The sequence below is a fragment of the Pseudomassariella vexata genome (assembly GCF_002105095.1).
Source record: "Pseudomassariella vexata strain CBS 129021 chromosome Unknown BCR38scaffold_15, whole genome shotgun sequence".
Taxonomy (NCBI): Eukaryota; Fungi; Ascomycota; class Sordariomycetes; order Amphisphaeriales; family Pseudomassariaceae; genus Pseudomassariella; species Pseudomassariella vexata.
The window spans coordinates 853,047-920,875 of NW_024467970.1; the positions used below are offsets into that span (position 1 = coordinate 853,047).

At 49.9% G+C, this 67,829-nt stretch overlaps 12 protein-coding genes across 12 annotated transcripts; 6 read left to right on the forward strand and 6 right to left on the reverse strand.

Annotated features, from left to right (window-relative positions):
• Positions 1 to 337: 337 nt before the first annotated feature.
• BCR38DRAFT_352569 (aspartic-type endopeptidase-like protein) lies at positions 338 to 1,711 on the reverse strand (the record flags this gene model as incomplete). Its single annotated transcript, XM_040856715.1, has 2 exons — positions 338 to 843; positions 955 to 1,711. 2 exons carry the CDS (start codon positions 1,709 to 1,711, stop codon positions 338 to 340), a joined length of 1,263 nt encoding a protein of 420 aa, XP_040711725.1.
• Positions 1,712 to 3,396: 1,685 nt separating this feature from the next.
• On the reverse strand, positions 3,397 to 5,103 carry BCR38DRAFT_72093 (uncharacterized protein). Its single transcript, XM_040865584.1, has 7 exons — positions 4,776 to 5,103; positions 4,340 to 4,709; positions 4,166 to 4,283; positions 4,044 to 4,112; positions 3,953 to 3,979; positions 3,849 to 3,899; positions 3,397 to 3,789 (listed from the first exon to the last, which is right to left on the reverse strand). The coding sequence occupies exons 1-7, from the start codon at positions 4,977 to 4,979 to the stop codon at positions 3,453 to 3,455; spliced, it is 1,176 nt and encodes a 391-aa protein (XP_040711726.1). The 5' UTR covers positions 4,980 to 5,103; the 3' UTR covers positions 3,397 to 3,452.
• Positions 5,104 to 8,111: 3,008 nt separating this feature from the next.
• BCR38DRAFT_400025 (uncharacterized protein) lies at positions 8,112 to 9,925 on the forward strand. The gene is made up of 4 exons (XM_040857728.1): positions 8,112 to 8,784; positions 8,974 to 9,080; positions 9,138 to 9,454; positions 9,527 to 9,925. Exons 1-4 carry the CDS (start codon positions 8,273 to 8,275, stop codon positions 9,779 to 9,781), a joined length of 1,191 nt encoding a protein of 396 aa, XP_040711727.1. The 5' UTR covers positions 8,112 to 8,272; the 3' UTR covers positions 9,782 to 9,925.
• A 243-nt stretch (positions 9,926 to 10,168) lies between these two features.
• Positions 10,169 to 11,526, reverse strand: BCR38DRAFT_499862 (glycoside hydrolase). Its single transcript, XM_040864804.1, has 2 exons — positions 10,736 to 11,526; positions 10,169 to 10,662 (listed from the first exon to the last, which is right to left on the reverse strand). The coding sequence occupies exons 1-2, from the start codon at positions 11,094 to 11,096 to the stop codon at positions 10,265 to 10,267; spliced, it is 759 nt and encodes a 252-aa protein (XP_040711728.1). The 5' UTR covers positions 11,097 to 11,526; the 3' UTR covers positions 10,169 to 10,264.
• Positions 11,527 to 19,574: 8,048 nt separating this feature from the next.
• Positions 19,575 to 21,632, forward strand: BCR38DRAFT_489277 (uncharacterized protein; the record flags this gene model as incomplete). Its single annotated transcript, XM_040864377.1, has 3 exons — positions 19,575 to 19,689; positions 19,848 to 19,966; positions 20,097 to 21,632. The coding sequence occupies 3 exons, from the start codon at positions 19,575 to 19,577 to the stop codon at positions 21,630 to 21,632; spliced, it is 1,770 nt and encodes a 589-aa protein (XP_040711729.1).
• A 1,216-nt stretch (positions 21,633 to 22,848) lies between these two features.
• Positions 22,849 to 24,534, forward strand: BCR38DRAFT_352674 (uncharacterized protein; the record flags this gene model as incomplete). Its single annotated transcript, XM_040856721.1, has 1 exon — positions 22,849 to 24,534. One exon carries the CDS (start codon positions 22,849 to 22,851, stop codon positions 24,532 to 24,534), a length of 1,686 nt encoding a protein of 561 aa, XP_040711730.1.
• Positions 24,535 to 25,071: 537 nt separating this feature from the next.
• Positions 25,072 to 25,713, forward strand: BCR38DRAFT_318942 (heat shock protein 30; the record flags this gene model as incomplete). Its single annotated transcript, XM_040854748.1, has 1 exon — positions 25,072 to 25,713. A coding segment is annotated over one exon (642 nt), but the record flags the coding sequence as incomplete, so codon positions are not given.
• A 505-nt stretch (positions 25,714 to 26,218) lies between these two features.
• On the reverse strand, positions 26,219 to 28,131 carry BCR38DRAFT_447027 (major facilitator superfamily domain-containing protein). Its single transcript, XM_040861128.1, has one exon. The coding sequence runs from the start codon at positions 28,017 to 28,019 to the stop codon at positions 26,406 to 26,408; it is 1,614 nt and encodes a 537-aa protein (XP_040711732.1). The 5' UTR covers positions 28,020 to 28,131; the 3' UTR covers positions 26,219 to 26,405.
• Positions 28,132 to 34,449: 6,318 nt separating this feature from the next.
• Positions 34,450 to 36,184, reverse strand: BCR38DRAFT_413239 (Glucanosyltransferase-domain-containing protein; the record flags this gene model as incomplete). Its single annotated transcript, XM_040858811.1, has 2 exons — positions 34,450 to 35,983; positions 36,039 to 36,184. 2 exons carry the CDS (start codon positions 36,182 to 36,184, stop codon positions 34,450 to 34,452), a joined length of 1,680 nt encoding a protein of 559 aa, XP_040711733.1.
• Positions 36,185 to 37,848: 1,664 nt separating this feature from the next.
• BCR38DRAFT_447052 (plasma-membrane choline transporter-domain-containing protein) lies at positions 37,849 to 40,330 on the reverse strand. The gene is made up of 6 exons (XM_040861129.1): positions 39,944 to 40,330; positions 39,771 to 39,785; positions 39,656 to 39,713; positions 38,811 to 39,605; positions 38,624 to 38,750; positions 37,849 to 38,367 (listed from the first exon to the last, which is right to left on the reverse strand). Exons 1-6 carry the CDS (start codon positions 40,160 to 40,162, stop codon positions 38,013 to 38,015), a joined length of 1,569 nt encoding a protein of 522 aa, XP_040711734.1. The 5' UTR covers positions 40,163 to 40,330; the 3' UTR covers positions 37,849 to 38,012.
• Positions 40,331 to 52,597: 12,267 nt separating this feature from the next.
• Positions 52,598 to 55,419, forward strand: BCR38DRAFT_447065 (major facilitator superfamily transporter). Its single transcript, XM_040861130.1, has 4 exons — positions 52,598 to 52,746; positions 52,842 to 53,848; positions 53,909 to 54,077; positions 54,138 to 55,419. The coding sequence occupies exons 2-4, from the start codon at positions 53,079 to 53,081 to the stop codon at positions 55,167 to 55,169; spliced, it is 1,971 nt and encodes a 656-aa protein (XP_040711735.1). The 5' UTR covers positions 52,598 to 52,746; positions 52,842 to 53,078; the 3' UTR covers positions 55,170 to 55,419.
• A 2,828-nt stretch (positions 55,420 to 58,247) lies between these two features.
• BCR38DRAFT_72308 (uncharacterized protein) lies at positions 58,248 to 59,503 on the forward strand. The gene has a single exon (XM_040865585.1). It carries the CDS (start codon positions 58,324 to 58,326, stop codon positions 59,185 to 59,187), a length of 864 nt encoding a protein of 287 aa, XP_040711736.1. The 5' UTR covers positions 58,248 to 58,323; the 3' UTR covers positions 59,188 to 59,503.
• The last annotated feature ends 8,326 nt before the right edge of the window (positions 59,504 to 67,829 follow it).

Genomic DNA, 67,829 nt, shown 5'->3' on the forward strand with positions numbered 1-67,829 from the left:
GGCTATTCGGAAGGCTCAAATCGAGGCTGGTGAAATTGAGGATAGTACAGATGAGTCTAGCGAGTCTGAAAATCCTAGTGACGGTGAAAACTGTATTGTAGTCGCATTAGAATAAGTGTAAAAAAAGGTTGAAGTTAATGGTTATAATATACAGCATCATTTTTAGGGCGTCCCACATGTGGGGGTGTCCCGGATATAGGTGTGGGACGTTAACTCACTATATTACCCCTTTTCGCAAGAAAAAAAAAACACATTTAGCACCACCAGAAGAGAAACATTGCGAAGCCTCAATCCACTCCTATGAACTCCAGATGAGTCAATTAATACCAACCCATATTTATGCCAAAGTCTTGTTAGCCCAACCCAAAGTAGGGGTAGAAGCACCATTGAACACAACAAAAGCGGCCTTCAAGGCAACATCGCCAAAGATGTTGATACCGATACCGGCACTGGACTGCAGCCCACCGAAACAAGTCGAGCTGCCCGTAGTAACGGCACCGTAGTTTATATATTTAGCCGGGATGATGATTCTAGCGCCACTAACACCAAAGGTGAAACTGGGCAGGGTAGCACTGCAGGGGAATACGTAGCCGCCGTAGGTGTTACTGTTGGAAGATCCCGTGACCTGGGCATAGTAGGCCCTGACGATTGTGGCGGGAAGGTAAAGCAGGGTGGTACCGGTGTCAGCAATGCCGCTGGTGCTGGTAGAGACGAAGGAGGAGGTGCCGACAGCGTAGCCGGACGAGGTGAAAGTCCAGTAGCCCGGGTTGGTGGTCACAGGAACGTAGGTGATGGTGCCGGTGTAGGCGGCTTCGTCGATGTAGCCGAAGTTGTAGGTGCCGGCTGAGTTTGGGATGTTAGTTTTGGTCCATTTTTCACTATAATTGAACAAAAAGAGAGGAAAAAGTAAGACGACAACAGAAGCAAGTCTGCATGAATAAGGACCCTACTTACGGGCCTTGTACTTGAGGTCAGCAGTGAAAAGAGGCTCGTCAAGCTGGGCCTTGGCCGTGCTGAAGAAAGTCTTCTGTGCCGTAGGCTTGACGGTGTTCAAGCTGTCAAAGCCAAGCCCGACAAGGCCATCAATGGCGCTCTCGGATGTGAACGAGCTTGAGACCTTCTTGGCTGCCTCGACGGCCTGGCTTGCGACGGTGAGGCCACCGATGGTAACAGTGTCCGTGTAGACATCTCCGCTCGAAGAGCTGCCGTCTCCGTACGAGATGCTCCAGGTGTACCCGGACAAGGACTTGGCGGTGCTGGATTTGGACGGTGTGTAGATGGACTGACCGCTGACCTGGGTTGAGGGCGTCTCGCTGCTAAACACCCAGAAATCGGACGACCCCGTATCGAAGTCGAGGTCCAGCGTCTGCGGCGGCGTGCCAATGGACACAGGCGATACGTAGGCATCGTCGTATTCGTCGATGGGGTTGGCGGAAACACTCCCTGTGTCTCGGCGGTCAACAGCGAAGTTCTGGACGGCTTGTTCCAGGTACTCGGGGACTGGAATGCCGAACTTCAAGTACGTCTCTTTGACGGAAAGAGCACCATTGAAGATTTTCTTGCCTCGGGCCACCTGCTTGATGGAGACCTTGCCGGCCCCAGCATTGTGGTTGAGGTCAGTGGTGCCGATTCTGGCCCTGGGAGGAACAGCGGTGCCGACGCCGGCCCCAACGAGGGACGCGATCAATAGGAAATCGATATATGTGACCATCTTGATGGTGCAACAATTGGGCACCACGATATCTGTATTTCGGCCAAGAGGTGAAAGCTTAGTTGCCTCTGGAGGGAGTAGATGGTGGTCTCTAGTCCCTTCGTGAGGGCTACCTCATTGTTTTATGTATCAACATTTTGCGCACAACGATAGCCTCCTGCGTTAACTCGCCTTCGCGCCGAGGCACGCGATCGAACCCTGGAGGGTGCACATCGCAGCGAAGACGGGCCAAAGTGCCAAGAAGGGCAGTTAGCTACCTAGCTGGGTGTTCGCCAAGAGATAGCCGTATGACGAACTCCGCGCATCCAGCCATTTGAATTCGTGAGATCGACTTTGCAAGTTCGTGTACCCCACAAACCCAGCAACCGCAGAGAGGATCACGAGCGGCCTGCTGTTCGCCCACTTGCCCCTTCGCATGGGGGTGCTGATTCGGGGAAAAAGACGCACAAGCACCTTCTGCTTTGGTCGCAGACACGGTAATGAATAAACTATCATATTAATTGCTGTCAGTGAAGCGCATGAGAGTCAGGTGTCTCAACGTCACAGCATGGTGATATGGCGCGAGATAATGTCGACCACAGCGCCAAGATAACGAGATGTTCGATTGGACCAGGATTAGGATTGTCCACCGGCAGACTTGGCGGCATTTATTACTGACCTACCTGATGCGTGTTAGTCGGCCACTATAAGTAGTATAGCGCACCCGATCGTCGCGGCTCCTGCCGGGTTGGCCCTAGCTTGCCGACTAACCGTTGGTCCCTACGTGAACATGAAGTTACACTTTAATGGCGAAGAGGGTTGGTTTGGGGCCTCCTTTTTGACACTACACGACTCACATGTGTAGACTTGAACAAGTGCATTTTCGTGTGTGTATCACTGTGTCAACAAAGGTCATTGCAGACTGACTGCAAATATGTAATTAAATTACAGGTCGTCGTCGTCGTGCCGTCTCATCTTCATCACTTGGGTAACTTGGCGCTTTGCCAAAGCCTTCCGTTTCCACCGCGTCACCGAAATTAACATCTGGAATACACCAGCACAATGACTGCCGAGCCACCAATCTGTCCTTGTCGTCTGCTAAACGCTAAAGTCGGAATTCAAAATATGGTTCCGGTCATGGGTAAATCACCTGTTCGTTGTTGATCTACATACAGTCCGTCTTGGCTTCCACAGGCGTCGCCTTGAACTGCATTGACAAGTTGATGACTTTCCTTGGCGGCCATCAAGCGACCTTCAACCCCGCACTTGGTCATGTAGTATGGACGAATCCCAGCAACTTCCCATAGCTACGCGACTTGAGTTCCTTCAAGAGTGCGATTGCATCTTAGGGGTCAAGAAGCACATGTCCGCCGCAGCAACTGGTTCTTCAGACCATGATTATGATGCACAATGTACAGATGACCTTCAACCCTCGTTCTTTTCGTACCGGAATGGTAATAGCATTGATATCGTGAATCAGTCGCTTTCGAACGGATCGTTCCGTCAATGCATATTGACACCGGAGTGGGTTCGGCGGGACACATGTTTGGGGGCAGCTTGGCTCGTCCAGAAAGACTTGCGTAACAGGATTCCTGACCTTCTTCATGAGCAGTCTGCGAGGCTTCAGTCAGCCCATGGTGCTTCATGGTAAAAAGCCCTTGTATATCAGCCATGCTTGTCTCGGAACTCAAATCTTTTGAAAATGTGCACTTTGAATTGATATAGAGCTCGCAGGCCATCTTGCCCTTGCATCAACCGTACTTCAAACAACTTGTTTCCCATACTCTTCGGGCCCGTCTCTAGCTTCTTGCACGATAATTTCCGTCCGCTTGGATATACCGCCCTTTGGTGGCAGGATCCCACCCTCGCTTCCATCATCTCCTAAAATCTTCGCGCTCGCCGTGCTGACTTGAGCATTGTAACCGTCCTCTCGCGCAAAGTTCCGCGTGTCCATTGGAATGTCATCTTGTCGGCGATATCCGCTCCGGGTATGCGTGTTCCCCGATTGGTTTCCATACCGGTTGCCGTATCTGCTACCGTAATTGTAGCCACGGGTTCGAAGATGTCGAGATGTATTTTGTAGGATCTTTGCGAACAGTCTGTTGATCAAATTCTTAGCCAGTTACTCCTATCTGATTTAGAAGGGGGTAATTCTCACGGTCGTAGAGCTGGCAGGGATGCAGACAGGATACCGGCATGTAGTTCGACACTGAAATGGTTAGTTTATGGATAGATGACTTTCTCCGTACATCGTTTTCTTACTTGAACCAAATGAGAAAGTTATAGTTTCTGGTTAAAAGGGTCAGTCAGGAACAAGATACGCCGGAGTTGTCTCCATTGATAGTCAACATACCGTGTATAGTTGGGGTCAGCGAACATCTCGTAAGCATATATCATCCGTGCGACTGAGGCCACACAAGCGCTATTAACGAATGTCAGACTAGCACCGCTATGTGTAAATGTTCAACTACTCACAACAGTCCAAGGCTCAGAATGGCCACCAGTGTAATTTTCGTCCTTCTGTTCACTTGCAGCTTGATGACAACAGGAATTGGTAGAATCACGAAAATGAGGTCGGTTGTAACGTTGATCACTGTAGCCAATGATGAGTGATTGTTAACCCCTGAGGTCATGGTGATGTATACTGACCTCCATTGACTGTCCCCAGCAAGCCGAGTGTGTCTTTCGACCAACACCTTGCGCTGGGCGTGATTTTCCACAGGGCCGAAAGGGGGATGCATGCCAGCACGAATGTGAGAATCGAATAGATCATGAAAACAGCACAGAAAATGAGTAGCACCATGGTAAAATGTCTCTGCCATTTTGTCTGCACGAACCGCCGCAGGAAAAACGCAATTGAGATCTTGACCAGACTAATTCCTGTAACCTGGAAGATACCGATGATGTACGACCAGTACGCCAGTCCTTGTTGCCATTCGGGGAGGATGTCTTTTGCGAAGCGACCGGCGCCGTTTTTGGCCATGCCAATGAAACAGGTCATACAGCCGATGGCCATGCCCTGCCGTGAAAGATCTCAGCATTTTGCTCATAGTTCGATTGTCTGATGTGCACAGGAAAGACGTACCAGAGCCACGACCATGACGGCATCGTCAATATTGAACGATTTCAACATCACCTGTCGGATCCAGCATCGTAATGCCACCACGATGAACGACAGTCCCATCATCGTCGCGGTAATGGCCAAAATAGTCCCTGCATTGGAGTCGACGGGCTTGTCCTGGGCTATGACCTGCTGCCTCCGCCATACTTGCTCGAGAGGGCCGGCCATCTGAGGCGAGCATGGGGGTATTGATGATGAGCAGCGATGATCTTGGGGCAGCTCTTCTGAATAGTAGAGATGAACAGAGATGAGAATCTCCAGGAAGTAGATCAACCGTCAATCATCAACCGTCCTATCGGGTCATCCGACGAGGGGCACATACAGTGTTCATATGTAAAGCATGGGCCGGTGCGACAGAGCAGACATCCCGTAGACTTTTGACAACATTTTTACCGATCCTGCATGTGCCGTTATTTTTTAGGCTTTTGCGGAGTCGGCCAAGAGAGGAGACAGCGTGGGATCAGACTGCAAGAAGTTACGTCGTATCAACTCGGATCTGAAAATTGCGTACCTGCATCGGAGGAAAACCACTGAAGCGGTATATGTTTTAACCGTCCCCCCAGCCCAAACTCCTGGGAAGATTGACGGTTGGATGGGTGTTTCCCTGAAGGTAGGATGGTTGTACCATGGTCCAGATGGATGCTGCGTGGCATTTCGATGTTCATAATCCATGATACACACAAAACGGGGAAACGTCTCGAACACCATCCCCCTCCTTAAAGATCGAACCTAGTGCTAAGCGAAATGTGGGTGTGGCCAGCCCCTCAAGAGTATGTCGACTTGTTGTCCGCATGCAGTGAGTGTGACGAGCCTCTGCTGGAATTGGTGCAGACCCCTGGCTTGGTTAATATACATAGTAATATACATAGTGGCGGTTAAATAATGTCTCGGAACTTGAACATGACAGGGGCTAAATCATTTGCATATAGCGACATTTTAGATTGAGCTCTGACATACAATATACTCGTATTCGATTTCTATGAAGACGGCATGTAAGTTCTACGAAGTATAGTAAACCATCGACGAACTCTGAGGATTTACGGGGTCTTTTGTTTGAAATCAGGTCGCTTGGATCATAACGAAGTTGTTGAATGCAGGACACATTTGGAAACGCGAGGTCTCCCTGAAAGATCTCCATAGCCCCTGCTTGGGCAGTGCAACTCCCAAGAACCGTCGACAGCCCTAGTAAATTGAAGGATTGTCGGCCCATTACAAAGCTTAGCTGCCGTGAAGGGGATCCTCCCCGCTGTGACCAAACGTTGTTCTTAACTGTGTCTCCCGTGGCGCGATATTACCTACATTGTAGAGATACAGATCCGTTTTTTCCCTATGTGTGGAGTGGATTGGATAAAAGTGAAGTACTTTTATTGTGCAGTAAATTATGCTAAGCTTCTCAGCAACTGTTGCTTCCAGTCTCGTGTCACTGTTCGTGATGAATCACGGCCAGTAACAAGCGTGCTCAAGGCTGAAACGGGCATTGCAAGCCACAGTTGAATATATTCTACTTTATTTCGAACCTGGGGGATGATTGGAAAGGTCATTCGGAAAATATATTACCATTTCGAAAATTATTGTCAAAATAGTTCAGCCCAAGGCTCTTATATCACCCTCTACCAGTCGAGGAAATCATAAAAGGGCCAACAAGGGCTAGGACTCTGCCGTGACTGCAGGAGAGACGGAGATTTGTCAATTCGGTAATGCTTCGCTTGATACAAGGTGTAGCCGAGAGCATCAAGCAGCGATGTGAACTAGCGAAAACCAAGGTTATGCAGCGAACTTGAGGGGCAATGGTAAACAGGCGTGACATCGTGATTGGATCGGGGAATAGACGCAGTTGTAGATCCAGGTCGGCTAAAGCGATCAGGATTACGGGGCAACGGAGCTCATTACTTGATGCAGAAACTCGTACAGAATGAATCGACGAGGGAATCCCCTGTTTCCTGCCATCTTGAAGGAATTTGTTCAGAACCGACCTTGCCGACTCACTGCGCCGCACCGGGGCTGCGCTAAGGGGCCTTGCTAGCGGCTCTGTGGACCAAGAGCAGCATCGCGGGCCGCAGCACTGGTGTTGTTTCTAAATCATCCATGAAAACTTCGAATGGGGCATGGCGCATTTGATGAAGGAAGAGAGGTTTTCTTCCGACTCGGTTGTTCGTTTTCTCATAAAACCGACATGGATAACTGCTAAATCTCTCCTCGGATGCAACACTTCGATGTTCCACTGTCCCTTATATTTGTACAGTTATGCATCACACCACTCCAACCTGCATGCCTGGCCAAGACAACCCATCTCCCGAAATGATGCGAGATCGTCAAGGTGAGGCCATGTGACCAGTACTCCTGGCTACACCAAGTCTGCCCGGAGATAAGTTTTCAAGGCGTTTCGTGAGATCTGGTGATTCCGATTGCAAGTGGAAATAAATGTGCATTCAATCTACAGTAGTTGTCCGACCTTTTTCTCTAGTCTCTAGTCTAGTCTCGACGGTATCCAACCCGTGCGCACGTACGCCACGCAGGTTACTTGCTACATGAACTACGAAACGTGTCATGGTTTTTTATACTTTCAGATGACAGTCTCATAGTGCTTGGTCTACGAGCCAACCAGATTTCCACTCCTGCATTGCGCAGCAATTTCGTGTAGTACAAATCACTGGCCTACTATGCAGCTGCGTGGCTTCGTACTAAGCGACCGTTCGATTCCACAATTCGGCCGCGAACCACTTCCCCGGTCCCTGCGGAGCTGCCTCTCCAGGAAAGAAAGCTAGCTCCAGCTCGCTCTCCGCCCAGGGTCCCTGTCCATGAAGAAATCCCCTCTGCTGCTGCAGAATGTCAGATCCATGGTCTCAAAAAGCCACACGATATCGCCGGTTTCTGCCAGCGCACCCTATGGGAAGTATTCGGAGGGGAAAATATCACACCTCTTACTGTGATGTCTGGTGCTGGAATGGCCTGGCGATCTCACGTTGATATATCACCGTCCGCTTGGTATTTCCCACGGACTCAGGTCTTTTTTCTTCTTCGCAACTTTGGGTTTATTGCACCGCAGTTATTACATTGTATCAGGCTCACCAACTACAAGGGGTATCTAAATCTAGACAGTCCTCCGTATGATCCATGCTCTCGATACCTTGCACTAACAAGGACAAGAAGGGTTGAAAAAACCTCGTGCATTGAGAGCAATTCGATAGGTAACTCGATAGTCCCGCAAATAACACGCCGAGTCTAGATTGCCACTTCGTAGGCATACGCAACTCTCTTTGAATGACACTCATTTCCCATACCCTGTACCAGTAGCTTAGTGGCTGATTGCTTGATTGAACGCCGAGGCGCTCACTCTTATACCTGTATGCACCTTCCACATTGTGACTGAGGCGGCTCCTTCTCTCTTCCCAACCACAAGCAGTTAAATTGTTTCTTCTTGACCGTTTGCAGCGCCCGGCAGTCGCTCTTTATCGGCCAAGATGTATCTCTCCCTCTCCGTCTTGCTAGTACTCGTTTCAACATATGCAGCCTCTGCATACACCCCTGCGTCCACGTCCGGGTCCGACCTCCTCGCCGCCCAGAGTCTGATCAAGCTCAGTGCGGCCGTCGCGGATGGCAGTCTGAAGAAAGCCCTCGCGGCCCAGGGCGTGCCCCAAACGTGCAAGATCGAGAACCTGGCCATCCGCCGCGAGTACTCAACCCTGGCCGACGATGAGAAGTTGGCGTACACGAAGGCCGTCAAGTGCCTCATGGCCAAGCCCGCCATCACCTCTTCGACGCTTGTTCCGGGTGCTAAATCCCGCTACGATGACTTCGTCGCAACACACATCAACCAGACTTTGACGATCCACGGCTGTGGTTCGTTTTTGTCGTGGCATAGGTATTTCATCCATACTTTCGAGACTGCGCTTCGCGATGAGTGTGGATACACGGGATACCTGCCATACTGGAACTGGGGCAAGTCTTCACTAGACCCTATCAACTCACCATAGTAAGCTGTTTTGATATTCTCGCAAACCTTCCAGTCTCTCTGGGAATAGGAGTCACCTACATTGTGTCATGCTGAGTTCCACGAGGACTGCCGAGCATATTTCTGTCTATCTCTGCAAATTAATAGCGTATTATGCAAAAAGAATGGCTCTGTCTTTTTTAAACTTATTACTAATTGACTTGCTTACAGCTTTGACGGCAGCCAGTATGCACAGGGTGGCAATGGTGTATACGAGGAACACAACTGCTCTATAGGTCTTCCCAGTGGTCTCCTATGCATCGAGCCTGGTCAAGGCGGTGGGTCATCCCTTTCCCTGATTTCTGGCTAGCTCATACTGACAAAATTCCTCTTAGGTGGCTGTGTCGAAACTGGTCCTTACGCCGGAGTCATGGCCAACATCTCTGCCACACAGCCCTCGTTCACTGGCGTGTCGCCTGGGAATACGTCTTTCGCATACGAGCCTCGCTGCATAAGACATGACATATCCGTCGAGCTAGCCAACAAATGGGCCGGAGACTCACATTCAGTCGATCTCCTCAGTAACCCGCTTTACCAGACGGGTATCGGTGCTTTCCAGGATCGGCTCCAATATACTGGAAACGACACGGTTGGATGGTACGGGTTGCACCAGTATGGTCACTTCTCCGTGAACGGCGACCCAAGTGGAGATGTAAGTTACACCAACACTCCCTCCCCAAATAACCCTTCAGAACAATTTTAACTAAATCGAATCCGCCTTTAGGTCTATAACTCCCCTAACGATCCCATCTTTTGGTTGCATCATGGAAATATTGACAGAGTTTGGTGGATCTGGCAAAACCAGAACCCCATTGATCGTGCTTTTCAGATTGCCGGCACACGTACGCTCTTCAACATGCCACCTAGTGACAATGCCACCGTGGAAGACATGATCGACCTTGGAGTGAATGCACCGGCAGTTCCTATTAAGAACCATGTCAGCTCGGTCGGGGGTGACTACTGTTACATATATGTGTGAGGTAATAGGGGCAGACGATAGATGATGCGTTCACACGCGATAATGCCGGATACGTTTATATGTGGACTATACATATTGTTGGCGAGCTCTAGTAATGTTCATATAGCATAAAATGTAATTACGTAATGGATAATCCCATCTGCCATGATTTTGTGCGCTCATAATTGAAGTTACTTATTCCAGCTTCTGTGCTATGGCAACTGACTAAAGTTGCGCATTTCTCTGAGTACAGATGAAGAGTCCACCCTGTAATAATGTAGTCAAGCGGAAATTTATCGGCAGCTAGAAAGACATATCATAACCTGTAGTGATGCACTCGACATATTTTGGTTTGATCGACTATTATGTGTTTCGCCCAGTATTATGCTTGTAGCTATACCACCATCCCTTTTTCCTATAGGGCCTTCCTTGTATCTCACCCGAAAGAAACAACAAAGACACAGAGCCCGCCACATACTATCCTCATCGCGCAAGCACTATCAACTAGTTTGCGCCCGTCCAAAGCGCCGGCCCAGGAATAGGATAGCTCGTAAAGCTCGTGTACAGGTTAAATAATATTCCCGGGTCGCTCCGCGTGTATAGGCTTGTGCCAGGTGTGCCAGTTGGCGGCGCTACAGTGCCGCTCCCCCCCACCTTTAAGTTGAGACATTGGGGATAGTTTTGTGCACCATTATCGTTGCTGGCGCCGTGGAGGGCGATGATCTCGTGTCGGATCACGTAGTTGCCCGCCTTGAGCTTGGCGGGGATCACGGCGTCCGAGGTGAAGTTGTTGGCGATGAGCGCGTCAGTAACCCAGGTGCCCGTAGCGCTGCCCGAGATGAGACCGCCCTGGGAGATCTTGGTCCACTGAAGGCTTCCGGCTGTGGCGGCGGTGCATTCACCTTGTAATTTTGGTTAGGATCTATCATCATGAATTGGGGTTGGATGTTATTTGAGGATTTCCTATCGACGTACCGTTGCAAGGTGCGATGTAGTTGATGATGGGTCCCTTGTGTGTGTCGGGCCAGGTATTCCAGAAGAACGTCAGAGTATCGCCGGCGTTGGCATTGATGTACGACTGGGCCGCTGTTGCACTCTTGTGACAGGCAATGTCGCTGGAGGTAAAGGCATCGGGAGAAACGAAGCCGTTGTCTTGGTTGAGAGCCTTCCACCCCGCCGTCACGGGGGCACTGCCGGCTGGGTAATAGTACCAGACAGGGTCACCCCCAGCAGTCCAGTCGGCGCCGTTGACCTCTACGCCTGCGACATATCCGTGGGCGGACACCAGCTCGAATGCAGTGGCTGCCAGGGACAAAATGAGAGACGAAGAACGCATGGTGGTAGTATACCCAGAAAAACGCCCGAGGGGTAATACTTTGGTATGGCCTATGCAGAACGTGTAGGGGCAAACAATGATCAGCGAAATCTCAGTTCATTATATACTGCAATTCGACAGACCATAGATGTAACATCCGTGAAACTCTAGAAAGAAGCGTCGTATAGCTGAATCAAATTGCATACAAACTCCAACCTCTCAGATTACGGAGTCTCTGAAGCTCTTCCAAGAATCGCCAAGGACAGACAACTTAAGCAACTGATTCCCGTCGGAACCTCGTTTCTTCACAAATCGAGAAAGTGGTGGCGATGCCAAGCGACCAGACACTTCTACTGAAGAAACGTCAAGAGTCTAGGCTCAGCATGTAAGCTCCGTTTGGCGAAGAACGGTTGGCGCACGAGCTACACGATGTTGCACGGTGGTATTCCAGTCTCTATTAAGAACGGAAAGTAGAAGCCAGTTGTTATACATTGCTCAAGGTGCACGGAAAAACCTACGTTCAGCGGATGGGCGTCATTCCGCAATCCTGTAATGGGAAATCAGCTGGTTACCCCACAGCGAATCAACATGCATACGCAAGGGTGCTTCTTCGGGTTCCCGTCAGCAACCCCGGCCGTGTGTAGCATGAGTGGTCTTATGAGAGATTATATTGGTGGAGTTGAAGGGTTGAAGAGCATAGACAGTGGGAATTGTCAGATAGGGCACCTGGTTCCTAGGTTCAGAAATAATATGGCACTAGAGAAGACTATTGTCACTTGAAGTTCAGAAGGCGAAAGGAACCCCTCTTCTCAAAAGTAACACCAAAGTTACCGACATGTTCTAAAGCATCTATAAAAGGCAGAGCAACGGGAGTTCGCGAGAACAGAAGTGTCAGAGCCACAAGTGTCATCCGAGGCGGGCCGGCTTCCACCAGGAAGGAAGTCGTTTGTGGCGAATGAGGAGCCGGGAGGCCGTTTGTGGCGGCTAGAGAGCCGCTTGTGGCGAATGAGAGCTGTTGAAGCCGTTTGCAGCGGATAGGGAATCGCTTGGTTGCAGATAAAGAGCCGCTATCCAAGATGTTGGCCGAAGTCGGAGGAACACAGACATGCGGAAGCAAACATCCAGAATCCAACAGAGAACCTCGGCTGGCTATAAGTAAGGAGTCGAGACGGAGGAAGATAGAGAGGGGAGAGATCGAATGCATCACCGTGGGCACCCCTACCTGAGACCGCCAGTGAACACCAGGTGACCACCAGGGGGACACGCCTATTTCTCCCCTTCACTCTGTACTATCGCCTTCGGTCCAGGCCGTACCCTGACAAGAAGACAGACAGACAAGAACACACCTCATTTATATACAATCTTACGCACTGCTGACTACTCGATTGGACACACGTGATATTCGACAGAATGTACACCGAGCTGGCCACTTTCATGCGCCAACGCGACCGGCCAACTTAATCTTTGATTTTCTCAACAACCAATTATGGCAAAGTCATACAACGAAGCAGACTTAATGCTAGCCCTTCAAGCTCTCAAAAATGACCAAAAACTTAGTCTCCGACAAGCGGCAAAAACGTACCAAGTCCCCCGAAGGACCCTCCAAACGCGTAAAAACGGCGGCTCGCCCTCGTACGGGCCGAGTGCGCTGAGCTTCGAGAGGCAAATAAGATGCTAAGCCGGCGCCGGAGGACTAAAAAAATGCAATTACGGGAAGGAGAATCACTTATTTTCCAAGAAGTACAGGACCTACGGGACTCTAGGGAGTTGGCGACGCAGATACAGCAAGAAGAGCGCCGAAATGGTGGTCGCGCAAAGCGTGTTGAAACGCGCCCGAGGCGCTGTGGTATTTGCAACGGGACTGGGCATAATGCGCGAACTTGTAAGATCGCATTGCCATCTTCTGGAGAGGAAGATTCAGAGTAGTTTCAATTGATTTACGGCGTTGTGGTTTTACTATCGTAAAATATCTATGCGAGGTTATGTAAGGGTGGCCAGCTCGGTGTACATTCACGTGAGAGCGATATACTTATTAATAAGTAGGAAAACCCTAGCCCTGTGACAGTTGTCACGTAATTGACCTACACTGGTCTGAACAGATTGATAAGTGGTTGCAGATATCAAAGTCAGGGACTTTGGTATTGGTCTCTTTTGGTGAAGACATCTGGTACGGTGGCGTAGTGGCAAGGATTGCAACCCCTAGCACGGCGTGACAAGCCCTATAGGCCGTAAGTTAAGTTCGATCACCTCGAATAAAGAGTTTAGAAGTACGACGGGCTACTGTAACGGGGTAAGGCCGGACGTCAGGAAAGTAGGTGACGGGGTCCAGGGAGGACTCCCCTGTCTTCCACACTTCTTAAGGGACACGGAGATGACAGACGACTTTCAATAACTTGTCATCTCTTTTCATCATATCATCTTATTCAATCAACTTGACTTTTGTTAGCGAGCCCTTCAATTATGCGGTTAATTCCTACGTGCACTTAGACACTACTTTCGAAATCCTATTATTCTGCCCTCATCCTAGCCTTGACAATGACAGAGGATTATATCTTGCTCTGATCAGAGCAATCTAGTGCTAGTGAGAGCTTCAATTCGACTTCCAGAGCCAGACGTCTTGTTCTGAGAATCATTCCGACGAGAGTCTCAGAGGCACATCCGACCAACTCGCGCACCAGACGTATAAGAGCTTCGCTTTTATAACTAGTACCACGATCTTCGTCTGATCAGACCAACAGATGGGATATGTTGGTACTGGAGCCGTCTGTTCAGTGTGTTAGGTGGTAGGTATATCCTACTGACCGTGATACGTGACCCCATGGGGGGTTACCCTGTAGCTACAGATAAGACAGATAAGATAAGATAAGAGCTATAAAAGAGCTCTGCCAGGCCAGAATAGCTGACCTGGCCATCCTTTTCCAATACAACAATTCACACCCCATATGCACTCGCATCAGACCGCCTGACCCCGTTTCACTACCTGTAGATACTATTAGCGCCGCCTTAAGGTTTTACCTATAAGATTAAATCGGATTATGAAGACGCGTCCCTTAGAACTAAAATTAAGAAGTATAAGCCGTTATAAGTATTAGAATAAGCCTTAGTATTGTCACGACCTGGGTTGCATCGCATGGGTATAGACCTCGATTAGGTGCTATCGACCAAGATTCTACTCTAAGGAGCGAAGGAAAGAAGATGACAACTTAGGTTTGAGGGAGCGCGACTAAGTCATCCACGCTTGGCGGGGCTCCTACAAGGGTTATGATTGGCTTCCCATCTCACACTGCCACGGCAGGTGTTCCAGCTGTAAGTCACCTGGTTGTAGTGAGTCTGCGAGGGTTGACCGTCACAAGTATAAGATCCTTAAGCTCTCGTTACGTTCTATTAGCTAGTATAAGGGTAAAGATATTACTAAATATAACGATATATATATCGCGAAGACTATTATAATATCGTCGGACAGTATAGCTAGTGTAACGAGGCAGAGGCACATAGGTACGAATCAAGGTTGCATATCAGTGCATCTCTATTGTTGAATACTAAACTAGGGAAGAAAGAGAAGGAAAGGGTTACAAGTATGTCTGGCCGTTCTCCTATTATAAGGGGAACGCGCTCGTCCAGATCAGGGCAGGCCATGTCAGGATGTCCCTGCTTATCGTCCATGTGTCAGTCGTCACAGCTAGAGTGTAACGAAACCTCTAATAGTCTAGCTGCGTAAACCACTAAAGAGTCTGTAAGGGTTTGTGCTAGTAAGTAAGTCCTGCTGCGGAGTCCTCAAGCAATAATATCGGGGTTTGACGTATGGAGTAGAGTGCTTTGGGTAACTGAAGTATTCAAGTAGGGTAATCGGGAATAGAGTCGTTAAGGCAGTTTGTCTCACCAATGGGTTAGATTGATGCTTAGATTGATGACTGAAGTAGAGACTGTCTATCTATGAAATGCCTGGGAGTCCTGTCCCTTATATACCCATCTCTCCTTCACTGATCCCCACTCCAACATATCCACCCCTGTAGGTCACGTGACCTATCGGTCCTTTCCTTCCTCCGATGCAGGGTCCCGTGATCCTAGCGTCTGTATCCACCTGGCCTGCCGACGGGCCTGTAATGTTGGTTCAGGGCCAACGGTTCGTAACACGCTTCAATGTCTTATGGTCGACTTTGAAGATTTTACCAAGCTTGTTCCAACTTAGGTGAGGATCGCGTCGTTTAGTTTGGATGGCTAATTGAAGATTAGCTTCACTAGATTTGCGTGCCATGTTGTGGAAGGGAAGAATTGTATAAGTAAAGATGGAAAGTCAAGATTTCTTGAAAAGTTGGGCAAAGACCCGTGTGGGGCAATCTGTGAAGGTCAACCCTCGCAGACTCACTACAACCAGGTGACTTACAGCTGGAACACCTGCCGTGGCAGTGCCAGATGGGAAGCCAATCATAACCCTTGTAGGAGCCCCGCCAAGCGTGGACGACTTAGTCGCGCTCCCTCAAACCTAAGTTGTCATCTTCTTTCCTTCGCTCCTTAGAGTAGAATCTTGGTCGATAGCACCTAATCGAGGTCTCTACCAATGCGATGCAACCCAGGTCGTGACAGCAGAGCTCTTTTATAGCTCTTATCTATCTTATTTATAGCTATAGGGTGTCACGACCTGGGTTGCATCGCATTGGTAGAGACCTCGATTAGGTGCTATCGACGAAGATTCTACTCTAAGGAGCGAAGGAAAGAAGATGACAACTTAGGTTTGAGGGAGCGCGACTAAGTCATCCACGCTTGGCGGGGCTCCTACAAGGGTTATGATTGGCTTCCCATCTGACACTGCCATGGCAGGTGTTCCAGCTGTAAGTCACCTGGTTGTAGTGAGTCTGCGAGGGTTGACCTTCACATAAGTCGTCGTACGAGAGCGACCGAACTACGTTAATAACGCTATAGGATATATAGAGAGCCCGGATATAATACTCGTACTTATTAGAAAAATATTATTATTATTATTATTAAATACGCCGTAGGCTCGAAGCCCCCGGTACCTCTACTAGTACTCCCGTATGTCAAACCGTGCCCTAATGGCTGGACTAAATACATACGCTGCGTCGTCGGTTCGCCCTATTGGCGACTGCGTTGCGTCCACTACCATACTACGTTGGTTCTCAACCTACCAACAAAGTGCCCCTTAGAAAAATAAAGATACGTACGAGAAAGAGGATTCTAATTTGTTTTAATTAATCTTTCTATTTATAGTTAAGTTAGTGAAGTTATTCGTACGGTGCTAAGACAAAGTAGCTAACTTGCCTGTATAGTACGTTCGGTAAGAAAGAAACAGTCAAGTTTGAAAGTGGAGAATATTACGAAAAGCTCCCCACTCGCTTGTATTCCCTATTCGCTTTTTAATTGCGTTACGTCCTCCGATTGAAAATACCCTATGTCACATGCCATGAGCCATTTAGCCGAGTCCGGTTTAGCAGAACACTTTCTGTGTCGTTCAAGGTTCGCGGGCGTTCGAGTGAGCCTCCCAACCTCCCGTGGAACCTCTTCGCCGACTGTACATTCCGAATCATTCATAGTCATTCAGGGCCACCCCCCAGCGATTGGTCGGCACTGTTGTTGGTGGGTTGTCTGCAGCCTTCCGCCTGTTTTCAATCGACGCCAAGACTGCAAGCTGCTGGGTGCAATCGTCACAGTTGGGGTGGTGATGGCCGAATCGAGAGTTGTGCATTCACCGCGCTCGCCCATCCAGGAGTAGCGGATTTGGCGAGGATGCCATATCTTGATACTTGCGCGTCAGCTAAAAAAAAAAAAAGAAATAATCTTGTCTCAACCGACACCACGTTGAAATAGCGCCTACACGCCGGCAACAGAAAACGCGGATAAGATCGTCATTGACTCGCGCGGAACAGAATGCGAGACGTGTACTGATGCCCGTTTTGTCTTGGTTTTCCGTCTCCTCCGATGAATTGATGACAGCTGCTGTGAGCCGTCGCCGCTCGGCGTGTTATTGATCTACGGTTAGTGTAGTAGCCAGGTTGGTCTAGACCTATGTTATCTATAAATAAAAATGCGAAATTTACCATTGCTTTGATAGCTTCATAGCTAATTTCCTATTCCGTCTAGGTCCTGAATCGGCTTTATCTTCGGGGGGTTCAGACTTGTGAACAATCTTCGTCCCCTTGTAGTAAGTACTTACTTATTAGGGTAGCCGTCTGGCATTTTATTTACAGATTCCTGATCAGACCGACCTTATCTTAGCTCTATGATTGCAACACTGCACGGCTTACCTAGATATTCTTTGAATTTTGGTCAAAGTCCCGTATCTTGGCCGCTGCTAAGCGACCCCACAAGATCGTAGCACCGGTGTTGCGAAACACCAACTCGTGGGGCTCGGAGTAGTGGGATGGAGAATACCTACTATGTAGAGCTAAAGTTTTGAGCAGCGGCACAACGGCGCTGACGGCGGATCATTACGACTAGTCGGCACATTCGTGAGATCAAGTATGCCGGACTTAAATGGTACTTCATTAAAGCTAGAGTAAGCGCACGAGGACAATCCATTGCAGTAGCTGGCAAGTATGAATTCAACCATACTCCGAGCAATCTAAGTTGACCTGGGAGAAGTAAAAGTGAATCTAAAAGCAGTTAAAGGGATTGGGAAAAACCTTGCAGACAATTCTAGAATCCGAAACCATCAACACCAATCAATGACTCCAACTGACATGATAGACATAAATCAGTTGCATGTGCCCACAAGCAACGCAGCAGCACCAGCGTGTAAAAGAACCTGCACCGTCATATTCTACTGCTGGACCTGACAAGTCGCCTACACTTTTGCGCAACCTTCTGCTTGAGGTTGACTTCACGACTACTGCCACTAAAGTTAAGGAACTCGTTTTCTGACGGCTTTCCCGGTCATCAATCGAATTATCTTCAGTAGTTGTCGTATTGCAGTATCTTGCAAGGCGAATGGGGCTAATTTTGGAAAAGCCTCCCTCCCCGTGCTTGCAAGTGCTGCTGCTCTTCAGGTATTTCTCGAACCCAGTTGGGAGTAGGGGAGCACATGACGCCTGGGCACTTGTAAATCTGGAACTGCTCACCGCTGCCAACATAATTGTTGGTCGCGTGGCTCTAAATCTGATATTCAACAAGGCTGATCTGCTTCGCCTAGATGTAAGTTGAACCTACCTTTTCGCTGTAGAATGGTGTTGGGAATGGTGTTGGTCAAGTACCTGGAGTTTGTCCAGGTAGTTGGCGACGGCTCATGGCCGGCAACACTGAACGGACTAGGAGAACGGAATGTCTCGGAAGGAGAGACAAGACTTGGCGCCTCAAGTCAAAATCAATATATGTGCGACTCGCGATGGAATTCGACGATTGCGCATGTTGGAAGCCCCACGCGTCACCCTCCGTGGATGTTATTTTCGCATCACTAGATCAGTCTATATCTAAGGGTTCACGGGTACCTTGGTCTTCTGTGCAGTCTGGTATGGTGGACAAATAACCCACTTGGCCTCAAGTGCCTGTGGCTTACGAACACGCCTCATTCCATGCACGCAAGTTCCAAATACAAGGAAGAAACCATACCAAGCTGAGACACCTAATGAAAATGCGAAGCAGACTTCCACTTGGCACTGCTCAAGTGAAGACTGATAACAACGGCAAGGGTACCTAGCCACATCTCCGGCTCCGACTCGTTGGTTCGTCACCATTTCGTCAAGTACAATCGTACTTTCACCCTAGATTACAAGCAAAGCGCACACGCGGTGAATCAAGTACTTGCAAATTCCCCAAATTACCTTCAACTTGGGCATTCTTCAAGTGTCTCAAGACCTCAACGCCACCATGGTCGTTTTTGGTCCGGCTCAGCCACACTAGATTGAATCAGCTTTGCTTCACTAAGACTTGTATCGGCTTGAGCACTTGGGCACACGACTTGTTGTTGATTAGGCCATGAGTTCCTGTCTGCTCGTTTTCATCCTCCTTCTTTTCACAGCTTGACTCGATATTTCTCCCCATTTGGTATTTCGTGCTTCTACGATACCCCATATCAAACCATCTTGTCGTCGATCGCTTTCGCATCCCCACCAGGAAGCTCGTCATCCCGGCCCAGGATTCAATAGTCGAGGACCCCTCAATTATTCTGGGTCGGCTCATTCCCAATCAGTCCAATCAAAAGCCACCATCGTCCAGATACCTGCTGCTGGGCCCCCGCCCCCGTCCCGTCTGCAGCTTTTCATTTGATCTCGTTCTTCAAAACATTTAACCTCTCCCCAAAACTCTCTTTCTTCGTAATACTCACGACCGCCCGATATAGGAGCCGAGGCGAGATTAAAGTAGTTTCGCTATTCACCTCAATCCATCCGTGGCCTCGGGTCTCACGGCCACGACAACAGGGAACGAGTTGTCAATGCTCAGCGGCCTTCGGTCGCGCATTTGCCCCTCATCGACGCCTCTTAATTTTGCCTGTCCGAGTTCCGCCGTTGCCACTCCCAGATTCAGCTTTCGCATTCAACAAACATCACAATGTCTGAATTTCGACATGTGCGATCTGGGAGTCTCAACATCTCACCGCAAGCCAACAGCATGAATTCTCTTGCTGCGAATAATGGCCGTTTTGAGGGCCCCAGAAGCCCCCCAAGTAAGTCGAGTTTTCCCTCAGTAGAAGTTGTACCTGTTTGCAGTGTCACACATTGCAAACTTGACAAGCGGTGCAAGCGGTATGCGGGCTTCTGGAATAGTGAACAGAGAGATTCACCTGCTGCTTCACGTGGTACTAACGCAAAGGCGAAACAATAGATACATCGCATGTTCCCTGCAAATTCTTTAGACAAGGCGCCTGCCAGGCAGGGTCTGCTTGTCCCTTCAGTCATGATCTCGGCAGCGCCTCTGAGACGGTCTGCAAGTACTTTGCCAAGGTATGATGACTGCCACCATACCCCCATCAACACATATCCTAGCATTGTTGGCGTCGCGACCCAAAAATGCGTCTTATCAAAGGCTGCCTACGGTATTACACGGACTGACATTGGTGAAACCCGACCACAGGGCAACTGCAAATTCGGCCCCAAGTGCGCTAACATTCATGTGCTCGCCGACGGTCGACGCATCAATTACGGCAAGAATGGTATCACCATCGGCCAGCCTCTTCATCTAGGGAACCGATTGACCTCGGCCGCGCCTTATACTACCTCCAGCAGCGCCTTGACAAATTCATTTATGAGAGCCGATGCTGGCACGCCTTTTGGCAACTATGGCTATCCCATGTCTCCTAGCGAGAAGTACCACCAGCTCGACCGCCAACCTAGCTTAGAGAATGGCCTGCCGACCTTCGACACTACATACTCTCACACGAGCTCCCAATATGGATCGCCGCGAGAGGAGGATCCGACGCGGCTGGGTCTCGGGTTGTCCCCAGTGGCAGGAAAAGGCTTATCCGTGCTTGACGCTCCACTACCTGCTTCCTTCGACTCCAATGGCATTTCGCATGCTGCCCGCTACCCGGCAGGACCATGGCCTTCCTCGGTGCCGTCGCAATTTGGGCTCGAGTCCCCGTCTCCATCGCTGAATGCCGCTAAGGACTCTCGAACATCGGAAGCACTAAAGCTCCTCCATCATTCAGCATTCGGCAGCAACGACCACCTGTCTTCTACCGTCACCACTTCCTCGCCGCCCACCCAGCCGACCGATGAATACTTTGGCAAGCGCCCGATGCACTCGAGCCGCTATACTAAGCCCAAGCTGCTGAGTAGCAGTGCGCCGCGCGCCATGGGCATTGATCGCGACTGGGAGGCCGAATTTCCGTTTCTGGAAGAGGATTATGTGCCTGATATGCTGAAAGATTTACTCACACCTGCTGAGAAAGCACGCCGGGGTTCCAGGGCTGCCGAAGATGAAGCAAATGGACTCAAGTCAGGTCACGGTGTCGCCGCTGTTAGTGGTACTGGCACGCCTACTGCGGAGACAGCGTCGAAATTTGGCAGTCCGATGGCTGCGAGCCCAAGTCGTTGGGGCCCTCTGTTCATGCGTCAGAAGGAAGAAGACGAGCTCAAGAAACACGCTCTGGCTGCAAGCGCCGGTGCGTTCGGTCATGTCGGCAGTCCCTTGCGCAATTCACCTCTTACGGCCGATATGATACAGTCCCATGACAACAGATCCGGCAGCGTGGAAGGGCTTAGTGTGCTCACGCAACAGTTGCAAAGAACTCGCATCGATGGCTGTGGAAATGACTCGCCACTTCTTAACCCCAACACTAACCCCAACACTGGAACCAGTGCCATTCCCCACATCGGCATTGGAGGACGACCAACCAATGGCCGCGCCACGGAGAGACACGTCAGCAGTGGCAGCCTCGGCTCCAGTGCACGCTTTACCACGCCTATCGGAGAGGAGGATGGCGAGTTCGTTTTCAGCATGGACGAGGACGGTGAGAGGGACAGTACTATAAGAGCAAGGAAGCGCACCTCCGGCGTGGGTACAGTCATGGGTGCCTGGGGCAATGGGAACGGCACTGGCAACTATGCTGGTCCAAAGGATGAGGCTACTGGTAGGGTCGGTGTCGTGGATGGCGTTGGAGGTCGATGAGAACCTTTTGGAGCGAGAAGTATGAGAATATGCGGCAGTATCTCCACCGACCAACACGTCGCACCCAGCCCCCAATGTGATCAGGGGGTACAGTAACTGGTCTTGAATGCGGTACTACGAGGAACCTTCCGACGGCCTCAGATGAAGAGGCACGACACTTCTCTAGTCGCCCAAAGCTGGTGAATGCAGGGTTGGGTATGTTCGCCACAATGAAGATCTAGACAACATGACCTGGTCTTGTCATAGGATATATGGACTATGTACTATGGCGACAACACGCCATATGGAGTACTCAGACGAGAACGACGAGAGCGAAGGGGAGCGATGAACTTGAATGGATGACTATTCTGGATGCACAGCAGACGGACGATATGACGGCGTCGATGTCAGGATGTTGCATCAAATCCTTCGCATGTTTGAAGCGTTGATACGCACTCAACTCATTATCGGATTGGTCACTACGTCACATCAACCTACTGGCGGGCTTTGAAAAGTATGATGCCTGGCGTAGGCTTGACGATGACAGCTAGAACTTGATCTACCGGACGTGAATACATGAACTGGATGGGGCGTTGGTTGGCAAAACTTCGACGCGGGTAAACAAAGTTACGATTTATGAATACAGACCAAATTTATATTTGTTGATACGTAAAGCGCTCTTTGGATTCCAAGGTTATAATCGTCCCATAATCTTTGAGGCTGTATCGCGTGTAATCATGAAAGGAGACGTGGCGGCTGGCTACGGCCAACCGAGTCCTTTTCCCTGCGACAAGAGAACACGCGTGCATGGCTCAGTAAAAGTCGCCTCAATCAATCCCATGTGAACTCGTTTTAATTGATGCTGCCCCCCTGAGCAATAGTGATGACACGATATGTTCAGGCTCTTGTGGCCGAGAGAGGCACTGAAGATGTTCCAGACCCCGCTCCAACAAATCCTACTCAAATGTGCATGCGCCCTTGACGTAAAAGTAGTCACTGATACCAGGTTTCTGACTCGACCCTTGACAGTCGTCCTCCTCTTAGGTTGATTTGACACGGTCAAAGGTGCCTTTCATTCTGTTAATCCGTACCAGCATTTGAAATCCGAGAACAGGGCTCTTGTAGCAGATAAGTGGCTTGGGCTCCAGCCACGTTCACCTTTCCAAAAGATGTCCTTGGAGCACAACACAACTATTTGTCATTTCTACTACGTAGCATCTCCATTGGCTTCTGCATTATGGCTCCATCGGCATCATCAGAGAATAACTATTACGATTTAGGATCATATCGAAGGACTGTGACCGCCGGTAATGACGAGGCCGGCCGTTGGTTCAATCGTGGGTTGATTTGGTGTTATGGCTTCAACCACGAGGAAGCCGTCAAGTGCTTCGAACAAGCCATTGCTTGCGACAGCTCTTGTGCAATGGCTTACTGGGGGATCGCGTACGCGCTGGGGCCGAACTATAATAAACCGTGGGATTTCTTCGATGCGACCGAGCTCGAGACCACGGTGCAGCGGACTCACCGTGCCGTCACTATGGCCAAACGCAGCATAGAAAGCTGTTCCCCAGTTGAGCAAGCCCTCGTTCGCGCTCTTGAGTTTAGATACCCGCACGAGCATGCGGATGAGGATTGCTCAATATGGAATAAAGGTTATGCCGAGGCAATGGAGCGGGTTTACCGCGACTTTCCGGATGACCTCGACGCTGCCACCCTGTGCGCGGATGCGATGATGAATCTCACACCATGGCAGCTCTGGGACTTGAAAACGGGGAAGCCCGCTTATGCGGCGCGAACCATAGACATTCAGAGGATCTTGAATCGGGCTATGACCCAGGGGGGTGGCATGCAACATCCAGGGATTCTGCATCTTTACATTCACCTCATGGAAATGTCGCCCACACCAGAAGCTGCACTGGCTGCCGCTAATCATCTACGTGGGCTGGTCCCGGATGCAGGTCATCTCAACCACATGTCGACCCATATCGATGTCCTGGTAGGTGACTACGGCCAAGGGATTAAGTCGAACCAACAGGCCATCCGAGCAGATGAGAAGTTTCTAGCCCTAGCAGGGCCGTTGAAGTTTTATACCCTGTATCGGATGCACGATTATCACTTCTGCATCTATTCAGCCATGTTCGCCGGCCAGTCGAATGTCGCTCTGGATACTGTTACGCGGATGGAAGAATCCCTCTCAGAAGAGCTCCTTCGTGTTCAGTCTCCACCCATGGCTGACTGGCTCGAGGGATTCCTCGCCATGCGAGTACATGCCCTGATCCGTTTCGGTTGCTGGCAAGATATCATTGATCTGCCGATTCCCTCAGATGGAGTTCTCTACTGTGTGACGGCTGCGATGACGCATTACGCTAAAGTTGTTGCCTTAGCAGCCACAGGCAATATCGCCCGCGCAGTGGAAGAGCAAGAATGTTTTAATCAGGCCGTGAAAGTGGTACCCGATTCGCGCATGCTGTTCAACAACAAGTGCACCGATATTCTGCGTGTCGCAGAGGCAATGATGCAAGGAGAGATATTTTATCGTCGTGGGCTTTATGAGAAAGCCTTCACTCACCTGAGAGAGGCTATTTCCCGCGAAGATGAACTGCCATATGATGAGCCTTGGGGTTGGATGCAGCCTGCGCGGCATGCGTACGGTGCGCTGTTATTGGAGCAGGGTTACTTGGAAGAGGCTGCGGCGGTGTATGCTCAGGATCTTGGATTTGATGACAAGTTGGCCAGAGCCCTTCATCATCCTGCGAATGTATGGGCTTTGCATGGGTACTATGAATGCATGGTGAGTTTGGGGCGAAGTGATGAAGCTTCTCGAGTCCAACCTCAACTCCAAAAGGCTTTGCAGATGGCGGATGTGCCTATCAAAGCATCGTGCTTTTGTCGCCTCAGTGCTGTGGGAGTAGAGGGGAGATAAAAGTTGTCATTCTGGATCATTAAATGTATTCGTAGATTGGATAAAATGAGGTAGGTAATCATCTTACAGCCTACAGGTCGGTATGAGAACTAATGCTTTGAGGGAGGGACAATTGATGATTTGATGGCTACATACAACCTAACCATGTGGGGAAAAGCCCAGGCCACTGTCACACCACACTTTAAGCTTTCTGGGGCAAAGGTGGGGTGGAATTTTCTAGCGACCCCAAGAAAGCTCGCCAACATTGTCGTCGCTTCCCGCTTCGTCCGAAGAGCGCTCTAGATACTTCGAGAAAGTGATTTAGTAATGTGTAGAACATTCGAGGTTACTCCAAGTGACGTTAATATTTGCGTCATGGTGTTTTCTCAACATCTATTTAAGGACGCTGTAGAGCCTGCAATTTACACCACTAGTTACGAATATCAACAATATCACAGCAGAATACTACACTCAAGCGTCAAACTCATCTCGCAACAACTCATTCACTTGCTGCAAACAGTGATCACTATCACAATGTCTCTCTTCGGACCTCGTTTCTACACCGCAGAGCCCAATTTCTCTGGCCTCTTCCGCCTCATCGACGACTTTGACAAATACTCGTCGCAAGCCACCGGCAGTGATGACGGCCAAATCAATCGTCGCGGCCAACACCAAATTATGCAAACCTTCACTCCCAAGTTCGACTTAAGGGAGACAGAAACTGCCTACGAATTGCACGGCGAGCTCCCAGGCATCGAGAAGGATGCAGTTCACATCGAGTTCAATGACGAGCAAACCATCAGCATCCGTGGCCGCGTCGAGCGCTCCCACAATTTGCACAGCGGCGGCGACGACGACGAAAATCCGGAGAAGCCTGTCATGGTCGGCCGCAAGGGCTCGGCTGATAACGGATCCGACCATAACAACAAGAAGGGGGCGCACCAGAACGGTGGCTCCTCCTCCACGACTGATGTCGCGAAGGCCAATGAATCGGACACTCAGGTCTCTGCGGCTACTGTTCCAGCCAACAAAGTCAAATACTGGGTTTCGGAGCGCAGTGTTGGCGAGTTCTCTCGCTCCTTCTCGTTCCCGCAGCGCGTGGACTCGGAGCATGTCACAGCTGCACTCAACAATGGTGTTTTGAATGTTACGGTTCCTAAGGCTCAGAAGCCTCTGGGACGACGCATCGCTATTAATTAAGGAGTTGCAGGTGTGACCGCGAGTTGGATGCCGTGTACGATTTATGATTGTGTTGGGTTGTTTTCTGGTGTATCATTTCCGGTGAAAACAGGTGTACTGATAATTGGAGTCTGTTAAGCAGAAAAGCTAGTAATGACTGTTAAGGGTTGAGACAGGTGTGAACATGTCGCTCATTGACAATTAAATGGCTACTTGTAATATAAAATGAAAACTTACATTATTATCTACGTTGTTTACCCTCTGTCATGCGGGAATGGTCAATCGTGTATTTAGCAACTCCCCCCAGAGGTAATTACATATCGGTCCCCCACGCATCTTCGTAGTACCGATGCAACCCATAGTAGTTGGAATCCAATCGACAGTGTGCGTCTACAATCATGGCAGTAGTTCCTACTCTGCCTTCTCATTCCACAAGATATTTGATAATCCTCTGTACAATCCAGAAACGGCGTCAAGTCACCGCGATCATCGTTAAGGATTTCTTTCTGACTTCATATTCATCTACTCTCTGTCTACTATATCTGCTATCTCTATATTTGCTATCTATATAACCATATTGCCGATAACCCTTATGAAGTCATGTTTAAGCGCGATCAGTCCCCAACGTTGCCTTGCACTTGAGTAAACCAACAACTTTCATCCATATGAGAGTTGAAATTCAAAAGTGGAATTGAATATAGTAAATTTGCAAATCAGCTGGCTAGCTCAATGCCCGAAGACAGAGTTGAACTACCGCGAGGTTTGTTGCTATCGAATCTTTCCACCTTGGGCCTTGGCTCAACTGTATGAAATGAACTGATCTCGACTATGTTATCGTCCTCATCCTCGTTTCCCAAATTTTGCAATGCGAACTCGTCCGCAACCTCCGCTGAAGGAACCACCGCAACGTCACCCTCGTTTTGATGCAATGGCATATTGACAAACATGGCATACAATCCCGCGTCGTAAACCAACCGACAGCAACCCGCTGCCACAAAGGCAATCCAGAAGCGTTCGTTGCCAGCCAGAATACCGGTGACAGTAGGGCCCAGGGTGGCAGCAAGGGTCCTCAATGTGCTTGCAATGCCCATGACAGCCGTGCGCTCTTCTGGCTTCACGACGGCGGCGATGAAAGCAGCACGCGGTGCCTGGTCCATGCTATTCAGGCCAGTCCGAATCAACAGCAGTACGATGGTGAGCCACAGACTCGAAGGAGCAGAAAATAGGAGCACTGCTGCTGATGATGGGATGTGCGTAAAGACCATAGTGTTGATCAAACCGATCTTCCTTGCAAGTGGGCCAGCGAAAATAGTGCTAATACTTCCCAGGAGTGTTGCACCTGACTGGGCATCCCCAAGTGTGGCTTTAAACGGGTGAAACTTCTCGTTGATGTAGTATTGCGTTATCGATATCGGCACCATGCCATCGGCGACTGAGTCTAGAGCAAGCAATAGCCAGAGCTTGTACATGACTAAACGAGTCGGCTTTGAGATCTGCGAGAGCGGTTGGGAGAAGAACCCAAGGGAGCGTCCGATCCACCCTGCCTTGGCCCTGCTACGCAATGGTGTTGAAGCAGTATTCGATGTAGCTATGTGACTTTCGGCTCTTGGGGACTCGACCGTCTCTTCCTCGTCTTGTAATCGAGAATAGTTCTCAGCTTCAGGTTGCTTGCTTTCGCAAGCTTCTGTCAAGAGAAGCATCAGGCCAGCATTGACAACACCCATGACGGCGTATATCCAGAACAGGGTGTGATAAGCCCAGGTCAGGGTCCAACCCGGTTTGTTTTCAAGCGTATGGATTATCCGCCCAGACATCTCACTGCCAACGGCCAAGCCCAATGTCGATGTCGCGACATACCAAGCCAATACATCTGCCCTCGTCTCCGGCGTGGTGAGATGTGAAAGCATGGATTCCTCAATACTCCTGAAAGGGCCGAAGTCACCACCTGTGGCGCTGATGACACCAACAATAGAAGCGACCAGCAGTATGCCAAAGTTGTCAAAATATGCAAATACAGTTCCACTCAACACCATCAACCCTGAGCCAGCGAGCAGTATCCTCCGCCTCCCCACACGATCAGCAATGAGTGTTAGGAGTGTGCCAAGAACCACATCGCCCAGCAGCGTCAGTGTAAAGAAGAGGCCGATCTGATAGTCGGTGAAGCCAAGCTCGTTAAAGAATAGGGCCAGGATGAAGGTGCTTCCATAGGCGAACATGCGCAACGAGCGCGAGAGGATGATGAGGTACGCATTGCGGCCCGTCTTGTGAATGGCCGAGAGCCCGAATTCGTGGTACAGCCAGATAATTGAGCGTGAAAGGGCTGGCATAGTTACCTAGTTACCTAGGTAAGTCCTCGGTAAACTGTTTCAGACCATAGCTTTATGTGGGTGATAGTATGTAACGGACTGAGCGGGGTTGGCACTCTTGCATATAATAATATCGCGTTATTTGTTTTCTGTCCTATGCTAGCCGACGTCGGCTCTGACGTGATGCGCTAACTTAGATATACTGTCGGGCAATTGGCGGAGGATTGGCGCTTAAGTAGTACAGTGTTAAGTAAGCGATATTAGAGCTCTACACATCATCATATCAGTAGAATAGAGCCACGCAACTCCGTGTCTATTAACAGTACAATATAATAACTAAAGGGCGCATGGGCTACGTGTCAGCGGTGGGCAGTGAGGCACGGGATGGAGTTCGCCCCTGACAAGAGTGAGCTAATGCACTTTACTAGGGCCCGAGAGCCCTTGCCGCAAAGTATTCGCCTTGGGGACGCCACAGTGTCGCCGGTAGTCTCAGCGAGGTTCCTAGGAGTCTGGTTCGACCGCAAACTGACGTGGCACGCCCATGTTCAACGTGTTAAAACAAAAATGGCAACTCCAAAGCTAGCCCTGACAAAGCTAGTCAATATGTCGTGGGGCTGCGATCTTATACGGGCGAGGCTGTTATATACGGTGGTTATCCGTAGCGCGATCGCCTTCGGGGCGACTGCATGGCATACTATAAGTGAGGAACCGGCAGGGCCAGCTAAGAGCCTGATGGGGATACAGAACGAGTGCCTCCGGGTAGTCTGTGGCGCCCACAAAGCGACGCCGGTTCGCCACCTGGAAGCAGAAGCAGCAATCCCGCCACTAGACCTCTATCTTAGTGCCCGGGCTGCTAAGTTTGAAGAACGGCTACGGCTTAGCGGGAAGAGAAATCTGCTTCGCAGCGCGAGCACTAAAGCGTCACATATACTCCGGCAGGATAGGCCGGCGAAGAGGAAGCAGGCGTCGCAGCTACTCCGACCGGCAGGGTACACTATGGAGAAGGAGGCTCGGGGCTCCGAGTGGATGAGTGAGGAAAAGGAGGTCCCGGCTGCCCTCCTCGGCCACTGGAGGAAGAGATGGCTCACCGGAGCAGAGCATCACGATCGCCAGCGACGCGCTATCGCTGAGGAACCGGAGGGCCCTTCGATGCAGATACCGAAAGGGGGCAAGTATTTCGGCCTGAACCGACTGGAGGCGTCTACGCTGTGCCAGATCAGGACGGAAAAAATAGGACTAGCAGCCTTCTTATTCAAGACAAGGGCTTTTGGCGTGTACTCGCCGCTATGCCGCTGTGGCGACGCCCCTGAGACGGCAGAGCACGTAATCCTCTTTTGCGGGCTGTTGGAAGGACCGAGAGAACGATTACGGGCCGCTATCGCACCACGGCCACTATACTCTCGCAGAGACCTCGCAACGGCAACAGGAGAACCAGTAGTTAGTGGGACTATTGTAAGGTGGCTGCTAGGGACGGGTCGGACAGCTTCAAGGCCCAGATAGCATCGATCTTCTCAGGGGGGACTTTGTTGGTAGGTTGAGAACCAACGTAGTATGGTAGTGAACGCAACGCAGTCGCCAATAGGGCGAACCGACGACGCAGCGTATGTATTTAGTCCAGCCATTAGGGCACGGTTTGACATACGGGAGTACTAGTAGAGGTACCGGGGGCTTCGAGCCTACGGCGTATTTAATAATAATAATAATAATAATAAATTCCATACCGATCTCGTTAGTCGTCCATCGTTTTGGGCTAGGTCTAATTCTCCAATCTTTCGGAATGTTGTCGTCTTCGTACCAAGAAGAGAGATGGTATCGGCCCACAACAACGATGAACGGCGGCAGCGCCTAACCGGTAGACTGGACCGCTTGGATTACGGTAACCCATTCCCGGTTACCTTGCTGTATTTACTTCGGCCTGGCACGTCGTTCGGAGCTCGTAACTACTATATTGGTTGAGATCTTGCCCATCATAAACCCAGTCTCGTCGAAGTTGTAGATGTCCGACTCTTGGATACCGTATTTCGCGATAACATTCGCAACAAGCCGAAACCAATCTGTAATAAGCTTTGGATCTTCGCATTGGGCCCTTTGGTAATCGTAAGGACGGTTCCAACGAGTTTTCGACTCTTTGCGACGTGCGACGAACCTCGAGGCCCAGCGCGTTCCAATGGGCCCTGCGTTACGTGTCGCGCGGATAGAATTTGCCATTGCTTCCACATCAGCAATCCGGGGCGGAAACGCTCGTGCATCTAAGTCCAGTATATGCTTGATAATGACCTCCTCTTCTAATTCTGTCATAGTTCGTGAATTGGGCAAAATATCGCGTCGGAAAGGTACGCCGTTTTTACGCGTTTGGAGGGTGCTTCGGGGGACTTGGTACGTTTTTGCCGCTTGTCGGAGACTAAGTTTTGGTCATTTTTGAGAGCTTGAAGGGCTAGTATTAAGTCTGCTTCGTTGTATGACTTTGCCATAATTGGTTGTTGAGAAAATCAAAGATTAAGTTGGCCGGTCGCGTTGGCGCATGAAAGTGGCCAGCTCGGTGTCATGGCCAGCTCGGTGTACATTCACGTTAGCTCTAAATTAGATAACGTGGTTTAACACCGAGTCGCGCATATCACCGAGTCGCGCACTTTTTCAACTTTTCCAACCTTTTGACTTCAACACTTATTTCCCTCAACAACAACACCATGTCAGTTCAAACCCAAGAAGCCAAAATCAACCTTGACATCGAAGCTATCTGATTGACCAAAAATATGAGCCAACGTCGAGCAAAGCTATACGGTGTACCCGAGTCCTCACTCCGTGACAGAATCCACGGTCGCACCCCACGTACCGAAATCTGGCCGAATAGCGCACTACTCGCCAAGATAGAGGAAAGAGCTATTGTTCAGCATGTACTTGACCTAGATTTGAGAGGGTTTCCTCCCCGGCTAGAGGGTGTGGAAGATATGGCCAATTCCATTCTTGCGACGCGGGGTACCCGACGCGTCGGCAATCTCTGGGCGCATCGCTTTGTAAAGCGAACCCCAGAGTTACAGACGCGTTTTTCTCGCTCGTATGACTTCCAGAGGGCCCTCTGCGAGGATCCAAAGATTATTGAGGACTGTTTCCGGCTTGTATCGAATATGAGGGCCAAATACGGGATCCAGGACTGCGATATGTGGAACTTCGACGAGACGGGCTGTATGATGGACGTTATTCAACGCTCGATGGTCGTTACCTCGTCTGAACGTAATGGTAGAGGCAAGAAGGTCCAGCCAGGTAACCGGGAATGGGCCACGGCGATTACCTGTGTCAATTAGGAGGGTTGCGACATCCCGCCATTTCTGGTAATTCAAGGGAACTATCACCTTGCTAATTGGTATACTGAGGGGGACCTACCAGCCGATTGGGTAGTCAAACCGACTGAAAACGGGTGGGCGAACAACGAGACTGGTCTAGACTGGATCAAACATTTCAACAAGCACGCTATCTCGACCAAAAGAGGCGTGTATCGGCTGTTAGTATTGGACGGGCATGAGAGTCATACATCGGCCGATTTCGAGTCTTATTGCAAGTCTAACGGCATTCTTACTATCAGTCTGCCCCCGCACTCGTCTCATCTAACCCAGCCACTTGATGTCGGGTGCTTTGGGGTCTTGAAACGTATATACAGTCGAGAGATTGATATATTTATCAAGTCCCATATTAACCACATTACTAAGGTCGAGTTCTTTATCGCCTTTAAGGAGGCTTATTTAAAGACAATAACCGACAAAAACATCAAGGCAGGGTTTCGAAGGGCCGGCCTAGTCCCCCACGACCCTGAAGCCGTTATCTCGAAGCTGGATGTTAGGATTCGGTCGCCTACACCCGTTAGCCCCTCTCTTCCAGATGCTGACCCTTGGGTTTCGCAAACGCCAAATAACCCGACAGAGGCTCTCTCGCAGTCCGATTTTGTCAATCGCCGAATCACCAGACATCAGGGAAGCTCTCCGACCCCAATTTTTGATGCTGTTGGCCACCTTGCGAAGGGTATAACTCGATTAGCCCATGAGAATACCCTCTTGAAGGCTGAGTGCTCCACCTTCGCAAGGCAAATGAGGCACTAAGCAAGCGTCGGAGGGCAAAAAAATCGCGTGTCCGGCAAGGAGGTGCACTTACTGTCGAGGATGCCCTGGACATTTTGGCCCGGAAGGACGCGGAGGCCCAGGTAAAGGAGGACAAGCGCTCTAGGGGGGGTAAAGAAAAGGCTGGTCCGTCGACTGTACGACGATGTAGTAAGTGTAAGAAGACCGGACATAATGTAAAGACTTGTCAGGTCGAACTATAATTTTCAGATGTATATAGCTCTGAATAAATTTCAATAAACTTTAGTCTGTTGTGGCTTTTTAATTGAACTTGAAATTATAGTGTGGTAAAAGGTGCGCGACCCGGTGATATGCGCGACTCGGTGTTAAACCACGTTATATTATAGAGCTCGTTCAGAACTTCTAAACAGTAGTAAAACTGTCCGATTTAGGCTTATCTCCACTAAGATCTAGTATAGGGAGGGGCGTAAAAGAAAGAGGCAGAAGTAATAATGAAACTTGTGTGGCTGCTTTATCAATGTTTTCGTGCATCTATATCTTGATTTCCTAACGGTGGAAGTGCAAGATCTGATTTACTACGTCCGACTATAGTCAACGGGACTATGGAGTGACTTGAATACTGGAACGCAAGGGAAGCAAGATTTCAATGCGGGAAAGCAAAAACCGGGGACGTACACGGACATTGACATGTTTAGGACGATGAGGTCACAGCTATGCACTTTTTGGTTCAAAAAAACGAGAACTAACTTGGTGGTTATAATACTCCATTTCGAGAGGCCAAATCGGTCTGAATAGTGCACAAGAATTGCGCAAGTGGTTGTATTACAAGGTACTCCATTCCACCATCCATCTGCTTTCTAGGACTACTTGGATTCAACCATAGCTCTATGCATAGTATTCAATTCTGTATTCAACCGACAAATCTACCCCAGGACCTACTCAAGCATTCCAAACCGTATCAAGTAGTTAAGAAAGACTGGGGGCTCCGGCAAGATACAAGCTGATGATTTCCAGACCTCCCAAATTTGAGTTGAAGCGCCAGCGAGAACAAGACGAGAACGAAAAGGAGGGGTTGTCGGGCCACGAAGGAAGAGATCAGCCACAACTAGTAGGCCTGCAACAAGGTCACATAGAGGGAGGCTCCGAGTAGAATTAAGACAGCTGCCCCATATCCCATCCACCGGATGCAGAGGAGATCTAAGAAAGAAACTATCACGCTCACTCGTCACTACTGGGCCGATGAATAAACCTGATGTTATGCCGTTCTTTAGATTATTCTGGAATCCCGGATCAAGTTATTTCCGTCCATCGGCGCATCAAATGTTTGTTTTAAGAAGATACCAGGGCGGTCACCTACCAGGTACCCTAAGCGCCAAGATTACCAGTGCTCAGCAAGGAAGCAGATGAAGCTGGGCACTGGGGACCCTAAAATGACGTGCAGCACTGGCAGCTTGGCATCTCTTGGCCTAAAGCTTGGAAATGCTTAACCCAGCCTCAGGGTTCTCGGTAATGTAGATCATTTAGTGCACAGGCGACACAGGCGACGCGATAGAGATAGCTCCTTTTTTTGTGATCCCGTCTATTATACTGTCCCATGCGAGCCTACGGCTTATAAAGATAGTAGGTTAAAAGACCCGAGGTATAGCTAGCAAATTACCTAGCCCTATACATAACTGTTGTCAGGGTCGTGTATGGGGGTACCAGTAGTTTATTGTTGTAGCACGAAGAATGGAACATCAGCCAGCTCGTGCAGTACCAATATACATGCGGTGCACGGGCCTAGCCCCGTGACAACTGTAACCCGGTACTACGAATCTATATCCTCTGTAACAATTGTTTTCCCTCGTACTATTAGCTTTCTGAATTTAACCCGGAGGTTAAGTCTAAAATCAGTGTAGGGTATAGGTTTTTAGTAGGATACCTAGCTTTACTAAATTCTTTCGCTGTTACTTTCGTTGTCACTGGCTATTGGCCCCACTTTTAATATACATAAACGGTAGGTAGTTTGGACATTAGTGACACCTTCAAGTGTTAAGAATTAACCTACCTACCCCCGCAGTCAGGTATATGTAGTCCCTATAATAGCCGCCGGATTCGAACTTACTATATTTATCGCTAACCCGGACATTAGCCTGTGTTACAGCGGCTTATACACCAGCCAAGCTTAGAACCACTAAGCGAAGAGAGGAAGATAGTGCTTAAAACAACAAAATTTATGCTGCACAGTCATTAATAAGGAGTATATGTCGAACGATGGTATTTAGCCTCATCTATTGTACATGTACATAACGATAAAGTAAGCAGTCTAAAAAGTATATCGCAGCGCTACAGAGAGGATAGGTGAAACCAGTAAGGTCTGATGGAACATTGGACCAGTCCTTTTACAGAACAAAGATGGAAACAGCAGACACGATACCAGCGATGGCATAGGCAAAGAACAAGACCTTGCCAAAGTCGAAGAAGCTGGGTCCATTACCGCCCAGGCCGGCAAAGCCACCCATGGCACCACCAGATGAGCTGCTGGAGCCGGCGGCGGTGCCCTGTTGGCCGGTGGGGCTGACGACACTGCCCGTACCGGCCGTGCCAGCGGCAGAGAGCAGACTGGAGCAAGTGGAGGCGGTGGTGCCTGCCTGAGTGGTGGCGAGGCCGCTGAAGTCGCAGGCGCTGGCTGAGTTGCTGCCGCTGTCCTGGTAGTATTGGTTGGCGACAAAGGCCAGCTGCTGCTTGGCGGAGCAGCCAGAGTAGGCACCATAATTGCCAAGGGTAGCGTTGCGGGCGATGCCGGCACAGTACGACTCGTCAGCGGCGCAGATGTAGCTGAAGATGGACCCGTAGTCGTCGGCGTCATCGGAGGTGATTGTGCAATCGACCTCAGCCATCAGGCAGGTGCAGAGCGAGGGGTTGACGAAGGGAGGCAGGGGCGAGGGCTTAGCGGCCCAGGTGGTGCCCGAGGAAACGCCCACCGTGGGGCAGGCGGGCACCGTGTTGGAGGGCGTGTAGGCGCTCGACTGGGTGATGGTGGGCGAGACGGTGGCCAGCTTCTTGCTCAGCGAGGTGTAGTCAGGGTAGGCCGAGACCGAGTTGTCCTTGATGGTGACGAGGCCATACTCGTTGTCCTCCATGAAGTACTCGTAGACAATGCCACCGGAGAAAACGTCGCTCATTTGACCGTAGAGGACCTCGACCTCGTCAAAGGGTCTGTTGGTGGCGCCGCCATCAATGCCCTCAATGCAGCCGTACTCGGCGAAGAAAACGGGGACCGGGTAGTCCTTGAAGAAGTCGTAGCGCGAGCTGTAGCCAGACTCGGTGTAGGAGCTGTTACCGCACCAAGAATAGACATTGTACCCCCAGAAGTCAATAGAGGTGGAGTTGTCGCCCGTGGGTTCGCAGGCGAAGTAGTAGGCCAGGTCATCACGGGTGGCCACATCTGCCGTGGCATAGCCGACACCTAGGGAACTGCGGTAGTTCATCCCCTGGATGTATGACTTGGAGTCGCGCACGGCGGCCTTGACGAAGGCGGCGGCGGCGGTCTGGTTGTCGGCGCTGACCACCTCGTTTCCGGCGAAGAAGCCAATAACGTTGTTGTACTTGGCAAAGGCGTCGATGACGGCCGTATAGCGCTCATACAGCTCCATGTTCCACTCCGGGTCGTTGCTGTTGATGGAGACATTGGGGGCACTCAGATCGGCCATGACGTAAATGTCGGCAGACGCCAGCTGGGCCATGCAGTCGTCGTGGTCCTGCGTCGGGTCGACGGCGTAGACACGGATGACATTGGTGAAGATCTCCTTCATGTAGGGGATGTCGCGTTTGCAGCTGTCGGCGTCGGCCAGCGGATCGACATAGTTCGTGTTGGATGAGCTGCTTGTGGCGGTAGCGTCATAGTCCTGCTGGTATCCTACGCCTTTCAAGAAACTTCTGGTGGTAAGCAACTATTCTTTCGAAAAGATCCATCATGAATTCAACCTACAATTGGGAGCCGTTGTTGGTGTAAAAGAAGTGCTGGCCGTAGACTTCAATGTCGGGGATGGTGCTCCAACTCTCGTCAGCAGCGGATACGCCGGATATGGCGACAGCCCCAAGAGAGAGGTAGAACAGTAATGGTGAGGTCTTCATAATGTCAGATGAACGAATGACTGAGAAATAAAGTATACAAAAACAGCCAAGTGCTGATCTAAAGCAATACCAAGAAGAATTGCCAAGAGGAAAAAGGATCAGACCTATTGAGCATGGTCGTGAGCAACGAGAATGTTTTGTGCTTCAAGGGGAGGTGGATGAAAGAAGGAATGAGCAAAGAATGGGGTGGGTTGCATTAGGCCCGTCAATCTGTAGGGCATGGGTTGAATTGGGGGTGGCCATGCAGCAGTACCAGCAATCCATAAACGTTAGGTGGATACGCAATCATCCAACTGCGACCCACCGTTTGATGATCATATATAGCACGCATTAGCACGCATGCGTCGTGTAATAAATATGACCCAAATGATAGCTGTCAACCAACGAGCTCCTGTCAAAAACTCGTCCTGAACTGCCTGACTCGACCCTGTGGGCCGGGACCCCCCGGCTTGGCGCGTCCGATCATCCCGTATTTTATGGGGTTCACCCCGTTTCCCTTTATAATTCCACCGAGTCGTCGTCAACCCGAGGCGCAGTGGCGTCGCAGCCCATCCATAGCACGCTTGCACACCGTATTAGCAACTTTTGCTCATTTCCCACCATCAAACAGAGAAACGCGCCAGCTGCTTCCATTGTGAATAAATAAACATGGACGCATCGACCGCCCCAGATTTCCTGTTACCTCACAATCTTTCTTCCATGGCGATGATACAAATTTCCGGTTGCCTAATTGTCCAACCTCCCAAAGAAACTGCTGTGGTCGCGACGCGGCTTATTAGTGGATTCCAGTACCGGTAAAATACCTGTTTTTCTATCATGTACTCTTCCGTCTTATAGACCTTAAAAAGTGGCACTTTTGTGACTTCACAACTGCCATGCGAGCCTTTTCCTCCACAACCATCTCCGCTGATGACTGGATACAATGGTCGATACAACCAATTATACTCTGTGATCGAAGAATGCATGAAATTTCGGGTTTGTATCATGGTGGATTTCTCGCTTGACTACAGAAAGCCTTCGACCTCCAGGTTTTCAATAACAAGTACAGTTCCTTCACGGATTGAATCGTGATCAACGTGCTCATGTTCCAGCTGTTACGAGAAAATAGAGGGGCATAACATGGCCTGAATACGCTGAAAATGATCTCAGAAGCAGAGAGTAAACTGTAATAGTAGCCACACCCTTGATGGGTTCACAGAGTGGCCCGTCACTGATCTCTAAACTAAGAGAGTTGTTTTCAGTCCCAATGTACTGGAATCAGGATCCTCCATGTTCTGCGGCGTTGTGTCTCCGTGTATTTCTTCTAAAAGTGGAACCAAGAACTCAATTCAAAGGATAACATGATTCTGACAGGTTGAAGCATTTCAGTCCTGTACACTGATATCACTGCTTGATCTACTCCAATGGCATGTTACGATGTGCATCTATCGAGTATAAAACCTATTTCGGCATAACACTTGTCCCAGGATTATATGATTTGCCATACCCAAGGAATAATAAACGGCCCGCACTTATTTTGACCAAGTTTAATCTGCTTGTTGCATTAGGATATCGGGTTACCCCTTACTATACTACAGCGAGCCGTTTATTTTGTTAGCAACTTGCGTACATTTGTAAAGTACCCCGACGTTCAATCCTGGGAATAGGAATAATCATGAAACTACCTTGACACTTATGATTCGTTCTATGGAATATTATCTCATCACTACTGCTAATCTGCGCAGTAATGTCCTAGCACTGGGATGGCCCCTATCAGTGAAGTAGGTTCGTGTGATTTGCAGCACCTCCGCTCGCTACTCACTCCAAGTACTAAGTTGAAGGTTTAGATTTAAGCGTGAATCGCAACCTGCACATGCGGATACACGCGAACCATCTCCTGGTACAGTTCCGGATGCTCTCTCATTAGAACCTCTGGTTCCCACGCTGTAGCGACAAATATCGTGTCGATGCCACTGCCGATCGGGGTTGTGAAGATATTGCAGATCTGAAGGCCGATGAGGAACGAAATAACCACAACAACGGGTGTGTATGCTCCATCAGCGTTGTAAGCAGGGCTTGTGAATACCAGGTAGAGGTAGGACATCAAAGCGCATGCATAACCCACGAAGGTTGCTCCCATACTCAGTACAGGGCCGATAAGGCATTCGTTGATGAGAGCATCAATACCCCGTTGTTTGATCATGCTACTAGTGTCAGCCAGAATCGCTTCGAATATGGGCTAGCGCTTGGGTTCCAAATGGAGTAGTACACCTGGCGTAAAATGATATGGGACAGCGCAATATTCCAGCAAAGTAGAATGGCAGACGGTTGAGACACAAGAATATCATATTACCCCATGTTACTAGATCCCAGGTGCGCCGTTTGTTTGGTCATGCCGTCGGCAGGGTGACAAGGCTCCAAGATCAACGGTCAATCGCTGCGGGGGAATATTTAACTTACTTCCACGTGTCCTTGGCAGCTGGAATGTAAGCCTTTCCGTACAACGCGATGTATGAAAAAGCGTAACGATTGAGGAACTGGACAGCCCATTCAAGGATGCTGATGAAACAGCCAAGAATACAGAACACTGGACCACACAGTTAGTCAAAGATAATCTGACACAATTGCGGGGAGACTCTTCGCTTACTGATGCTTCCCAGGATGTTCCCCTGTGCCGCATCGCTTTGTCTGGCAACTGAACAAAGTTGGCGAAGGAGGTTGATGATGGCCACAATCAAGCTGCCTAAGCTAATACTTCCAAAACTGTAGGTCAGAGACCTCTTCAGGGCACCCATTGTGGCGCCTCGAGGCGGGTTATGAGGATGAAAGTACCACGAGCCGTACACTCCCGATATACTAGTATGGATGGTGTTCTTGAGCCACTCGGAAATCCAATACATAGCGAAGGTGATAAAGACCAACAGACCAGTAACTTTGGCCGAACTGCAGCCGCCTACGCCTTGTCTACAAGCTGGGTTTTGGCCTGGCTGGTATTTAACATAGACTGCCACAAAGGTGACGCTATACCAGGCAGCGAGAGCGGTTGCGAGCAGGCCGCCGAGAAAGCTAACGAGGTAGACATGACCATACGTCTTGGAGACACCGATGGATGTTTTCAGCATCAAGGCGCTGAAGGGGATGCGAGGGATCCAGGTGATAAAAGCGAAGACGAGGAAGGCAACGAAGATGAGAAAGACGATACCCCCTGAATAGTATTTGCGGTACAGCATGTAGATAGCCGTGACGAGGCCGAAGACGATGTTGAGAATGCCAGTGATCCAGATGAACTGCTTCGGAAATGCTCGGGCCAGCCAGACGTAGGCGTAGCTGAATACCATAGCTATGCAAAGACAGAAGACAAACATTACGATAGTATTGGTGTTTAGCCCGACGGCTTGGGCGCCGTCATATATACCACTACCGTTGTAGAGCTTCGTTGCGGCTGGGAGTTTGATCAGTGTGGATTCAATCGGTTGAAGCAAAAGTACGTACAGTAACCTTGAATTGAGATGCCAGAGACGACAACAAAGCCCGCAACGACGATAAGAAACTGCGGATTTGTTAGTGAGCCATATATATCTGGATTTACGGCTGGGGATATACAAACTAGAATTGCAGCCCACTGCCACAAGGTGAGTTAGTATATATTTCGAAGAAACAAGCGATGATTCAGGTGTCCTAACTCATGTTGTAAGAGCAAAATCACCCAAGACTGTATTGGGTATTTTTCACTCTCGAAACAGACCAGAAAGGAAATAAGTATCTCTGAGAGTGACATACTAGGTCGTTCCATTTGGGTCTTACGACCTTGAAGGTCTGGTCAAACAAGGGTTTGTCGCCGTATTGGTAGCCCTGTTGCGGTGATGGGCCGGGAGGGGCTCGTCCGTATTGCTGACCATATTGCGGTTGTTGAGGCGGTGGTTCGGCATTGGAGTCGTAATTGGCGGCCTCTCCGCCGGACGTGTTGTACGACGCCATCTCGGCACTTGCAGCCGTCATTGTGGAGTTCGAGCTGGTGTGAACTTTAACGCGTCGTATCGACGACGACGATGCAGATCAAAGGAAACGAGCCGATACGGAGGATGACGATTTAAAGAATTGTCAAGGTGAGTTCGCAACCAGGAAATTTATGGAATGAATTAAAGGTTGTCGTAAACTCAGAAAGAAATTGGCGCTAGGGTGTCACCGTAAACGCTGTGGTACACCTAAAACTGGCACTACGACCTTGTGCTATTGAAATTGAGTTGTTCTGATGTCATCGATTGAGAGCAAACGGCAAAACGGTCCATTAGCGGTATTGCCAGATCACGCCTATGTTTATGTACCTGTCTACTACAGTAGCATAATCAGATTATACCGATGTTCACACCCATTTACTAAAGTGGAATATCAGGTGATTCCATGTCATTTCAATCCAGATATACTGTGACTTCTAATGTTTAGTGTTCCACAACCGGCAGCCATATAGATTTTTGTTTCACATCATTATTTCCTTTGCGTTACCAAGAACGAGCGTACTTAATACCTGCTAAGTCACCTAGTACGACGGCTATTATATACCGGTTAACGTGATCCACAAGTCATTTTCGCACACAAGTCACTTTCGCACTTTTCTTGGCACCTTCAAGTAATTCAGTAATATCCTATGCATAACCCGCATTTTAGCCTTTAAATTACTCAAAATCTTCTTCATTATCAGTTTCTACTTCTATTGAACAAGTCCTTGCATTATGTCCAGTCCCTCCGCAAATACCACAGCGCCTTATACCGGTCTGCCGGCGCTTTACAGGACGACTGCTTTCCCCTTCTTCCTTCTCCATAACCTTGATATCACCCCTCAAGGCCCGTAAAACTTGTGCATCACCTATACTAAGTGCTCCTCCATATTGGATTTGCTTATTTTTCGTCCTACGACGCTTACTTAGTATATGGTTCGTCTCACGAAGCTCTTCGTTCTCCCGACGTAATAATGCATTCTCATGCATCATTGCATACGTAGCCTTCGTAGTCGAGTTAATTGAGTTCAAAATATGCGTCGGCGAGCTGTCTTGATGCCTCTGGACGCTACTTTTAATCAAAGTTGACTGCGATTCGGCTTCGAGGGTGTTGGTAGGCGTCTTAGAAACCCAGACGGAGGGAGGCAATTGGGGGTCGAGTGTCGGTGTTCGTACTACTTTTGCGATATCCAACGTAGATATGACCCTATCCGGGTTAAAAGGAACAAGTCCAGCTGCTTCGAATCCTGATCTGATGTTTTTTTGTGAAAAGCACCAATGAAAGCTTCTAAAAATCCAGCTAAGAAATCCTGCTTCTCAATATGGGTTTGATGCCTTCGCATTAAACCCTCCACGAACGCACCGTACAGCCGTTTCAACACACTAAAAGGTACCAAATACAAAGGCTGGAGCTTGTGGGATGAATGGGAAGGCATACACAATGTAATTACGCCGTGCGCCGCGAGGTAAGTCTCAAAATCCATCGAGTGGTGGCTCTCGTGACCATCCAATATTAAGAGACTTTTCGCACCCTTACGACGGCTAATAATATGTTGAACAAAGTGTTTTGCCCATTCCACACCAATATTATTAGTAGTCCAACCGTTATGGGAAAGGTCGACCTTCCAGTTGGCCGGTAGGTCGTTACCGCGATACCACGAAGCAAGATGAACCTTGCCCGCGAAGATGATGTACGGCGGTACCGCCCAACCTTGCGAATTAATAGCCTGGATCACCGTAACCCATTCCCGACCTCCTTGTGTAGCCTGTCTAGGCCGTCCGTGTCTTTCTGCACTCGTTACAACCATACCGGTTGTGATTATGCCCATTAGGAAGCCCGTCTCGTCAAAGTTGTAGATATCCTCCGGTAGGATACCGTATTCAGCGATTGTGTCCCTAACAAGCTCAAACCACGCGTAATACGCGATAGGATCTTCGCTAAATACCCTCTGGTAATCAATTCGACGGTTTAAACGCGTTCGGAGGTCTTGTCGGCGGTTAACGAAGTTCGTGGTCCAGTTCTTGCCGACGGGGGGCGCGTCGCGTACGCGTCGTAGGATATTCGCCATTTCTTCAACGTATCGAAGCCGAGGAGGAAATGCTCGCGCATCTAGCTCAATTATACGTCGGGAAATCGAATCCTCTTCGGTTTGAGTTAGATTTCGTTTTAACATATTAGCTTCGTGTCGCGTTTGGTCGCCGTCGAATCGATTCTTTAGTGTACGGTCGCAAACGTTGTAGATACGGCCAAGCTTACACCATAAAATTTCAGGGTTGCACTTTTTAGCTTGGATAGCTAGCTGAAGATCGGCTTCTTTGGATTTACGAGGCATGTTCTGGGAGGGAAGAAAAGTGCAAGCTAAGTTAAAAGGTTGAAATATTTGAAAAAGTGCGAAAGTGACTTGTGTGCGAAAATGACTTGTGGATCACGTTAGGTTTAATTGAATTTTTATGTTATAGTTGAATTAGCTTATATCTTATTATACGGGGTCTTAAGAAGTATTAGACCGTGGGGTAAGATAATAATAATATACGGCGGGATAGCCTAGCCGTACGAATTGATACGCTAGATTATTATAGTCTATTCTTGATTGCCCTGTTATAACATACGAGACCTTTCGTGTTATTCAGTACTTATAACTATTATCATAGATGAGATTAGGCCTATTGCTACAAGGAAGGACTAAGCCCCTAGGCTAATAGACTAAAAGATCTAGAATACTGACGACGGGCAGTGAAACCACCCGCAGGTTTAAGGTGTGAGATGATGGCAACGGACAACAAGATCCTCAACAAGACCTTACTATCCGGGAGGTGGAAAGAAATAATAAGATCAAGAGCTCTTTGCCCTGATCGGAACGACAAGTACCTCAACAGGTACTAACAACTGTAGCCTCAGCAGGCTAGGGAAGAAAAGGAACCTCAACAGGTCCTTGAACAATCACCTCAACAGGTGAAAGGTGGGAACAATGGCCTCAGCAGGCACAATCAGATCTATAGGGGCAACAAAAGTACCTCAACAGGTATGTCAGACATTGAATGCCTGTCCAAGTAAAGAGAAATTGGTTCAGATTACTATGGAAAAGGCCGCTTGAATTTCTATCTTTTTCTCAAGAGAGTGACTATGTACATAAGGTCTTAAATACCCTTCAAGAACGCGCTTACATAACTCGTCTGAAACCGGAAAAAACGAAAACGAGCACCCAAAAACCCTAACCCCACGTCAATACTAGTAGATCACTGGTATTTAGTCCCACTAACTGCTATATACAGCACTCTATGGCTCTGTAATCGCTAGCGCTATGAAAATTATCCCCCCTTCTATAAGGCTCGACCCCGAGAATTAAATAGACGGTTTTAGTACTAAACCTTTGGACGTTATCCCGTTAGATCCTCGCTAGGACTATTCTAGAGCGTCACGGACCCCTATAGGCTATCCGGGCTCGCGGGAGCGTCTTTTTAGTGCAGGGATATATGTTACGAACCGTTATTTCTAATAAGCCCGATAAACCTGTCAGGACACTGAACGCAGGACACCGGTGGGCCGCCGGAGGGGTGTTTCGGACAAAAGACTCCCGAGTCATGATTACAATCTATGTGAAGCTTTGGGATGACGAGAGTCAAGATCCTCGGCATCGCCGACCCTGCTGTTATGCCGAGTCCAAGCGGCGGCCTAGCTATCTATATAAGGACCATCTCGAAGTAGGATAGGGAAGGAGTAGAGATCAATGCATCATCGTGGGCACCCCTACCTGATGTGAAGGTCAACCCTCGCAGACTCACTACAACCAGGTGACTTACAGCTGGAACATCTGCCATGGCAGTGCCAGATGGGAAGCCAATCATAACCCCTGCAGGAGCCCCGCCAAGCGTGGACGACTTAGTCGCGCTCCCTCAAACCTAAGTTTGTGATCTTCTTTCCTTCGCTCCTTAGAGTAGAATCTTCGTCGATAGCACCTAATCGAGGTCTCTACCAATGCGATGCAACCCAGGTCGTGACACCTGAGACCGCCAGTGATCACCCGGTGCTACGTAGGAGGGATGCCCGTTACTCCCCATCACTCTGTACTATTGCCTTCGGCCTAGCCGTACCCTGACAAAACCTAACAAGGCCCGATAGCAGGCCTCTACTATGCACTAACGATAATTAAAGATCGGCTTCTTTAAATTTACGAGATATATTATAGGAGGGAATAAAAGTATAAACTAAGTTAAAAGGTTAAAATATTAGAACAAGTACGAAAGTAACTTATTGTTACGAAACCTCTAATAGTCTAGCTGCGTAAACCACTAAAGAGTCTGTAAGGGTTTGTGCTAGTAAGTAAGTCCTGCTGCGGAGTCCTCAAGCAATAATATCGGGGTTTGACGTATGGAGTATAGTGCTTTGGGGTAACTGAAGTATTCAAGTAGGGTAACTGGGAATAGAGTCGTCAAGGCAGTTTGCCTCACCAATGGGTTAGATTGATGCTTAGATTAATGACTGAAGTAGAGACTGTCTATCTATGAAATGCCTGGGAGTCCTGTCCCTTATATATCCTCTCTCCTTCACTGATCTCGTTGGATCACTCCTATTCTTCGTGATCCTCCCGGGGTGGCTCACTGGCTCACTGCGTGAGCCAGTGATCCGTCACGTGACCTTCTCTAGTCGGTCCGTCCTTCTTCCGCTCCTATCTTCTATCCTTGTTTCCGGTCCTTTCCTGCAGGTATCCACCTAAGGCCTGCCAACGGGCCTATTCTGTGTTGTTTAGGAACGTGGTTCGTAACATTCTGCTAGAGGCCACTAGTCTGGATTTGGAAAAGGAGGTATAACATAACCCACAAGCAAGTTGGCCACTTTTTCTTGGCACCGTATGAATAACTTCAATAACTTAACTAAATTAAAAAAAAATTCAAACTAATCGGAATCCTCTTCCTCGTACGTATCTTTATCATTCTCACAAGTACGAGCATTATGTCCGGGCTCTCCGCAGATCCTACAGCGCCGTCGGCGTGGTTTGGTCGGTCTCGTACGACGACGACTTACACGTATATCATCCTGTAGCTGCTGTTCACTATCCCGTTGAGACTGTAAGTCCTGAGTGTCTCGTAAACTAAGAGATCCTCCATCTTGTAGCTGTCGATTTTTAGTCCTTCGACGACGGCTTAGCTCTTGATTGGCCTTCCGAAGTGTAGTATCCTCATCCTCAAGTAAAACTAACCGATGCATAACAGCCATCGCACCACGTGAAAATTGGTCAATAGCCATAAGTATGTCGTCGGGGAGCTATTCTGATGCTGTACGATTCTGTTTTTAACGTATTCAGACTGGGATTGCGCCTCGGTTGGGTTATTTGGAGTCTTTGATTCCCAAATTAAGGGGGCGCCAGACGAGCTCCCAGGAGGTGTAGGCGTATGTAGCTTAATATCCAGCTGTGAAATCACATATTCCGGGTCGTACGGAATAAGTCCTGTCCCCCTGAAACCTGCCTGGATATTCGACTTAGTTATAGTCATACGATACGCCCTATAAAATGCCGAAAAAAATCCTCCTTCGAGATATGGATTATATGCGCCCGTATTAGGTCTTCAATTTCTTTGCCGTACGACCTTTTCAAAGCCCTAAAACAGCCTACATCGAGTGTGACGGGCTCACTGCGAAACTATACAGCTCAACATGGCCAAATACTGTCAATTATCTAACTGAGGAGGAAAGTTAAATTAGCGAGTTTTCCGAGAACACAAACTATGTTTTTATATGCCCTCGATGGTTCCTTTGTTGGATCCGGACGCAAGGTTCTTGCAGCTCCGGATCCCATTTCAGGCACAGCCTGTCACATTATCCCCCTTCCAAGGTTTCGAGAGAAAAAATCTTTTATCCCATTATGAACTCTCCCGTTCAGTAATCTCATCGCCAAGGCTTCCACCGAAGCTCTGGGTGTGCGCTTGCTCCTTCTTGGTCCAATAGTAGCTCCGGTGTTCTCACCGACGTCGTCCCCGGTTCCGAACTCCTGCTCGAACTTGTCCAAGGCAACAGTATCTTCGAGGTTCTTCCTTGGCTCCCAGTTCGGAGATTGGTATCCCTTCCACCTAACGAGTACCTCTCGTCTGTAGCCTCTGCCTCGTGCCCTATTTCCGCCCTCAAGATCTTTTCGACCATGTATTCCCCCCCGTCTCCTTCCGATGAGGGTGGTAGTACGGCAGGCGGTTGCTCGTCCAGGACCCTTTGGGACGGTAGAGGGTCTTTAGCAGCATGCTTTAGGAGGTCCACATTAAATCTTGGCCAAATACCTGTTGGTACATTTAGTTCCACGCAGTGAGTGTCGATCACCCGAGTGACTTGATGTTTCGCATTTATCCAGGCCAGCTTTTTAGAGAGCTGGGGTGTGTCTATGTTCTTCAAGTTCAGCCAGACCTTGTCGCCGACATGGAACTTGTCTGCTTCTTGGCGCTTTTTGTTGGCCGAGTCCTCCATTCGCTGTTGGACTGACGCCATAGCTGCTTGGGCGTACTCCTGGGCCTCATGCATCCTGGCGACGAAGTTGTCTGCCCGCTTGGTCGGGTCAGACCTAAAGCCTATTGGTGGCGTGACTTGTGGGATGGGCTCCACGTGGTAGCCGTGTGTCAGGAAGAATGGGCTGAGTCCTAAAACGGTGTCTCTGTTATTGATTGCTAGCATCGCGGAGGGAAGCATTTCGGGCCAGTCGAATTGTGCGTAAGAGATAAAGGCTCTGAGATATGCGAGTACCTCCTGATTCATTCGCTCTGTACTCCCGTCGGACTCTGGGTGGAAAGCAGTTGACAATCGTTGTTCAATTTTGACCAGTTTGCATAAGTGTGTCCAGAAATCGCCTACCCAGTTCGTTCCCCTATCTGAAGTCAGGAACGAGGGAAATGCATGAAATCGGTAGTGACACTGGAGGAATCTCTCTGCGCAATCTTCAGCTTTCATGCTACTCATTGCTTCCAGCGTGCAGCTCTTAAGCAGTCGATCGGTGATAACCATCAGAAATCGGGGGTCTCCTTTTGACTTTGCGGGTAGCTCTGTCATAAAGTCGATAGGGAGTTCGCTATGGAAACGGTCCGGCACTGGCAGTGGGTGCAACAGACCTTTCCTTTTCTCCCTCCAGACGTGTGACCTCCCGCACACGTCGCAGTTCCTGCAGAATTGGCGTACCATTTTCGACATTCCTGGCCAGAAGAAGCTTCTATTAAGGATCGCTAGTGTACTGTCCCTTCCAGGGTGGCCGGTGATGTGCGAGTCGTGTGTCTTCTGAATCAGAGCTGTGCGTAGAGGTTCCCACTCTGGTACCCATGCTCGCTTCCTGAATCTTAATACACCTCTCTCGTCGAAGTCACACTCGGAGATTGACGCTTTGAGTTTTTTCAACACCGGTGGAAAACTCCTTTCCCCCTTCGTCAAGGCTTGGTACATTAAGGGTAACTCCTGATCCTCTGCTACTCCGCGGTCCCAGAGTAGCTGCAGCTCGATTTCCTGAAAGATGTTTCGTCATTTGGGCAGGCTGGCTGACTGTTGCTCGGTTGACACTGGGGGGAGTTGTATGGAGGAGATCTGGGTCTGTACAAAGTCGGCCTGGTGAGGCTTGACCCATGAGTCCTTCAGTAATTGGAATTCTCTGTTTCGTAGGCGTTCATCGTCGACGCCTTGAGGCATGTCTTGCTCTCTCCGTGAGAGTTCATCTGGACGTAAAGCGCTCTTACCAGCCCTGAACTTCAGCGTGAAATTAAACTGCGAGAGGGTGTGTGACCACCGGACTTGTCGTTCTGAGAGTCTTCGGGTTGTCATAAAGTATTGCAAGTTCTTGTGATCTGACAATACCACGAAGGGCTTTTCCAATCCGATGAGCATGCCACGCCATTCCTCCATGCACCTGACTACCGCGAGCAGTTCCTTGTCATGAATCTCGTAGTTTGATTCTGCTGGGCTCATCTTTTTGGATAAATAGGCGACGGGCCTGAGTCGTCCTTCTTTGTCGACCTGTGATAAACACCCGCCCATCACGTATCCGGAACAGTCGGCTTCCAAGATCGTGTCCTTCGACTCATCCCACATAGCGAGAACTGGTGCGGTCATAAACAGCTCCCTGAGTTGGTCGAACGCTTGTTGTTCCTTCCCACGCCACTGAAATTTCGTGCCTTTCTTGGTCAGGCGTAATAGGGGGTCGGCGATTTTGCCGAAGTCTGGGATGAAGTTCCTGTAGAAGTTGGCAAAACCGATAAAGCTTCTAACCCCCTTTACTGACGTGGGGGCTTCCCAGCCTCTAATAGCCTCGACCTTCTCCGGGTCGACCTTAATCCCCTCGCCCAGCGAAATAATGAAACCTAGGTATTTTGTTTCCTTCACCGCGAATTCGCTTTTCTTCGGATCGAGTTTCTGGCCAGCAGCTCCCAGCTTGGCAAGGACAGTATTGACTTTGACCCAGTGGTCTGTCAGGTCTCCGCCAGTATAGATCAAGACATCGTCTAAATAAGCCGAAACGAAGTCTCCCAAAAAGTCTTTGAGAACTTTGTTGATCCACCTCTGGAACGCCGCTGGGGCCCCTGTGAGCCCGAATGGCGTTACCAACCATTCAAAAGAACCATACCTCGTACGGAACGCCGTCTTGAACTCATCTCCCTCTCGAACCCGAAGCTTGTGAAAAGCGGCTCTCACGTCTACCTTCGTAACGTATGTAGCTTTTGCCACGGCTCTCAGCGTCTCCCGTATCAGAGGGAGTGGGTAACGGTCCTTCTCAGAGATTGCGTTCAGTGCTCTATAATCCACGCAGAATCGGAGTCCACCTCCTGGGGAGGCGCTGGCCCTAATCCAATTTCGATCAAGGTGGTCGGTAAGAGTCTTCCTAAGTACTAGGAGCTTCCCTGGACATGTCATAGAGGGGTCCATTTGGGACCTCTTTCTCGCGTCCATATTCGTCCTTCTGGAGCTCGATTTCCATGTCGACTCCAGGGCGATGTGGGGGAACCTCGTTATTCTCATCCTCTGTGAAGAACCGGGCGTTTTCCCTCACTTCTCGAGGTAAGTTGGCCGCTATTTCTTTAGGCGATTGCTTCCTCTTTGGCTCTAAGGCCTTGTTAATATCTGCCATTGTAGCAGCAAATAGCCGAGTCTTTCGATCCTTCCTGGCTCTCCTCGCGAGAACCGTAAAGTGGCTGCCGATAACCATCCGTGCAGCACCTACTGATACCGCTGAGACTCGCTTCTTCACGTCATTCGGAGCGCGAGTATGATACCATCCTTTCTCCCTGACTACGAGACCGTGTTTCTTGCTGCCGAACCGAATAGCTCTCCTCTTTGCGAGATAAACCACATCGTTGGCCTCCATCCATGGTTTCCCAAGGATTACGTCATATGCCAGATCTTGGATAATGTACCCGTACACCGTTTCTCGTCTCCCGTCAATGTCCATGTCAACGTGGGTGATTTCTCGGATCCACCTCTTCTTATCGTCATTCTCAGCTAATTGAAGCTCTCGAGCCTTGACGGGTATGCGTGGTAATTTTCGACGTCGGACTAGTCCCTCGGAAAATGCAGAGAAACAGAGGCAGCTGGTATCGAACAGAGAGTCCACATAAAAACCTGAGTTAATTAGTGTATCTATGAGAAACGGTGTGCTATCCATCTTTTTCATTGCTTCCTCACTTCCTTCGCCGAGATTGTTTCCGACCCCTGAGTGCGTCTTAGCTCAGGGGTTACTCGTTTTCCGACGACGACACTGAGTCTTCGGAAACGTGTCCCGCTACGGCCTTGGACTGTGCGTGATTCATTCGAGATCGCTTTGCTGGCCTCGAAAAGTCCGGGCAATTGAAACCAAAATGGCCGCTTTTCTTGCAGCGGGTACACTTGCCTTGATCCTTGAGGAGCTCAAATTCCTCCTGAGGCATCCAGGGCGCCCTCGGCTTGTCACCACCTCTGCTCCGGACCTTCTTCTTGCTGCGGCCAGGGTTCCCTTGCATTGCAGCGACAAGGGTTGCTAATGTTTGGAGGGTGACATTGTCGACTCCTGTCATTGCAACATCTCCCTCATGGTCAACCGCGGGCGGTGCTGGAAGGGAGGAGGGCCTGGTTCTTGTACCGGATGAGCTTCCTCCCTGTGTAGCGACGGTGGGCTGTGACCTGCCGTTTCGGTGGCTATACACTGTCTTGGCGTTTTTGTGTCCTGACCTTGAGGCATAGTCCTCCAAGGCTTCCAGCTTCCCCGACGTCCGTCTCAATTGCATAACAAAGAGAGGGTAATTGTCGTCAGACAACTCGTTCACAGAGACCAGAGCATTTCGTAACCGGTCATTTAGGCCGATGTTGAGCCCATTAATTTTAACTCGATCAGGCCAGTCAAGACCGTCAGCTTGGGCTAGCTTGTGTTCATAGTCTCGCAGGAAGTCTGCAAAAAGCTGATGTGTCCCTTGACGCATATGTGCGAGGTCTTCTCCAGCAGCCTTGGTGGCCTGTTTGTCTTCGAAGTTCTCGTTGAAGTGGTCGATAAACTTCTCGTGGTCGTATTCACCATCTGGTCCTCCTTTCTTGAACCAGTGTGCCACTCGAGTTTGGAGGTCCGCGGGGAGGGTGTTGACCATATCCAGGCAGATAGCCTTTCGGCTGCCCAGCATGTCCCAATCCACTTCGATCTTGACCTCGAGCTTGTGGATGTATGTCATGTACGTCTCCTTCTTGCCGTCCCATTTCGGCCATTCCGATCTCTTCTTAGCGCCAGTCGGTTGGACTCTGACGAGCTTCGGCGTGGGAGCTTCGTCGGTCCTCAAGAGGTTTCTGAGTTGCTCAAGAACCTCTGGTGTGAACAGGGCGTTTGCCGCTTGTGAAGTCAAGCCCGCTTGAGAGGGTGGTTCTGCCATCGCGTCGTTGGGCGTACTTCGGTCGTCAGAAGAAACGGAGGAAGGTGCACAAAAGGTGCTGCTCATAATAATGCCAGAGTGCCAGGAATAAAAGAGTGAAAGATGAGTTAGATAATATGTGACGGGCTCACTGCGAAACTATACAGCTCAACATGGCCAAATACTGTTAATTATCTAACTGAGGAGGAAAGTAAAATAAGCGAGTTTTCCGAGAACACAAACTATGTTTGTATATGCCCTCGATGGTTCCTTTGTTGGATCCGGACGCAAGGTTCTTGCAGCTCCGGATCCCATTTCAGGCACAGCCTGTCACATCGAGAGGCTGGAGCTTATGTGACGAATGAGCAGGCATACTAAGTGTAATAATAGTATGCTCTTCGCAATATAGCTCGAAGTCAGTCGAGTGGTGGCTCTCATGCCCGTCGAGGATAAGAAGACGATAAACACCCTTCGTACGATCCTTCGTATAGCGATCAAAGTGCTGAATCCAGTCTACACCTCGCTCATATGTTGTCCAACCGTTTTTAGTTACAGCGATTACCCAATCGGACGGGAATGGGCTATTCTCGTACCAGGATAAGAGGTGGTTTTAACCCGGGACAATAATATACGGCGGGATAGCCCAGCCGGACGAATTAATACCTTGGATTACTGTAGCCCATTCTCGATTGCCTTGTTGGACTGACGAAGCCTTCCGCGTCGTTCGGCACTTGTAACTACCATCTCGGATGAGATTAAGCCCATTGCGAACCCTATCTCGTCGAAGTTATAGATATCCGCCTCTTGGATACCATATTTCGCAATTGTATTTCGTACGAGCGTAAACCACGCGCGATACGCATCAGGATCTTCGCAATAGGCTCGTTGATAGTCGATTCTTCGATTGAAACGCGTCCGAAGGTCTGGTTGTCGTCGTACGAAGTTCGAGGCCCAGTTGATGCCCGTCCAGCGCCACGGTCACGGAGCAGTCGGTTAGCCATAGCTTCAACACCATGGAGCCGGGGAGGAAATAATCGCGAATCTAGGTCAAGTATGTATTATACGACCGCTAACTCTTCTGATTCTGTAAGCTTATGACTAGATTGTCGAGTATCGCGTCGAGATAGTAGTCCGCGTTTTCGGTTAGCTAGAGTTGTACGAGGGACATTGTAGAGTTGGGCAGCGCGTCGGATGCTTAATTCGGGTTTCGATTAAAGCGCCTGGCACGCTAGAATCATGTCGCTTTCTTTCCAATTCGATCCCATCTTGGTATGTGTAAAGATGTTAATTAAAAGGTTGTTCGTATGGTGCCAAGAAAAAGTGGCCAACTTGCTTGTGTGGCCAACTTGCTTGTGGGGTACGTTACCCAAACTGTTAATTAATTACTAATCGATCTTCAACTTATTACGCACACGCCACTATGTGCTCCACTAGATGACCCACATATCATCTTGGCAACAGGGGGGAGCGTAGCTTGTATGTGCACTCGCCTCTGGCCAAAACTAAGTGGACTTGCAGAGACCCCTGCTAATTGTGCGGGCGGACAGTGTTATCGCAGGGTAGTTATTTGGGGTGATGTCTTAACCTAGACACTTGAGCCCGCCAATCCAACTAGAATGATCCCCTGGTCAAGCTGAGAGGATAAAACACGGCCTAAAGGACGAAATAAACTTCAGTATCTATAGTGCGATAGCACAGTTTGTCCACACAGTGGCAGGGGTCCCTGCGAGTCCACTTACTTCTGGCCAAAGGCTTCGTAGTTTGGTATGTTTATTATCATTATTCCCGGCTGTTTGAAGTGTGGGAACCGATGAATAACTATGAGTAACTGCTGAGGCTGCGGTGAACCCCGATGATAGGAGCTCTTCTCACATTGTTCTGGATTGTTTCCACATCTTTGCGACTCAGGGTCAGACCGTGTCAGTCATGGTGATGTGGTGACGGGTTGACGGGCTCCAGCTATTTGAGCATTCCTTCCACGCAACCGTTCACATTCCTTACAAGGCCTATTGAAGCGAGGATAACTTTAATAACGTTCCTGCCGACCGATACTGCGTAAATTGCGGAGCGGGTCAGGCCCAACCCGTGGCGCAAACATGGCCGACACTGACACCAGGCTTGGCGCGGTTGCGGCCGAAGCAACGGCCGACGACGAATTGTCGTATAGGAGCCAGGAGACATGGAACAACCTGCATGTTCTTGAGAAGACGGAAAGCCGGAATAACGGCCACAGTCGCATTCATAGTCACATTTGGAGTCGCAGCGGGAGTCGCAGCCAGAATCGCAGCCAGAATCGCCGCCGCGGCGCAAGTCGAGCCAGCGGTGTAACACACGCCTCAGATGACACTGACCCTCTGGAACCATTAGAACTGGCCTGGTCACCGGGCTACGAAAATGCCTCGCCGGGTTTCGACCACATTGACGAGGAATACGACCGAGGGGCTATTGCTCACGTCCGCACTACAACCAGCATCGGTAGCTCCGCCTCGCGACCACCAGACTTCGAGGTCATCTTTGAGGAAAACGACCCTATCAATCCCCGGTGTTGGCCGCGATGGTATCGAGGCTGGGTTATATTCTGTATTTCCTATACGACCTGGGTTGTCGTCTTTTACAGCACAAGTTACACGGCCTCGATACCCGGATTGATGGAACAATTCCATGTGACGAGCACGCCAGTAGCGACCCTTGGTGTCACCTCTTACCTGCTGGGCCTTGCGACGGGGAGCTTGGTGGTGGCGCCTCTAAGCGAGCTATGGGGCCGGAGACCAGTGTACATTGCGTGCATGGCTGTCTTTACCATATTGGTAATACCGTGCTGTCTGGCTACGTCGCTTACTGAAATCATCGTCGTACGGTTCTTTGGGTAAGTGGAACCCCACGTGAAAAGTTGAGCCGAGCTCAAACTGATCAAGTTTGTTGCTAGCGCCGTGTTTGGCTCCGTCATGGTGACCAACAGTGCAGGATCCGTGGTGGACATCTCGACAGAAGAGACTCGCGCGTTGGTCATGTCCATTTGGTCCATTGCACCTATTAACGGCCCTGTCACTGGTCCCGTCATTGGCGGGTTCGTCTATCAGTATCTTGGTTGGCGGGTGAGCTATTCCAATCCATCTTTGGGGTACGGGATCATGACTAACAAGGAGTTGGAATAGTGGGATAACTGGCTCGTACTAATACTGGCTGCTGTCGCGACCATCTGCGTCGCGAGCGCCAAGGAGACTTACGGTCCCATGGTTCTTCAGGCCAAGGCGGCGCGCCTTCGGGAGGAAACGGATGATGACAGATGGTGGACGCGCTATGACATGAAGCTCTCCAAGCTTCAGTTGCTTAAGATTAACCTCGTCCGACCATTCGTCCTGTCCTTCACTGAGCCTATCCTCTGGTTCTTCAATCTGTGGATCTCTCTTATTTACGGCATCCTCTATCTCTGTTTTGTGGCTTACCCTATTGTGTTTTCCCAGCACCGTGGATGGGGGCCTGGAGTTTCCGGTCTTGCCTTCGTTGGCATTGGCATCGGGTCTATGATTGCCATCTGCGCGGAACCCTTGTGGCGCAAACTCATCAACAAACACCCAAAGGACCCCACCACCGGACGGGTGCCTCCTGAGGCCACGGCTCGGGTCATGATCATTGGCGCCATCCTCGTGCCCGTTGGGCAGCTGTCGTTCAGTTGGACGTGCCTTCCCACGACGATCCACTGGGCCATTCCCATCGCTTTCGGCATTCCCTTTGGTTGCGGCAATACTCTGTGTTTCATTTATGGCAGCAACTACCTCGCTGGCGCGTATGGCATCTACGCCGCTTCGGCACTTGCTGGTAATGCCGTGACGCGGAGTTTGTTCGGGGGCACTCTACCGCTGGCTGGCCCTTCCATGTACGCCAGGCTCACGCCCCAGTGGGCGGGCACCATGCTTGGTTTGCTCGAACTCCTGATGGTGCCTATTCCCATCATATTCTACAAGTATGGTGAGAGGATCCGGGCCAAAAGCCCCGTGATCCGGCAGATGAGAGAAGATGCAGAGAAGAATGAACAAAGGTTGGCTAAGAACCAGAGGCGGAAGGAGAGGCAGGCAGAAGCAGCGTTAACCGAAGGTCTGGCGAACAGCCCTCCTGGTGTTGCTGTAGAGAGTGACGTTGAGAAGAATGCTGGACGGGAAATGTTACCAGCAACCCGAAAGGGTTAGGCGGATGTAGGAGATAAAATGTGAGTGAAGATGTTCTACTATTTATTTTGTTAGTAGATTATAGCATACTGGATGGACGGCTCCAGACATGTTATCGCTCGTGTGGGCCAGGCCTGCTGCGAACGTGCGGTATGGGTTGAGGAATATGGATGAGGCAGTTTGTGACATGTTTCATGGCCGACGCCCTAGCTTATTCATCCCTAACAAACACTTCGCAAAATATTCATGTCCTTATAAGTGTTGATTAGTGCTATTACCAGTGTCCATCATGTAGATACTAACTCAACACAGCCAGCTTCTAGAAGCTTTCTCAGGATATAAAGTCATCTCTATTAGCGAGCCTACTTAGTGGATTAAGCTCTTAGCTCATGGGATTCCTATCGAATCTGATACTATGTCTATCTTGAAGGAAGAGATAGAGACCTTTAACCTATTAAGGTCCAGGGTAGCCCTAGATGGCTCAAAGCCTCAGCCTAGGACAAATGCATGTTCTCTTATTCTCTCTATCTCTTTAGAGGTAGAGAGAGACTACTGCCTAAAGAGCGGGCTGATTATCGGGAGACTAAGGGCGAAGGTAGATATATTCCGAGACTACACGCCTAAAACCTAGTGATCCGGATGCGTAGGCATTTGTTATAACCCTAAGGAGTGTAGGGTAAAGCCGGGTTACAAGTACTGTTCCTAGAATTACTAGTCTTATAAACATAAATATAAGACCTGTGGTACTGGTACAGTATGTAGCTATATAGTCGTCTCTTGCGCTAATTGCAAAGGGGACTACCTAGTAACCTCAAGAGACTAAGAGGTACTTATGTTTATTAAGTATTTATCAGAGAACTGAATACTACAGGCACCAGGCACCGGTGAGACACCATTGGGGCCCCAGTGTAGGGACGTGCGAGTTATAACCTAATATAGAAGTCTTAGTATACTAAATAATCGGAGGAACTAGTGCTCTACGGCTCCGATATACGGGACCTACGTGTTGGGCAACCTTGGTGGGCTTTGCCAAGACCACCAAGGTTACCACGTGACTTAGCCCTTCGGGACTAAGTCCAACCTTCGTGCTCCATAGGACTAGATAGAATGTGATGCTTTTACAACCTCACAAATCTTTGACCACCTTTGCGTGTAACACTCTAATAGTCTAGCTGCGTAAACCACTAAAGAGTCTGTAAGGGTTTGTGCTAGTAAGTAAGTCCTGCTGCGGAGTCCTCAAGCAATAATATCGGGGTTTGACGTATGGAGTATAGTGCTTTGGGGTAACTGAAGTATTCAAGTAGGGTAACTGGGAATAGAGTCGTCAAGGCAGTTTGCCTCACCAATGGGTTAGATTGATGCTTAGATTGATGACTGAAGTAGAGACTGTCTATCTATGAAATGCCTGGGAGTCCTGTCCCTTATATATCCATCTCTCCTTCACTGATCTCGTTGGATCACTCCTATTCTTCGTGATCCTCCCGGGGTGGCTCACTGGCTCACTGCGTGAGCCAGTGATCCGTCACGTGACCTTCTCTAGTCGGTCCGTCCTTCTTCCGTTCCTATCTTCTATCCTTGTTTCCGGTCCTTTCCTGCAGGTATCCACCTAAGGCCTGCCAACGGGCCTATTCTGTGTTGGTTAGGAACGTGGTTCGTAACATGAGAATTACCCCTTCGCTAAATATAAGAGGGTATATCCGACTAACTTGCGCCTAAGGCTTCGCTCTAGCGTCTATCGCTATAATCTTCGTCTGATTAGACTAACAGATAGGATCTGTTAGTACTAGAGCCGTCTATTCAGTATGTTAGGTAGTAGGTATATCCTACCAACCGCCTGACCCCGTTTCATTAGCCTCCTCTTTAGTAGGATTAGTAGCACGGCGGTTATATAGTGTACGACGCGCTATATAGTTATTTCTAGATAACTAGCGCTATAATCTGCTATGCGGTTATATAGGGGATAGTTGAGATGCATAGGGTAGCGTCGCGTCACGGAGTAGGCCGCCGTTGAGCTGGGGTAGCGGCAGATAGGTTGCTTAACTTAGCCCTAAATGTTCCCAAGAATAGTTTTGGGTAACCAATAACTATATAACCACGATAGAAGGGTTAGTCAGCTTGAGTTTAAGCCGCAGTGCCTTGGCGGCTCTCAGCTCTATCTCGGGTAGTCTGTGTACTCGAAATGCGAATGCCGATCGACAACGAGACAGATGTGCGGTGCGCACGCCAATTCCTGTATTACCCAGATGTGCTTCTACACGTTCGGTCTATCGCGGAGGTGACAAATTTGCATGTCATGGTTGTCAGTGGCAAGAAGACTAGCGTGGGATCGCTCATTGCTAGCCGTCCGCTATGGCCTCACAGGCTATTGGTCCCTCTCCCCCCGCTGCTGCACCATGGCATCGAGATTAGTGATATCGCGTTCGGACATATTTTGCATGAGATGGATTCCTTCTTCATATGTTCTCTCACCCATTCAGAATCGGTGGGGTTCGGACTCAGCCGAAGCAAGTCGACCTCACAACGCTCATATATATCCTTCATATCGGTAAATTGACGGGCTTATGCGTACGACAAGGCTTCGAATTGTGGTCAAGAGTCCAGTAATAAGGTACAGAGTGACGGTGGTTTCCAATAGGAGACATAAAATCAGCCACCGCAACAAGCTCAAACAGCTTGATTTCCCAGTGAGCTTCATCCAAAGCATATTAAACAGACTGTTAATTTACATTGACGACTGCATGCTTAAGTGAGGCACGAGCCAAATTTGATGGCGTAGTGAAGGCGACCGCATCGCGGAATCCGGCGGGTGGTTATAATACCACAACCTATCACATCCACCGCGATTCAAATAGATTTACGATAGAGGACGGTCTTATTTCAATGTGGTAATAAGAAGGTTTGAGAATGCCAGGTATTCATTTCGTGCGACTTAGAATAATACCGCCTCTACGTCAACATATAGGGAAGTTCACGGCAGAGAGAAGCTTTCTAGGTCCGTCCGTGCACATGACGCGGCTTTCGCACACGTGACGTCGGAGGTAACACGGAAAGCAAACATTTCCATGCCGTTTTGGAAACGACATGTGCGCAATTTTGCCTCAGTGCCTGCCTGGTCTTCTTATAGCTTCCAAGTTCTTGACAGCAAAACCACTGCGGCTGACCGGCATCGCAAGCCATGTCCCAAATCAACTTTGGGGACCCTCTCCCGGGAGCGTCCAGCGCCAACCCAAATCCACGTGCCATCCTCCTTCAGATTCAGCAACAACAAGAACAAATACTGCAAGTCCTCGAAGACCACACCCGACGTCTCGAGGAACTAAATCAAGTGATCCACGCACGGCGCTGGGAACGTCAACAGGGTGCCCACTCCAAGACGAATGAGCGTAGCCAATTACCCCCACCTCCTACTCCTCAGCCAGTTCAACATGCTCAGCATGTTCAGCAGGTCCAACACACCCAACTAGTGCAGCAATATGATGACCGCACGCTCCAGCCACTATCTAACGGACTAGATACCCTTCAACAAGCAGCCTCTACTACCGATCACGACATGACTTCATCGCAAGCGCCCGAGGATCCCGATATCTCGGTTATGCTCTACAAGGAACGGCCTCCCGTCCCCAGTGGTACACGGTTTCCCTCGTACCAAGCTCTACTTGACGGTGTTAAAGCCCACGAACAACGGCTCGGGTATGCCACTGTTATTGCTCACAGTGACCTGAAACCCAAGAAAGGCAAGGCCCGCGTCTATTTCGGATGCGTACACAGCGGCAAGTCTAGGAAGGGTTACAAACCCAAAATCGGCGAGAGAGCTGAACAGCATGCCACGGAGAACAGCAAGAAACGGCACTACAAGGACCGCGCCAGCAAGAAAACCAACTGCCCTTTCAAATTCTCTGCCGTCGCCTTGGGCCCTCCCAGCGGTGGAGTCAAGGAGAACAGAGTCTGGCTGAACTGCCCGTGGGAGGTGAACTGGGATGAATCCAAGGATATGGACTGTGCTAAGCACAACCACCTAAACCCTGATCATGAATCCTGAGCTTGCATAGGCTGTTGAGGATGTGTGCCTCTAGCAAACTGAACGGCAGCGTGTTGCCCAGAAGCCTTTTTTTCTTCTCATCTCAGTCAATACCTCGCGATAGATACGAACCAAACAACACACATTTCGAAAATATTCAAGGCCTGCATCGAACAAAGGACCGATGGAACTGCTTTCACAAACAGGGGTTATCCAGGAGCAGACCACAGCCAGTGAGATATGTTCGCAACCAGAGTTGAGGGGTTGTGTTGTCTAGCGATACAGGACAGGGCTTATTGTATCTTGGTTGGTAATGTTTACTTGCTTTGATTTCCCGCATGACCAGCCCATGGCTAACTCTGGAAAAGGATAGCTATCGTTGGAGAAAGATTTCTATTATATTAGGGGCTAAGGTCTTTTGATCGTTTTAGTCATACTACCCGTGCTACACCCCACTTATTTCGGACTTGCTTGAGCTCACTAACATAAGTTAGTGCTTACCACCAAATTGGCTAGTTTTCGTAAAGGATTTCAACCTTTAATTAGAAGCTACGTAATAACCGCTAAACAAGGCCTGTCTCGAAGACATCTGTAGGTTTTAATCGGCCTGCTAAACAACGTCTTCTAGCTTCTTTCGCGGTATTAAAAAAGGTCTTTTAGGCTGCTCTACGTAGTCCTTCGTAATACTTGTTAAGAACTCTCTGTACTTTAGTAACCTTATCTTTGACCTTTTTTTCAAGATCTCCCTGCCTTCTACTAGATTATAGATAGTATTTTTAGTAGCCCGTTATTTTAATATACGTTTAGTATATTTGCTTCCGCTAAGGTTACGCTTCGTCTAAATAAGTTCTATCGTATTAATAAAAAAACCTTTATTAAAGCGGCTAAGTCGATAGGCTGGTGTCAGAGTGCCGGGTACAAGACACCGGTGGGGCGCCAACACAGGGGTTCACGAGTCAGGATTCTAATATATTGAAGCCTCGGAGCGCCGGACCCGCACCTACGCCGGTCCGAATAAGTACTCTAGCTATCTATATAATGTCAGAGAACAGAATGCCATAGGCACCAGTGGGTGTCAGGACACTGAACGCAGGACACCGGTGGGCCGCCGGAGGGGTGTTTCGGACAAAAGACTCCCGAGTTATGATTACAATCTATGTGAAGCTTTGGGATGACGAGAGTCAAGATCCTTGGCATCGCCGACCCTGCTGTTATGCCGGGTCCAAGCGGCGGCCTAGCTATCTATATAAGGACCATCTCGAAGTAGGATAGGGAAGGAGTTGTCAGAGCCACAAGTGTCATCCGAGGCGGGCCGGCTTCCACCAGGTAGGAAGCCGTTTGTGGCGGCTAGAGAGCCGCTTGTGGCGAATGAGAGCCGTTGAAGCCGTTTGCAACGGATAGGGAATCGCTTGGTTGCAGATAAGGAGCCGCTGTCCAAGATATTGGCCGAAGTCGGAGGAACACAGACATACGGAAGCAAACATCCAGAATCCAAGAGAGAACCTCGGCTGGCTATAAGTAAGGAGTCGAGACGGAGGAAGATAGAGAGGGCAGAGATCAATGCATCATCGTGGGCACCCCTACCTGAGACCGCCAGTGACCACCCGGTGCTACGTAGGAGGGACGCCCGTTACTCCCCATCACTCTGTACTATTGCCTTCGGCCTAGCCGTACCCTGACATATAAAGACTATCGTGAAGGAGGATAGAAGGGGGGTAGCGATTAATGAACCATTCTGAGCAATCCTACCTGAGACTACTAGAGATCACTAGTGACTATCCGGTGACTAGCACTAGGGGCCCCCGTACTCCCCTTTACTCCGTCCTATCGCCTGCGGCCTAGCCGCAACCTGACAGCTACATCTAGACTAATACTAAGCTCTGGATTATTAAGGTACTTATGAATCTTAATAGCGACTAAACTAATATATTTAAAAGTAGTATACGTGCCTTTGTATAATAAAGATAAAGGTGCTATTAGTAGTGATAGTGTCTTTAGTATAACGTAGTCCACGGTCCAATTGCACACTTCGGCAGATTTTCGTACGCTACCACTTTTGTAACAAAACCTCTAATAGTCTAGCTGCGTAAACCACTAAAGAGTCTGTAAGGGTTTGTGCTAGTAAGCAAGTCCTGCTGCGGAGTCCTCAAGCAATAATATCGGGGTCTGACATATGGAGTATAGTGCTTTGGGTAACTGAAGTATTCAAGTAGGGTAGTCGGGAATAGAGTCGTCAAGGCAGTTTGCCTCACCAATGGGTTAGATTGATGCTTAGATTGATGACTGAAGTAGAGACTATCTATCTATGGAATGCCTGGGAGTCCTGTCCCTTATATATCCATCTCTCCTTCACTGATCTCGTTGGATCACTCTTATCCGTTGTGACCCTGCTGGGGTGGCTCACTGGCTCACCGAGTGACCCAGTGATCCGTCACGTGACCTTCTAGTCGGTCCATCCTTTCTCCGTTCCTAGCTTCTATCCTGGTTTCCGGTCCTTTCCTGCAGGTATCCACCTAAGGCCTGCCAATGGGCCTATTCTGTGTTGGTTAGGAACGTGGTTCGTAACAGGGATAAGGTTTGGCTCGACCTACGAAATTATAAAACTCCGCGACCAAAGAAGTCCCTAGACTGGTTACGAGCGAAATACTCAGTCTCGAGAGTCATAGCCCCCTAGTGGTAGAGCTCTCTGGAATCCCCTCCGGCATCGAAAACCGATTCCACGTAGATCTACTACGAAGAGCACATTCTAATCCGCTCCTCGGGCAAGAAGTATCCGATTCCCAACCCCTACCAATCCAAAATCAAGAAGGAGATAACGAGTACTTTGTAGAAGAGATCCTCTGCTCTCGAACTAAGAGCAAGGGGCGAGGAAAGGTCCGCCGAGTATTCGTTCGATGGAAGGGATACGCCGATCCTACTTGGGAGCCCTTATCCGAATTTCAAGAAACAGAAGCGCTCAAGAGGTTTGAGGAGCAATACGGTAAAGCTGAATCCTTTGACAGACTAGCGCACTTATATCAAGTAACTAAAAGTAAGAGAGAGAGGAGTAGAGCGATTACTCAAACAGAAAGCGAACACCCCCAGGATGCAGAGAACCAGGAACCTCGAAGGGCACAGGGCAGAAGGGCTTCTAGGCTCAGCGAAGCCGAGCGGCCAGAGCAGCAAAGTCGGCCCGGAAGCCACGCACTTCTACTAGAAGAGCGCGCAGAGTCTCCGACTGGGAGAGCGCTTCCGCCTCCTCCTCTTCATCCTCGCCATCGCTACTCGACAAGACGACGGGAGCGTTGCTCGCCCGCTTAGCGGCCCGAACACCAGCGCGCAGACTCGCAAGAGCAGCAAAGTCGGCGCCCCGAGCCGCGGCGGCCGCCAACTTCTTTGAAGCCCTCAGAGCTTTTCCCTCACTAGAGGGAAATGGGAGCTATTAGAGAACGAAGAAGCCAGAGGCGAAGCAACGGCCGGAATCAACGCCCAATTGGTCGAAACAGGCAGCGGCGGACTTTCCCAACCGACCGACACAGGAGTCACACGTATAATCTCGCGCAGCACCACGCACGGGGACCTTCTTGCTACTACCTTTGGTAGTAGTCGCGGGAGCAGATCTGCGGATAGGAGTCTAAGAGGGGGTTAGCAATAACTCTAGGCCGAATATAGGGAGATACAGACTCGAGCAGTGGAACGAGTCATACGACGCGCTTGTCAGGGTACGGCTAGGCCGAAGGCAATAGTACAGAGTGATGGGGAGTAACGGGCGTCCCTCCTACGTAGCACCGGGTGGTCACTGGCGGTCTCAGGTAGGGGTGCCCACGGTGATGCATTGATCTCTGCCCTCTCTATCTTCCTCCGTCTCGACTCCTTACTTATAGCCAGCCGAGTTTCTCTCTTGGATTCTGGATGTTTGCTTCCGTATGTCTGTGTTCCTCCGACTTCGGCCAATATCTTGGACAGCGGCTCCTTATCTGCAACCAAGCGATTCCCTATCCGCTGCAAACGGCTTCAACGGCTCTCATTCGCCACAAGCGGCTCTCTAGCCGCCACAAACGGCTTCCTACCTGGTGGAAGCCGGCCCGCCTCGGATGACACTTGTGGCTCTGACAACTCCTTCCCTATCCTACTTCGAGATGGTCCTTATATAGATAGCTAGGCCGCCGCTTGGACCCGGCATAACAGCAGGGTCGGCGATGCCAAGGATCTTGACTCTCGTCATCCCAAAGCTTCACATAGATTGTAATCATGATTCGGGAGTCTTTTGTCCGAAACACCCCTCCGGCGGCCCGCCGGTGTCCTGCGTTCAGTGTCCTGACACCCACTGGTGCCTATGGCATTCTGTTCTCTGACACGACGACCCCCCCTGACAAGGCCCTGCCCTCAGGGCCTCAACGCTCATCCCGTAGAACACCGGCCCTTCCTATTCCCACATCCTCCGATGCCGCGCCGGTGCCCTCCGGTGTATACCCCGTAACTCTTCACGCGCAACAGCGTATACACTTGTGGCCTAACCACAGTGCTCCGCGCTGTCACCCGCACACACACGTCATGACATCGGTCCAGCCATTGCTCGAAAACCTTTGCCTGACAATCGCTCACGACAACGTATACACTTGTGGCCTAACCACAGTGCTCCGCGCTGTCACCCGCCTTCCGAAGCTATAGGTGCCTACCGGAACAGCACCGGTGGCCCTACGCTCCCAATCGTCGGAACATTGGCCCAGTAAAACGCTCGCAAGCCAATGTTCGACACACACGCGCAACAGCGTATACACTGGTGGCCCAACCACAGTGCTTCGCGCTGTCGCTCGCTCTCACACGTCACAGCATCGGTCCAGCCATTGCTCGAAAACCTTTGCCTGACAATCGCTCACGACAACGTATACACCTGTGGCCTAACCCCAGTGCTTCGCGCTGTCGCCCGCTCTCACACGTCACAGCATCGGTCCAGCCATTGCTCGAAAACCTTTGCCTGACAATCGCTCACGACAACGTATACACCTGTGGCCTAACCACAGTGCTTCGCGCTGTCGCCCGCTCTCACACGTCACAGCATCGGTCCAGCCATTGCTCGAAAACCTTTGCCTGACAGTCGCGCACGACAACGTATACACTTGTGGCCTAACCACAGTGCTTCCCGCCATCTTCTGCCATAGAGACCCTGCTTGTTACCGGCTTCCCAACGGTGTACCGTTGCCCTCGTAGTTATGTAGATGTGATAATAGGTGACTTACCTGTGATCTTTGTTCCGTTCATGCCCCCTCCCTGAGTGCCGCTCCTGAGGCACTGGTGCTAACCTGTTCTACTCCTAGGTGGCAGGTGGTGTTGTTTCTGTGCTCTCATAGCCCCATAGAGGGCAATAGTTCCTCTTACGGTCAATGAGGACTTGTTTGGCCGGCGTGCCCTTGATACAACTATTGCAGTCCGAGTTGTCACCCGGTGATACGTCGTGCCACCGAGTCTTCGTATTCTTTTCGTAGCTCTCGTGACAAGTGTCGTTGCGGCTCCCACGTATCTTCTGACTCGTCGTAGCCCTTCCACCGGACTAAGTATCGCCTGCTCTTCAGCGGTCCCTTGTGTGCTACAATGTGATCGACCTCGTATTCTAAGGTGTCGTCGCTTTCCACTGGTATCACCTGGTGCTCAACCGGTTTTCCTTTGTAGGGCTCGAGCTGTGACGGGGAGAAGACGTTATGGATGCGGTAACTCTGTGGTAGATCCAGCTCATAGGCTCTCCCACCGTTGATCACCCGGTGCACCTTGAATGGACCTAGGAACTTGTCCGACAGCTTCTTACACGGTCTGCGCTGCCTCACGTTCTTCGTCGATAGCATCACCAGGTCCCCTACGGTGAGGGACATGGTCTCTCGTCGCCTGTTATACCACTTCTCATAGTCCTTGTTCGTCCTCTCAAGGAGTTGTGCAATGGTATCCCTATGGCTCTGGAGCTCTTGGACCCTTTCATCCGCTGCAATAGCTCGGATCGGCCCAGTACCGTCCTTTTCGATATCATGTGGCCCCCTTGGCATATAGCCAAACAGCGCCTCTGCTGGTGCCATGTTGATGGCCGAATGCCACGCCACGTTGTACACGAACTGTGCCATCGGTAGTAGCGATGCCCAGTCATCTTGATCAAAATTACAGAACGCCCTCAGGAAGTTTTCCACGTTCTGATTCTGTCGCTCTGTCTGCCCGTCGGTCTGCGGGTGGTATGCGGTACTCAGCTTCCTCTTGATAGCCAGTAGGTGGCACACCGTTGCCCAGAACTTGCTTGTGAACAGGGAACCCCTATCGGATACCATAGTCACTGGGATCCCGAACACAGTGAAGACGTAGTGCACCAGCAGCATAGCGAGTCCATCAGCGGTAAGGCTCTTCTTCGTCGGTATATATAGTGCGTATTTCGTGAAGCGGTCCACTATTACCAAGAGGCTGTCCTTCATCTTCCCATTGGTGTCCTGCGAAGATGGAAGCCCTGTAATAAAGTCGAGAGAGATCTGCTCCCATGGTCGGTTTGGTACCGGCAGACTAGCTAGCTGCCCGTAGGGCAGATGGTGTCGCGCCTTTATTCGCTGGCAGACTGCACACCCCCTAACAAAGTCCTTCGCATCTCTTGTCAGCGATTTCCAAAAGTACGACCTACTGATTCTCTTGACTGTCTTAGTGACCCCCAGGTGGCCACTAGTCTGCTCGTTATGGAAGGCCATCAGTATCTCCCGCTGGATCGGATGGTTATCTGGTACGAAGACGCGGCCCTTATAGCAAAGCAGCCCGTCCTCCTGGTACCACGCACCCGGTACGCGGCTGAGCGACTTCCACGCTCCGCTACTGACGAATTCGTCTTCTGCCTGGGCTTTCCTGACATCTTCAAGTAATGTCGGAGCCAACTCTTCCGGCATAGGGACGCCAGCTGTAGCACCGCTTGCGCGCTGTGTCTCCATTACTCGCACTCTGATACTCCTAAATCGTTGTAGGAAGTCTGGCAAGAACGCTACTTGCGCCTCCTGTTTCTCACCCGCTGTCGCGCGGTGGTCAGGCCGTCTTGACAACCCATCGGCAGGATTCTTCGTGCCTGGTCGATATATGATCTCGAAGTCATAGTTCGCAAGGTCCTGTAGCCATCTACCTTGTCTAGCGCTGAGCTGCGGCTTACTGGCTAAGTAGCGGTGGTTCAAGTGATCCGTGAGAATCTCAATCGTCTGTTGACTGTACAGCAGATAGTGCCGCCATCGTTGTGTTGCCTCAATAATCGCGAGCAGCTCCGCATCGGGTGTCCCGTAGCGTAGCTCAGCACCTTTCAATTTCTTGGACATAAAAGCCACTGGGTGCCACCTGTCTCCGTGCAGCTGGCTAAGTACTGCGCCAATTGCGAAGTCTGATGCGTCAGTCTCTACACGTATAGGTAGTCCAGGCTCGAAATGCTTCAAGATAGGTGCTCGTGTGAAGGCCAGGCGTAGCTTGTAGAACGCCTCGTGTGCTACATTATCGAGCTGCAGCGCTCCAGATGATCCTCCCTTGAGTAGGTCTGTCAGGGGTGCTACTATCTTCGAGTAGTTCTTGATAAACCGGCGATAGAACCCAGTAAATCCGAGGAAAACCTGTATATCATGGATACTAGCCGGGGCTGGCCATTGCGCGATAGCATCCACCCTGTCGGTTTCCATGCGGATCCCCTCCGGTGACACCACGAACCCTAGGAACTCGACTTCTTGCGTGTGGAAGACGCATTTGTCTTGATTAGCGTACAGGCCAGCGGCGTCCAACCGGCGGAGGACCTCCCGGACATGCTCTGGTGTGACTCCTGTCCTTAGAGAATATAAGGATGTCGTCCAAGTAGACGATACAGATCACGTCCACAAGTCCAGCTAGTGCGTCGTTGATGTAGCTCTGGAAGGTCGCCGGCGCATTAGCTAGTCCGAACGGCATGACCAGATACTCAAAATGACCGTATCTCGTCCGAAACGCCGTCTTCCATTCGTCTCCTTCGCTGATCCGGACCCGGTGGTATGCATCCTTCAGATCCAGCTTCGTATACCACTTCGCGGAAGCTAGCCTATCCAAGATCTCACCGATCAGTGGTAGTGGCGCTCTGTTCTTCACAGTGATCTTGTTAAGGCCTCTGTAGTCCACACATAGCCTCAACTTTCCTCCTTTCTTCGGTACGAATAGGATCGGCGCCCCAGCTGGGCTCTGCGAGGGCCGAATCCATTTCTTGCTCAAGGCCATTTTCAAATATTCTCGTAGTTCCTCGAGCTCTTTCTCCGCTAGTGGATAGATGGGCCCGTGCGGCGGCTCGGCACCTGGCTCTAGCTCGATCTTGTGTGACCGAAACCTTCCATCTGGCAATTTCCCTGCTAACTGCGCGTCGAATAGATGGAGGAATTCTGCGTATTCCGACGGCACGGTGGCACACTTGGTCTGCGGCTCTGCTCCGGCTCCTCTGTCCTTGCTAGCTTCGACCCTTGCTACCGCGGGCACTGCTATCATACTGTACTTTGCCTCGTGGTACGCATTCCGTATATCCTTCTTGCTGGTCACCAGTTGTAGACTGTCCACGTCGAGAGGGTACGTCCATCCTAACGAGGACCATCGAAATATAGGCTCAACGGCACGGCACCAGGGGAGCCCAAGGATTGCAACCCAGTCTTCTGCGTCTGAGACTCGGAATTCGTGAGCCT

Bases quoted from the DNA above. Each gene is read 5' to 3' on its own strand.
- BCR38DRAFT_72093 (XM_040865584.1), bottom strand. From the start codon at position 4,979: ATGGCCGGCCCTCTCGAGCAAGTATGGCGGAGGCAGCAGGTCATAGCC. The intron at 4,710-4,775 runs GTACGTCTTTCC...CTTTCACGGCAG, and splicing joins CCGTCATGGTCGTGGCTCTG to GGCATGGCCATCGGCTGTAT. The intron at 4,284-4,339 runs GTCAGTATACAT...CATTGGCTACAG, and splicing joins GCTGGGGACAGTCAATGGAG to TGATCAACGTTACAACCGAC.
- BCR38DRAFT_400025 (XM_040857728.1), top strand. From the start codon at position 8,273: ATGTATCTCTCCCTCTCCGTCTTGCTAGTACTCGTTTCAACATATGCA. The intron at 8,785-8,973 runs GTAAGCTGTTTT...ACTTGCTTACAG, and splicing joins GACCCTATCAACTCACCATA to CTTTGACGGCAGCCAGTATG. The intron at 9,081-9,137 runs GTGGGTCATCCC...AATTCCTCTTAG, and splicing joins CATCGAGCCTGGTCAAGGCG to GTGGCTGTGTCGAAACTGGT.
- BCR38DRAFT_499862 (XM_040864804.1), bottom strand. From the start codon at position 11,096: ATGCGTTCTTCGTCTCTCATTTTGTCCCTGGCAGCCACTGCATTCGAG. The intron at 10,663-10,735 runs GTACGTCGATAG...CAAAATTACAAG, and splicing joins CTACATCGCACCTTGCAACG to GTGAATGCACCGCCGCCACA.
- BCR38DRAFT_447027 (XM_040861128.1), bottom strand. From the start codon at position 28,019: ATGCCAGCCCTTTCACGCTCAATTATCTGGCTGTACCACGAATTCGGG.
- BCR38DRAFT_447052 (XM_040861129.1), bottom strand. From the start codon at position 40,162: ATGACGGCTGCAAGTGCCGAGATGGCGTCGTACAACACGTCCGGCGGA. The intron at 39,606-39,655 runs GTACGTACTTTT...TCAAACTCCCAG, and splicing joins CATCTCAATTCAAGGTTACT to CCGCAACGAAGCTCTACAAC. The intron at 38,751-38,810 runs GTAAGCGAAGAG...TGTGTGGTCCAG, and splicing joins GAACATCCTGGGAAGCATCA to TGTTCTGTATTCTTGGCTGT.
- BCR38DRAFT_447065 (XM_040861130.1), top strand. From the start codon at position 53,079: ATGGCCGACACTGACACCAGGCTTGGCGCGGTTGCGGCCGAAGCAACG. The intron at 53,849-53,908 runs GTAAGTGGAACC...GTTTGTTGCTAG, and splicing joins ATCGTCGTACGGTTCTTTGG to CGCCGTGTTTGGCTCCGTCA. The intron at 54,078-54,137 runs GTGAGCTATTCC...GAGTTGGAATAG, and splicing joins ATCAGTATCTTGGTTGGCGG to TGGGATAACTGGCTCGTACT.
- BCR38DRAFT_72308 (XM_040865585.1), top strand. From the start codon at position 58,324: ATGTCCCAAATCAACTTTGGGGACCCTCTCCCGGGAGCGTCCAGCGCC.